Below are 54,640 nucleotides of genomic sequence, written 5' to 3'. Positions count from 1 at the left end.
TTAATTCCAACAGTTGGGAGACAGAAACAGGCAGGACTCTGAAAGTTCAGAGCTAGCCTAGTCTACATAGGGAGCTCCAGGACATCCAGAGCTACACAGCGGAAACCCTGTCACGAAAAACAAACAGACAAAACATAAGTAAATAAACATCAGATTTTCTTCATTGGTGTTGACTCTGTGTGTGTGTTTAAGTGTCCTCAGACCCCAGAAGAGAGTGAGAGGGTATTGGGCTCCTGGGAGCTGGCGTTACCCTTGGTTATGAGCCGGCTGAGTGGGTCCTGGGAACTAAACTCAGGTCCTCTGAAAGAGCGGCAAGTGCCCTTAACTGCTGAGCCAACTCTCCAGCCCCCATCACGGTTTTCATTTTTTTTTTTTTATTAATTTATTCTTGTTACATCTCAATTGTTATCCCATCCCTTGTATCCTTCCATTCTTCCCTCCCTCCCATTTTCCCCTTATTCCCCTCTCCTATGACTGTTCCTGAGGGGGATTACCTCCCCCTGTATATGCTCATAGGGTATCAAGTCTCTTCTTGGTAACCTGCTGTCCTTCCTCTGAGTGCCACCAGGTCTCCCCCTCCAGGGGACATGGTCAAATGTGAGGCACCAGAGTACCTGAGAAAGTCATACCCCACTCTCTACTCAACTGTGGAGAACGTGCTGACCATTGGCTAGATCTGGGTAGGGGTTTAAAGTTTACCGCTTGTATTGTCCTTGGCCGGTGCCTTAGTTTGAGCGGGACCCCTGGGACAGTTTTCATTTTTAACCCTGAAAATACATGGAAATAACTTACAAAGCCCAAAACATTTTGGAGTCAGCCAATGAGCAGCGTGTATATGTGTTCTGTAGCCCTGGAGATGAGACTCAAGGTCAAGGCCTCCAGCGGGGCCAGGTGAGCTTCTCCTATCACCTGTGTGTGTGTAGGCCCTTCAGCTCCAGTCCTGAGCGTGGAAAGAGCAGAGGCTGTCTGTGAGTTCGAGACCAGCCTGATCTACCAGGCCAAGCTCCCCTGAGTGGACTGAGGCTGTGTCCCCCAGGGGCTCAGCACTTATCCTACTCGGACCTGGCCACCATCCGGCAAATGGTTGCCTCTCTGTGGTCCTAACTATTATTCTATTCCATCTCGCTGGGTCACGCCTGTGCTAGCTGGCATTTCACATGTGAATTTTCTGCTCCTGCACTGGACTCAGCGTCCCCCAGGAAGCCAGCTACATACTCTTGTGTCCCAGCTGTCCCCAGCACCCAGACTGGCTCCAGGCCCTTGGCAGCTTCTCAGTAAACATTTGTTGAATGAACAGATGACCTTATTGAGTTCTCACAGAATCCAGTGAAGTGAACGCTCCGCTGCTGTTTTCTCCACTCTAGGGCATGCTGTGTGCTTCTCGGACTATGATTTTGAAAACCCTTTTCTGGGCTGGGGAGCTCCTTCAGTGTGTGAACTTGTTTGCTGCCCAAGCCTGACCTCCTGAACTTGGAACCTTAGGTCCCATAATAAAGTGAGATTTAGAGCTGTGGTGGCGCACGCCTTTAATCCCAGCACTCAGGGAGGCAGAGGCAGGCAGATCGCTGTGAGTTCAAGGCCAGCCTGGTCTACAAAGTGAGTCCAGGACAGCCAAGGCTACACAGAGAAACCTTGTCTTGAAAAACCAAAAAAAAAAAAAAAAAAAAAACCCAAACAAACAAACAAAAAAAGTAAGATTTAGTGGCTTGGGTATGCAATGCTAGCTCGTCTCTGGGAAGAGAAGAGGCAAAGGCTTGTGGGCCAGCTAGCCTGGGACATTGGAAGTAATATAATAACAAATTTGAGAGACTAGTGAAACAGCAGGTTCAATAGGCAGTTCAGCAGAAAGGCACATCAGCAGACAAAAAAGGTAAAAATGGCCTGCATGGCACAAGACAGCTGGGCGGTGGTGGTGCATGCCTGTAATCCCAGCACTTGGGAAGCAGAGGCAGGTGGATCTCTGTGAGTTCGAGGCCAGCCTGGTCTATAAAGTGAGTCTAGAGCTGGAAAGATGGCTCTATGGTTAAAAGCACTGGCTGCTCTTGCAGAGGACCTGTGTTCATTTTTTTTCATTCGTTCTTTGTTTTTTGTTGTTGTTGTTTGTTTTTTGCTTTTTGTTTTGTTTTGGTTTGGTTTTTGGTTTTTCGCCAACACTTCCCAGCTCTGAGTTCAGTTTCCAGCAGCCAAATGGTAGCTCACAACCTTCTGTAACTCCAGTTCCAGGAGAGCTGAGGCCCTCTTCTGGCCACTGTGGGCACTGAATGCATGTGGTGCACAGACATTCAAGGAAAACACTCACAAGCAAGGGAAAAAAACCATTGATTGTGATAAAATCCTTTCTTCCTCTCCCATAGGCTGGCACTTGCTCCCTTTGCAAATTTTTAATCTCATTGGTTTTGGACAGTCTTATCTAATGAAAAGTTTAGGGCTTGAGGCTGCTTCCTTTTTTTATGACTCAGTCACATAGTGGAAATTTTTTTTTTTTTTTTTTTTTTTTTTTTTTTTTTTTTTTTTTTTTTTTGTGGTTCCTTGAGACAGAGTGTGGTGGTTTGAACAAGGCTGACCCCCATAGACTAATGTGTTTGAATGCTTGGCCCATGGAGAAAGGCATTATTAGGAGGTGTGGCCTTCTTGAAGGAAGTGTGTCGCTAGAGGTGGCCTTTGAGGTTTCAGATGCTCAAGCTATTGCCCAACATGGCAGATGGTCCCCCACGCTGCCCCCAGATTAAGATGTAGAATTCTCAGCTCCTTCTCCAGCACCATGTCTGCCTGCACGCTGCCATGCCAACGGACTAAACCTCTGAACTGTGAGCCATCCTCAGTGAAATGGTTTCCTTTATAGAGTTGCCGTTGTCATGGTGTCTCTTTACAGCAGTGGAAACCATAACTAAGACACAGGGTCTTACTAGGTAGCTCTGGCTGTCCTCCTGGCGCACGCCTTTAATCCCAGCACTCGGAAGGCAGAGGCAGACAGACTTCTTTGAGTTCGAGGCCAGCCTGGTCTATAAAGGGAGTCCAGGAAAAGCCAAGGCTACACAGAGAAGAAACCTTGTCTCAAAAGACAAAAACAAAAACAAACAAACAAAAGAATTCAGTCTGTCATAATTTTGGAGGCCGGAAGTGTTGGGGGATGGTCTGATGTATTTTGATGCTAATTACTGCTTGCTGTCTATGTAACCCACCTTTTTGCTTAATAAAAAGCCATCCCACCTGGGCAGGACAGAGGAGCTAGGTGGGGCTTAGAGAGAGAGGAATCCTGGGAAGAAAAGAGAGACTGCCATGAAGAGAAAGGAGAGAGACCCAAAGGGGAGAGAGGAAGGCCGCCATGACTTAGATGGAGGAGAAGCCCACAGCCAGTGGCATGGATGGAGAATCCAGCCCAGATGAAGAACATTAGCAAGTAGTTGGGATTATGGATGGGAGGTAGCTTGATAGAAGTTATTGGAAGCAGATGGCATGGAATTGAGGCCCCACCATGGGAGGTAGTTTAGAGGATTAATATCTGCCCTGCCTCAGGTTAACTAAGGCTACTTTAAAATATAACAAGTGAGCCAGGCGGTGGTGGCGCACGCCTTTAATCCCAGCACTTGGGAGGCAGAGGCAGGCAGATCACTGTAAGTTCGAGGCCAACCTGGTCTACAAAGTGAGTCCAGGATGGCCAAGGCTACACTGAGAACCTTTGCCTCGAAAAACCAAAAAAAATAAAATATACCAAGTGTCTGTGTCTTGTTTTGTTTTGTTTTGTTTTTCAAGACAGGGTTTCTCTGTGTAGCCTTGGCCATCCTGGACTCACTTTGTAGACCAGGCTGGCCTCGAACTCAAACTCACAGTGATCGGGATTAAAGGCGTGCACCACCACGCCCGGCTCAAGTGTCTGTGTCTTGATTGATTGCTAGCCAGGCCTACAGATAATACAAATAATTTAAAAAAAAAACAATACGGAAGTACAAAATCCAGGGCTGCACACAGACCTGCCACCCCACCCCCCCAGGACAGATGAAGGACATCTGTCCATTCTCAAATGTTTCTCACGTACCTGACACAGGTATTCTGTATATAAGTGCCCTTCATGTGGCTTACAGGTCTAGAGGCTGAGGTCCAGGAGTGTCTCCTGAGGCCCCATGGTGGCAGCAGGAGTGGGCAGTATGCCAGCTTATGTCTATCTCCCTATAAAGTGACCAGCTGCCAGCCTCAGCCCCACCTCCAGCTACCCTCAGCAGAGGCACTGGGGACTTTCTATCCCAAGAAAAGGAGTCACTTTCGTATCATAATAACAGGAAGCCCCATCATTCACCACTCTTCCAGGGTCCTGGGCAATCTGTTTCTGGGGTCACAGGCAGTCTGTCCGAGGTCACAGGCAGACCTTGGTGTTCGTTATCCTGTCACATTGTCACTCTAACCTCTGGGACTGTGTTGCCCCATGACTTTTTCCTGTTTGGCTCTGAGTCTGTGCTGCTGAGATGAACATAGAGCAGTTTCTATCCGGAGCTGAGTGAAGCCTCAGGCTGCCGCTCCGTCTGGTCGCTCACGTCATTTGAAACGTGTGCTAGCTTTTGTTTTTTCATTACTGAGACAGAGACACCTGATCCTCCTGCCTCAGCTCCCTAAAAGATTTTGTCTTTAAACATTTGATGTTGAGCTCTGCTCAGTAACCTGGCCCAGGAGGTGTGAAGGGGACCCACGAAGGTGTTACCTTGAGCCCAGTGTCTGGATTGGGTGGTTTTTGGCACCTTATTCGAAGGATTGAAGAAGCACAGATTGTGAAATGTCAAGGGAAGTTTATCCAAAGGCAAAGGCTGGGAGAAATTGAATGCTGGGAGAGAACAGCAGGGCCGTGAGGGAGCATATGCCAGGATCTTGGTCATTACTTGGTCTAAAGATTTTAATATAATTATCATACAGCTAAAAAAATTAAAACAGGGGCTGGAGAGATGGCTCAGAGGTTAAGAGCACTGACTGTTCTTCCACAGGTCATGAGTTCAATTCCCATCAACCACATGGTGGCTCACAACCATCTATGATGTGATCTTATGCCCTCCTCTGGCCTGCAGATGTACATGCACTGTATACATAATAATAAATAAATCTTTAAAAAAAAATTAAGAGGCTGGAGAGATGGCTCAGAGGTAAGTGAACTGCCTGCTCTTCCAAAGGTCATGAGTTCAATTCCCAGGAACCACATGGTGGCTCACAACCTCTATAATGAGATCGGTGCCCTCTTCTGGCCTGCAGGTGTCATGCAGGCAGAGCACTGTATATGCAATAAATAAATAAACATTTTTTAAAAATTAAAATAGGCTGGAGAGATAGCTCAGAGGTTAAGAGCACTCGCTCTCGAAGAGGAATGGAGTCCTAGCACCCACATGGTGCCTCACAACTGTCCATAACTCCAGTCTCAGGGGATCTGATGCCCTCCTCAGGCACCAGGCATGCATGTGATGCACAGACATACATGCAAGCAAAACACTTTGCACATACAATAAAACAATCCTAAGGAAGCACTTTTTTGTTTTGTTTTGTTGAGACAGGGTTTCTCTGTGTAGCCTTGGCTGTCCTAAACTAGCTTTGTAGACCAGGCTGGCCTCAAACTCACAGTGATCCACCTGCCTCTGACTCCCAAGTGCTGGGATTAAAAGTGTGTGCCACCATGCTTCTAAGGAAGCATTTTAAATTATTGTAGTGTGTGTGTGGTGTGTGTGTGTGTGTGTGTGTGTGTGTGTGTGTGTGTGTGTGTGTGTGTAAGCACACATGAAAGTCAAAGGACTACTCATAGGAGTAGGTTTTCTCTTTTCACCATGTGCCTCTGGGGGATTGAACTCAGGTCATCAGGCTTGACAGCAAGCACCTTTATTTACTGAGCCATCTTGCCAACTCTTTTTTGTTTGTTTGTTTGTTTTGTTTTTGTTTTTCAAGACAGGGTTTCTCTGTGTAACAGCCCTGGTTGTCCTAGACTCACTTTGTAGACCAGACTGGCCTTGAATTCACAGAGATCTGCCTGCCTCTGCCTCTCCCAGAGCTGGGATTACAGGTGTGCACCACCACTGCATGGCTATCTTGCCAACTCTTGACTCTTCCTTTTCGGGAGGCTTGTAGAAGTTTAAAGAGAGAGAAAAAAATTGTTTTTAATTTTCTTTGTTTTATGTATATGTATATTTTGCCTGCATGTATGTATGTGAACCATGCATGTGCCTGTGCCCGCATAGGTCAGAAGAGGGCATCAGATCCTTGGACCTGGACTTACAAAGGGCTGTGACCCACCATGTGGATGCTCAAAATTGAACAAAGGTCTTCTGCAAAAGCAGCCAGTGCCCTTAACCACTGGGACACCTCTCTAGCCCCCCCCCCCAAAAGGAAGCATATAGTCATCGATTTCCAAAACAGAAGTGGCTAAAATCAGCTAAGGCCCAGCCACAGGTGGACAGGAAGCAGTTAGACCCAGCTGGTTCATGGCAGTCTACCGGCATCCAGACTAGAAATTTAGAATAGAAAATTACTAATAGTCGGGCTTGCCTAACGCAGACGTGACAAGGTCATGAGACAGGAAGCTTCAAAATGTACAGAGTGTGAAAGGGAAAGAGGAACCCAAACAGGGGCTTTGTTGGGAAACAGAACAACTTAAGTGATAATGACAGTAAGATTGCATCCCTGATCACTTTGCCACAGAAGAAGAAGAAGAGGAGAACTGCACGCAGAGCCATAAAAACTGTTATCTCAGGAGGACGGAGGATGGCTCAGTGGTTAAGAGCACTAGCTGTTCCTGTATTTAATTCAAGTTTGGTTCCCCAAACCCGGGTGGTGTCTTACAACCATCTGCAACTCCAGTTCCAGGGATCTAGTGCCCTCTTCTGGCCTCTGTGGGTACTGCATCCACAGGGTGCCCTGACATACAAGCAGGAGAGACACTCAGCCGCATAAAATAAGTACATCTAAACAACAACAAACCCCCAAGACAAAAATAAACAAATAAACAACAGAACCTGTTCTGTGCACTCAGTCAGCGTGCCTGCCGTTTGCTTGAATTGGGACCCAACACGGCAGGATGGTAAACTCAACAGCTTTAATTTCACTGCTTGGAACCTCTTAAACTTACTATTGGGGGAGGGGGCTTGTTACCTCAGTGCGAGTTTCCTTTTATGGGTTTCAGGAAAAGAAGTTGCTTATGAAGGGTGTTGAAGGGCAGTCATGTCTAGATTGATAAGCGTGGATTATATAAGCTTTCTCTTATTGAGCAGGCCCCTGCCTGTCATACCTAATTATTCATAGGCTTATATAAGATGGTAATTAGGGCTTTTCCCCCTAAGAGTGCACTCAGAGCATAAGAATGAGAATACATGTTGAGCCGGGCATGGTGGCACACGCCTTTAATCCCAGCACCCAGGAGGCAAAGGTAGGTGGATCGCTGTGAGTTCCAGGCCAGCCTGGTCTACAAAGCAAGTCCAGGACAGTCAAGGCTACACAGAGAAACCCTGTTTCAAAAAAATCAAAAAAATAAAAAATAAAAAAACACGTGTTGAAGAAGCCAGTGAGAAGGCACTGTGGGAAAAGAAAGGATCCTGCCTCCAAGTTTGATGACCTGAGTTCAACACTTAGAACCCACATGGCAGAAGGAGAACTGACTCAAGCTCGCTCTTTGAACTCCACATGTGTGCTATGGCATGCACACACACCTACACACAACGGTATCCACACACATATAATAAATGGGTTAAAATGTATTAATTTTTTTTTTTCAGTTTTTGGTCTCTCTTTTTTGTTTTATTGTTGTTGTTGTTTGTTTATTTGTTTTTCGAGACAGGGTTTCTCTGTGTAGCCTTGGCTATCCTGGAACTCTCTTTGTAGACCAGGCTGGCTTCAAACTCAAATCAGTCTGCCAGCCTCTGCCTTCCAAAGTGCTGGGATTACAGGTGTGGTCACTGAGCCTGGCTAAAATGTATTTTTAAAATAAATGACAGGGTCTCATGTAGCTCAGGCTGGCTTTGAACTCTTTTGCTGTTGTTGGTTTTGAGACAGGGTTTCTCTGTGTAGCCGTGGCTGTCCTGGACTTGCTTTGTAGAGCAGGCAGGCCTCGAACTCACAGAAAGTTGCCTGTCTCTGCCTCCCTAGTGCTGGGATTAAAGGTGTGCCTGACGTCTTTCGTCTTTCTCGTCTCTTCTCTTTTCTCTCTCTCTCTCTCTCTCTCTCTCTCTCTCTCTCTCTCTCTCTCTCTCTCTGATTTACTTGTTTGTTTATTATTTATACAGTATTCTGCCTGCATGTGTGCCAGCAGGCCAGAAGAGGGCACCAGCTCTCATTATAGAGGAACCATTATGAGGCACCCCGTAGTTCCTGGGAATTGAACTCAGAATCTTTGGAAGAACTGACTGAGCTATCTGTCCAGCCTTGGCCTTGAATTTTGATGCTCCTGTGTCCACTCCCCATGTGGTGGGTAAGCACCATCAAGCCTAGCATGGGATGTCATTTTTAACTCAGCCACTGATTAAACCTAAGGCCTTTCCTCACAAAGTTGCTACTTTTCTGTGACTTCTGTGACTTGGTTTCCTAAAAAACCAGAAAAGTCCAAATGTCTTGCCTGCTTCCTATGGTATCGTGGAGAGGAGCCAGAGATAGACACAAAGAGCTTTTTGTTGTTGTTGTGTTTTTGTTTTGGTTTGTTTTTTCAAGACAGGGTTTCTCTGTGTAACCTTGGCTGTCCTGGACTCACTTTGTAGACCAGAGATCCACCTGCCTCAGCCTCCTGAGTGCTGGGATTAAAGGCGTGCACCACCACTGCCTGGCTTATTTTATTTTTGGAGACAGGATTTCTCTTGTAGTCCTGGTTGTCCTGGACTTGCTTTGTAGACCAGGCTGACTTGAATTCACAGAGATACGCCTGTCTCTTCCTCAGGAGTGTTAGGATTAAAGGCGTGGGCCACCACACCCGGTTGACAATGGGGTTTAACTTGTAATGAATAATATATTAGTGACAGCCACCAGGGTTGCCTAGCTCACCCTGGAGGTTATGTTGCTCTTTAATACTTTTGGGGTGGGTGACGGGGGTGGGGGGGGGAGGAGACAACATTTTTCTGTGTAGCCCTGGCTGTTCTGGAACTGTAGAGCAGGCTGGCCTCAAACTCAGATCCACCCGCCTCTGCTGGGATTAAAGGCATGTGCCACCGTTGCCTGGCATTTTCATTTTGGTTGCTCCAGTCACTTCTACAAACCCTATTTCCTTTCCTCACTCATAAAACATTTATTTATCATCAATTTTAATCTAACATAAGATTTTCTTTTCTGCCAGACAGATAGCCTCAGGGTGGAGCGGGAGACAGACACTCTTTTAATCTTCTCTAGCCAATGAAACTAGAAACATTTTTCTTTTCCAGAGGCAAGGTGGTTTATCAGGGAAATATTAATTTTGAAGAAAAACCACAATGAAACAACAAGAACTCACGCACAACCTGCTTCTTTTTTTTTTTTTTTTTTTTTTTTTTTTTTTTTTTTTTCGAGACAGGGTTTCTCTGTGTAGCCTTGGGCATCCTGGACTCACTTTTGTAGATCAGGCTGGCCTCGAACTCACAGCGATCCGCCTGCCTCTGCCTCCCGAGTGCTGGGATTAAAGGCATGTGCCACCACGCCCGGCTACAACCTGCTTCTTTTTCTTTTTCTTTCTTTCTTTCTTTTTTTTTTTTTTTTTTTTGGTTTTTCGAGACAGGGTTTCTCTGTGTAGCCTTGGCCATCCTGGACTCACTTTGTAGACCAGGCTGGCCTCGAACTCACAGCGATCCGCCTGCCTCTGCCTCCTAAATGCTGGGATTAAAGGCATGCGCCACCACGCCCGGCTGTCCCTTTACTTTTTATTTGAGACAAGGCTTATTAAATTGCCCCAATAGACATTAACATCCTCCTGCCTCAGCTTCTGGAGTGCTGGGAGTATAGGAGTGTTATCAGTATACACATCTTTACTTCTTCCAAGTGAAGGGCTTCAACAGGCTTTCCCCCACCCCTACGCCCAGACAGGGCTTCTCTGTGTTAGCCTTGGCTGTCCTGGACTCACTTTGTAGAGCAGGCTGGCCTCAAACTCACAGAGTTCCACTTGCCTCTGCCTCTGGAACGCTGGGATTAAAGGTGTGCGCCACCATTTCCTGGCTTGCCTGGGATTTTAAAAGCAGGGTTCTGCTGAGGCAAAGTTTGGGCTATGAGTAACAGCTAGAGGGAGACTGTTCTGTGTCATCAGCCATCATTGTTATTACTTGAGGCAAGGTCTCTTGTATCCCAGGTTAGCCCCAAACTCCACATAGCTGACTGTGACCTTCAACTTCAGAGCCTCCTTTCACTAAAAGTGCTGTGTGACAGACATCAATGCTAACACAACTATAGGCGAGGTGATAGGATGCTGAGAATTTTTCTCTCCCCACACTTTTGAACCAAACGAGTAAATAAAACCGTGTATAATTCCTGTCCCTAGGGTTTTCAGTAACTCTTTAGGCCAGCAGTCACCCTCACAGCCTGGTAAAAGACCCCACTATGCCTCAAGCGAGAGAAGATGCAGACTTCTTGAATGAGCCATGTCAAGGAGATGCTGCAAAGGCAGGGACTGGAGAGGACTGGAGGTCACAGAGGTTGTGGGACCTGCCAAGGTGGCAGGCAGGAAATGCCATCTCATGGTATGGACTCTGTGGGCTAGGATAGTGGGATGATGACCTTAGAAAAGGCGCTCAACCCCTCCCCAACCTCACCTCCCTGTGCCCAAGACTGACTGTCTAGGGAAGGAAAGAGGACAGGACGTGTGAAGCAACCTCAACCTACGGCATGTCTGCAGGCACAGAATAGCCTGACCGCTTCCTCTGTCTCATTTCACACCCCCTCCAGCCAAGGACCAGGGAGGGGAGAGACACAGTGGCTGGTGGTAGGTGCTCTCACATCCTGTTAAATGCTCCTACGATGCGATTTTTCTTTTTGTAAAATGAATGATCCCATGTTCGTGTGTGGGTGCACATGCCTGTGAGGTCATGGGGAGACTGGAAGAGGGCATCACATACTCTTTGAGGCAAAGTCTCTTCCTGGAGACTTTGGAATTCAGATCTTCTCAGCTAGGCCGGAAGCCAGTATTCCCAAAGCTATTGTTACCTCTGCCCATCTCAGAGCTGGGGTTATAGGTGCCCATGAGACGCCTGGCTTGTCATGTGAGTGCCAGGGATTCAAACTCGCTAGTTGGGTGCCATAAGCATTCAACCACTGAACCATCTTTCCGGTCCTTTGCCTTTTTTTTTTTTTTTTTTTTTTTTTTTTTTTTTTCGAGACAGGGTTTCTCTGTGTAGCCTTGGCTGTCCTGGAATCGTTTTGTAGACCAGGCTGACCTTGAACTCACAGCGATCTGCCTACCTCGGCCTCCTGAGTCCTGGGATTAAAGGCGTGTGCCACCACGCCCAGCTCTATTGTTGTTTTTCAAGATAGGGTCTTTCTGTGTAGCCTTGGCTATCCTGGACTCACTTTGTAGACCAGGCTGGCCTCAAACTCACAGAGATCCACCTGCCTCTGCCTCTAGAGTGGTGGGATGAAAGGTGTGCGCCACCACACCCGGCTTCTTTTCTTTTCTTTTTCTTTTTCTTTTCCTTAAAAAAAAAAAAATACAGTAATGTTTTCTCATACTAGGTATTGAACCTAGATTTCTCACGAATGCTTGACAGTTATTTTACCACTGGGTTACCTCCTACAGTCCGCCTTCTTTTTACTGTTTATTTTGAAACAAGGTCTCACTAATTTGACCGGGCTGACTTTGAACTCACCCTATGGCCTAGACTGGCCTTCAACTCCAGATCTTGCTGCCTTAGCCTCCCAAGTAGCTGGGATGACAGCCCCTCTGCCGCAGGCTCTGTGGCACACCTCACCTGCAGTCTTGTGGTTCTAAGATGGCTGCCTGGCATGCTGAGGAGACGGATGTACAGCGTTTTCTGAGCTCTGCTGGTGCCTGGTGCATGCTGAGAGGCTAATCAGAGGGGGCCCTGTGACAACCTTTCTGGGGCCTCTAGACAGACAAATATCTTTTAACTAACTGGTTTGGGACATACATTGTTTCATCCCAGTTTAAGATGTTTTCCTTAGCCGGGCGGTGGTAGCACATGCCTTTAATCCCAGCACTCGGGAGGCAGAGGCAAGTGGATCGCTGTGAGTTCGAGGCTAGCCTGGACTACAAAGTGAGTCCAGGACAGCCAAGGCTACACAGAAAAACCCTGTCTCAAAAAAAAAAAAAAAAAAAAAAAAAAAAAAATGTTTTCCTTAATGGAAGTTTAAAAAAATAATAAAAGCATAATTACCACTTGATGAGTAATTACTGTGCTGTGCCTGACCTGCAATTAAATAAAGACAATTTGCATGTGGGTTACTGCTGCTGTTAATGCTATTCACGCTTTGATCATCAGAGGTCAAGATTCAGGGCAGATTTTTCCCCTTGTTGATGAGTGGGCCCCTACCACCTGTCACTACCTACCTCTACCATTATCACGACCTTGCCTGCTGGATGAGGGTCAAGACTGGGACTCCATCTTAACTAAAAAATCCACTTCCATTTAATTTTTTTCGTTTCGTTTTGTTTTGAGACAGGGTCTCTCTGTATAGCCTGGATGTCCTGGACTTGCTTTGTAGACCCGGCTAGCCTTGAACTCACAGAGAACTGCCTGCCTCTCCCTCCCGAGTGTTGGGATTAAAGATGTGTGCTACCATGCCCAGCACCAGTTTTGTTTAATTCTTGTTGTTATTGTTTATTTGTTTTTGAAACAAGGTTTGTCTGTGTAACAGTTCTGGCTGTTCTAGAATTCATACTGTAGAGCAGGTTGGCCTCGAACTCACAGAAACCCACCTTCCTCTGCGTCTTGAGTGCTGGGATTCCAGCCACCAAACTGGGCTTATTCTCTGCAGGGTTCTTATGAATATTAATGAGCATCTTCAGTTCCCTTTCTACTCCCCCAACGCCCCCATACCCCACCCCGCCCCCCAGGCCTCCTGTATGGGCTTTGTTCTCTGTTGACAGTGATGGCAGCAGGGTGGGAGTGGGGCATGGGGAAGGCACCTATGCTGCCGAGCCCCACACAACCTCCTTTCCCACTGTATGGCAGCTCTGGGCTGCCTCTGGGGAACCTATGATAGATTCTAGCTGACTTCTATGGGAAAACCATTTCTGTATATCAAACACAAGTCACCAGGGGGCACAGGGACATCACTCCTGGCAACAAATAGAAGCCAGTCCTAGGCTTTGAAGTGGCTATGGTGTATTTGGAAGTTTTTTGTTTTTATTTTATTTCATTTTATTTTGGTTTTTCGAGACAGGGTTTCTCTGTGTAGCTTTAGCTGTCCTGGACTCACTTTGTAGAGTAGGCTGGCCTTGAACTCACAGAGATCTACCTGCCTCTGCCTCGTGAGTGCTGGGATTAAAGGCGTGCGCCATAATGTCTGGCTTACAAAAAAATTTTAAAAGGAAAAAATGTCAGCCGGACGTGGTGGCACACGTCTGTAGTCCCAGCACTTGGGAAGCAGAGGCAGGCGGATCACTGTGAGTTCGAGGCCAGCCTAGTCTACAAAGCAAATCCAGGATAGTCAAGGCTATGCAAACAAACCGTGTCTCGGAAAAAAAAACATAAAAAAAAGTAAGAAAAAGAAAGAACGAAACAAAGAAAGAAAGAAAGAAAGAAAGAAATCACACCTGTAATCCCAGAGGCAGAACAGTGGGGAGCTTCAGGTCTGTGTGGGTTAGATACTGAGTTCTAGGCCATCCTGGTCTAAAATGTAAGACACTCCTATAAAGTTGAAACAGGAGATGCCAGCAAGGTTTTGAGCTGTGAGCAGGAGTGATGAACAGAGACTGTGGACTAGGTCTCTTGAATGTTAGTTAGCAGGAAGCACAAAAGACTCAGAAGTCAGAGCTGTGTTACAGCCCTTTAGATGACTGAACAGCCTATGCCAGGGCCCAGGGGAATGAATCACGGCAGAGGCAACCTGGTAAAGGCATCTGTGGAACAGAGCTGGGCTTGCGGGCCAGACCCCAGGACTTCCTGTTGCGTCAACAGGAAGGGCAGTCGAGAGTCATCTTCCTTGTGGGGCCGCAGGTGTGAGCCCCTCCCTGCTGAGGTCACTCTAGCCTCAAGCCCAGACTTATTGGCTACCACAGCTGGCTTGCTTACCTGGGAGAAGGCCTGGGTTTTGACTGGAACCAACCAGATACAGCTGTTAGCTGTTGGCTGTTGCCTGGCGATCCAGGAAGGGCTGTAGGTAGAGAAAGGTTTCCTACTGGATCTGTGTCTCCGAAGCCCCAACTCCCCCACCCCACCCCCACCCCGGTGGCTGATGGCTCTGTCCTGAAGAGCCAGAGAGTGTTTCCAGCTCAAGCTGGTCCAGCTCTGAGGCCAGCTGCTCCATATGGCCATCTGAAGGGTGCCCCAAGCAACCACAAAAGTTCCATTTACAGTTTTATTTATTTATTTATATTTTGGGGGGAGGGACACCCTGTGCCTGTGGAGCTCTGCGGACAACTTCCACTGTCCTCTCTCTTTCCACCGTGAGTTCTGGGGCTCAAACTTAGGTCATTAGGGCAATAAGAGCTCTGACCCTCAGCCATCTCGCTGGTCCCCAGTCTTTTACTATTATTATTATTTATTTATTTATTATTATGCATACAGTGCTCTGGCTGCATGTGCCCCGGCAGGTCAGAAGAGGGCATCTGATCACATTATAGATGGTTGTGAGCCACCATGCAGTTGCTGGGAATTGAACTAGGGACCTCTGGAAGAACAGTCAGTGCTCTTAACTGCTGAGCCATCTCTCTAGGCCCCCCACCCCCAGGTCCCCAGTCTTGTCACTTTAACGCCACGTAATAAATCTTTTTAAAAAAATTCTTAAGTACTGACAACCTGTAGCTCTTTGCAACCAAGAGGATGAGAAGAATGGATGTAACTTTGTTTTAATTAGCTTGATTCTGTAAATAGCTTTATTGATATATATAATTCACAAGCTATCTAATGCACTCTGTTTTGTTTTGTTTTTCAAGACAGGGTTTCTCTGTGTAGCCTTGGCTGTCCTGGACTCGCTTTGTAAACCAGGCTGGCCTCAAACTCCTAGTGATCCACCTGCCTCTGCCTCCTGAGTGCTGGGATTAAAGGCATGTGCCTCCATGCCCAGCTTCTAATGCACTCTTTAACTGAATAACGCATGTAAGAGTGTGTGCATGCGTGTGTGTGTGTGTGTGTGTGTGTGTGTGTGTGTGTGTGTGTGTGTGCACGTGTTTCTTTGTGTAGTCCTGGCTATCCTGGAACTCTCTCTGTGGACCAGACTGGCCTTGAACTCAGAGATCTGCCTGCCTCTGCCTTCTGGATAATGGGATTAAAGGCATGTGTCCCCAAGCCTTGCTGTATTTATCTTTTATTCTCTATTGAAATGAAGCTGTGCTTGAGTCAACATCTTTCGCATTTCTGGGTAATACAGGAATTTTCACCTTGTGGCTTTAACACCATGGTCCAATCAGAAATTGCACCATTATTCCTGAATTTTGATATTCTTTTTTTTTTCAAGACAGAGTTTCTCTGTGTAATAGCCCCAGCTGCCCTGGACTTTTTGTAGATTAAAGGTGTATCCTGAAACATGAAATCTAGTAAGAAATAAAGTGTGAGTCTGTTAAAAAAAAAAAAAAAAAAAGGTGTATCTTGATCTCTTAAGTGTATATTACGGTTGCATGCACTTGGCAGGCAGAGGCTGGTGGATCTCTGTGAATTTGATGCCAGCCTGGTCTATAAGCAAGTCCAGGACAGCCAAGGCTACACAGAGAAACCCTTCCTCACTCCCCACAAAAAGATGTGCACAACAAGTCACCATGTGGAGAAACAGAGACCAGGGTATCAAAGAGAAGAGGAAGGATGAGGGGAAGGCTGTGGGTGGAGAAGGCCAAGTGTTGAGCTTTCCTAACCTGAAGGAGGCTCAGAGGTCTCAGTGTTCACAGGTACACACTGGGGGGACCTGGAGTGTTAAACACACAGGGCTCTTCCTTCAAGGGCAGGCTTATATAACCTGTTATCCACCCAGAAGGCTGGGAACACAGGTGTTTAATAGCCTGGTGACCTTTGCATTATCCGTGTGGTCAGTCTACGGCCATCTTACCCTGAACCTTCCCCCAGACCCTTATTATAAGCATGTGTTTCTTAGTCAACCTATAGAACCTATCTTTTCTTTTCTTTTCTTTGTTTTGTTTCTGTGTGCAGCTTTGACTGTCCTGAAACTTACTCTGTAGACCGTCCTGGCCTCAAATTCAGAGATCTACCTACTGGGATCAAAGGCATGGGCCACCACCTCCCTGCTTGTAGAACCTGTCTTTATGGGAGGTGTCACATGTACTTTACAATGAGTTTTGACATGGTAACATTTGATCTCTTGTGCACTTTATTTCTCAAGATTTACTGTAAGCTTTATTGTGTGCACAAGACCGAGTTATTTTATCACTATGAGGGTTTTCACCAAATTATGCTGTGCTTAAAAATGACTATAATAAACTACTCAGGAGGCAGACTCCAGAATTTTGAACCAACACCACCAGCTACTTAGTCATGTTGAACTGAACTGCCTTCTAGCCTCCCATCCCATTACTCTGTTGACTGTGGAGGGTAGCAGAGGCCACAGCATTGAGTCGCTTTCAGGAGCCTCTACCCCATGGAATAGGCGAGTCCAGGATTGGGTGAGCCTCAGGTGAGAGCAGCTTTGCTGAGCTGATGTTCCTATTTCTCCACACCACAGACAATGGTCACCTTGCTTGGCTGTGATAGACTTGCCTCTCTATAAAAGGCAAAGCCCCCCCTTTCCCCATCACCCTGGAAGCTCCCAAACCAAGACTACTGACCACTGACTGACGACGGGTGGCTGTCAGGTGCCAAGGGAGCCACAAGGGTGCAGGTCTACTAAGCCGGGATTTGAACTAATGACCTGGGAACCCCAAGGGGATGAATTTGTGATAGGCAGACACATCCTACATGCTGTGGCTCGAGGCTTCCAGGTGTGAGGTGTGCAGGTGTCTCCCTGTGCTCTCTAGATACTGATTAGCTGAAGGCACCAACAGGGACCTGCTTGTCCACAGGTGACCTCACTACACTTTGCATGCAGGGAGCCAACCTCAGGTCCACGGGCCCCAAGGGAAGAAGAGCCTCTGTTTTCACTGACAGTTTCTGGTCCTTTCCTTTTGCCTCTTTGAGACAGGGTCCCCTTCTGCAACACAAGGTGGTCTGGAACTCCTGGCAAACCTCCTGCCTTAGGCTCCTGAGGGTGGTTTTATTTTTGCTTTGCAGTGTGATGGATGGAGACTAGAGTTTCATGCTTGCTAGTGAAGGATGGTGCATCTGAGCTGAACCCCAGGCACGGTCCTTCTGATCAAGGGGACCCCACTGCATGCCCTCCCTTAGAATGCTCTCCATTTCTAGTTTTCTTCTTTGCTAACCAAATTATCCCAACTGACACACACCTCTGGTCATGGGGTCTCAGTGTGGCGATCGGGGATATGAATGACACTCCTGGGTAAACAGTCATTAGAAGCACAATTGAGGTGACATTGGAATGCCCCAGGCTCTCTGAGTTCAGAGGAAGCCGATTCATTTCCAAATTACATGTGCTACACACACACACACACACACACACACACACACACACACACACACACGCACGCGCGTGCGCGCGCACGTTCACCTTTATAAGAGCACAGAAGATAGACACACAGACCATGTAATAACTGCGAAGCACACGCTGGCAGGCAAGTTGTTTTAATGTACGTCACTGCTCTGTATGGAATTCAAAACAAAAGCAACATGCAGGAAAGCTAACCAAGGAGGCAAGACAGGAAAATTTTGAGTGCTGTAAAATTACAGACACAAAGGCTACACGTTAAAAAGCATACACTGTTACAGATTTCTGTGACATCAGGAGCCAGAATGCTTTCTTCACCACAAAACTTTACCAGATTTGACTGGGGCCACCCGTGGTTGGCTACGACATCAAACCTAAGGACCTTGCTGCTGGGGTCAACACAGGTACATATTGAAATGTGCATCCAATGCTTTTACTTATCAATTTACGATTAATCCATAATTAGTTTGAGTCAGGGTCTCCTGTAGCCAAGACTGACCTCAAACTTGCTGTGTAGTCAAGGATGACCTTGAACTTCTGATCCTCCTCCTACCTTCCTAGTGCTGAGATTACAAGCTTGAGCCACCATGCTCAGTTTACGTGACGCTGGGAATAGAACCCAAGGGCTTTCTGCATGCTGGGCGAGCACTTCACTGACTGAGCCCTCGCCCCAGCCCCCATTCACTCCATGTGACTGAGACGACTGAGGGGACAGCTTAAGGCACTCAGGTCCCCTCAGAAGCCAATGATTCTGTTCACGTGAAACACGCACACACACCATGCACTTGGAAGTCAGAGGTCAGACATATAAAAAGTCCAAGGACAGCATGCTGTGACAATGGCTGTGGAGTGAGGCGTTCTTTACTGGATAGGTAGACAGGAAGAGACCAGGAAGCCAGCCATACATGTGTTAGAGAAATGACCGGCAAGAAACGGAGTATGCGTGCAGCAGCTTCAGGTAACTCTCACACTCTGCACTCCACTGAGCCAGGAGCTCCAGCAGGAATGCAGACCCTCAGATGACTCTACCCACCACTACGTGTGAACTCACAAAACCCGAGTTGTGTTAGACTGCCCACACAGAAGGATGAGATGGGAGGCAAAGCCACACAAAGCGAGACGCACACGGACAACAGGGCATCTGTTATCCAGACAAACCAAGGTGCTGAAGTTAAGGACAGAGCTGGGGAACTCCAGCAGGCATCCTACAAAATGGCAATTCGCAAATTGTATGAAAAGGTATCAAAACAGTTTTTTAAAAAAAAAACGAAAACTCTTAAAAAGTCAGTTTGACAGATGCCAGCCAGGGTCTCCTATGAGGCTGTCCCGCATTATGCAAGGTTATCCTGGGGGCCAGGTGCCACCACAGAGCAAAGCAGCGGCTGCCCCAGCAGGATGGAGACCCCCAGGCCACAGGCGCAGCCATCACCACATCACAGGGACCAGGGTAAGGAAGGACAATTAGTGACTCTCTAAGATGGTGGGAGGGGTGACAGGCACCTTTTACTTCTAGCACTAGAAGGTTCCTTTTGGCTTAGAGGCCAAAGTATTTAGACATAGGTCAGTACATCTGAACTTGCAGACGGGGCACCGGGCCTTGAGGGAGGGACTCATGTTCACCTGGAGGCCTAAAATACCAACTGAGTTAGGGGCTGGGCACTTATCAAAGTCTGTCCAGGTCACCTAATACTCAGGAACCAGGAAGGGGCCTTAGAGTGTGAAAAAGAATAAGCTGCCACACAATCATGTATATTGGGGCATGGGGGCAGCATAGGATCTCACTGTGTTGCCGAAACTGGCCTGGGACTTCCTGGCTTAGGAGAGCCTCCCATCTCAGCCTTTCGGGTGACTGGGTGGCAGGCATGTGCCTCAGCAGCTGGCTGCTTTATGGGATGCCAAGCACCAGAAGGACCAGGCAAACAAGCACCCAGAACTCCCTGCCCTCTTTCCACCTATTAAGGCATTTCTGCCTTACTCAAACAGGGCTCCAAATCAAAAACCTGTAACAGATATAAGCCCCGCCCTGACTGTTCCAACAGTGCCCCCTGCTGGGGTCAGCTGGAAGCGGCCTCTCCTTGTGGAAACCTGTTTCTCTTTCATTCTTGCATAGAATAGAATTGTCCAATTAATGCCCCAGGAAACAAAACCATGGCCTGGGACCACTGCAAGGCTCCAGGCTTTTCCACCGATTCCTAGCAAGCTCAAAACCCTTTCTCAGTAGAGGGCAGCTCCCCGCAGCTTTGAGAAAAAGCAACCCACAGTGAAAGCCCTCCCTTTAAAGGAAGGGAGCTTTAAAGTTTCTGTAGCAATGTTCAGCTGCTACAGTGGCAGAGCCCAAGCCTGTAAGTTAGTAACCACATTAACAATGCTGAAGAGACACTGTGGCTAACCCACAAGGCACCTGAATAGAGTGGAAGCCATGGATCACCTTATCTGGGGCGGAGAGCTGCAGCGGGCAATAGAAGAGCTGGCTTAGGCTCCGACCAATGGCTCTGCTCTTCCCAGGGTCAAGGCTGTCCTGCTCGGTAAACCATTCATGATGTCTTGCCAAGTGCTTTTCCCAGACTGCCCAAACCTGGATGAATGACACCCCCCCCCCCGTGCCCCACCCCCCTTTCTGTGTGTTCATGATCTGCAGAGAATAGGCCATGCTTTGGCCATGCCTTCTGAAAGGGTTTCAAGTAATGAGGTTTTTCTTGGAGTAAGGATGGGTACACTGTCCTGGAGTTCAGTATTGGAGAGGGGAAAAGGGGTGGAGTCTCAAAGCCAAAGTGTGGGAAACAGTGAGATGATGGAGGTGAACAGTTAGCGTAAGACTTCTCAGAGCCTTTTATACAGGGGAGGGCACAAAGCTCCCTGGTCGTCTGTCTGCATGGCCTGCTGAAGCTCCCAACTGTCTACGAGCCCATAGGGACTTCTGCATGCAGTAACTGATGAGCTATGCAGACTGCTTACACAGTAGCAGAGTTGGCCCGTGACTCTGAAGCCTTCGGTGCTCAAGCCAGCCTTCCCCCTCCCAAAGCAGCGCAGAAGCAGACTGCCTGGGACCACCATGACCCCAGGTGGGGAGGGAAGGAAGCGCAGAAGAGAAAGCGTTAGGGAGAATTCGAGCATGGCAGCAAACCCAGCACTGGGGAAGGCAGAGGTGGATCTCTGAGTTCGAGGCCAGCCTGGTCTATGGAGTGAGTCTCAGGGCAGCTAGGGCTACACAGAGAAACCCTTTATCTTGAAAAACCAAAACAAAAGAAGAAGAAGAAAGGAAGGAAGGGAGAAGTGAAATGTGTACAGATGAAAGCACCGAAAAGAGGCTGACTGGGTATGGTGGCTATGCCTGAGATCCCAGCACTCAGGGGGTTAAGGCAGGAGGATCACCATGAGTTTGATGATAACCAGGGCTACAGTGTGTGTGTGTGTGTGTGTGTGTGTGTGTGTGTGTGTGAGAGAGAGAGAGAGAGAGAGAGAGAGAGAGAGAGAGAGAGAGAGAGAGAGAGAGAGAGAGAGACCCTGTTTCAAAGAAAGAAGGAAAGAAATGGAGAAACAGAATCTTCCCAGCATGGTAGACCCACTTAGCAGCCACCAGCAGGGCCAGGATAGTGGCTAGAGCCGGGGAAGGGGAAGGAACTCGGCCACCTTCTTGGGGACCAGTGCACTTATTTGTGCAGTGCTCCTGATGCTGGGCCAGCCCGGAGAAACGACCAAAGGGGCTACAGGGCTACCTTTGAGAAAAGAAAGGTAGATTCGGGGAGCTCGCTATGACAGTGACAAGAGGCAGGTAGCTCGTGCTACAGAAGCACATAGACACCTCAGCGCTGCTTTCCCCATCCCCCCCCCCCTTTTTTAATGACCTACATGAAATTCACAAAGATTCCCAGCCATGGAAAATGGCACCATGCAGGCTACTATATAAGTTCCAGCAAGAAAATCGAGAGCCCCCGGGTCTCGCTTGCATGCCTGTCCAGGGAACTTGGGAGTCCCCATGTCTTTAAATGAACAACGGATGTGCTTGGTCTTGCCTGTAGCAACTGCTCACATCTCACGTCTCTGGACTGGTCTCCTCTCCAGCCCCTCAGCACAGCTTGGGTGTCTGTATGAAAGTCTGGTCAGGCTTGGGGTGGCCCAGCCAGACCTTAGAGACCTCAAGTCTCACTACAAACATTTCCATATAACTTGTGAGGCAGCTACTGTTGGCGGGGACAGTCACAGGGACTTTTAGGAGTGTCCGGCCTGGGAAGAACGCCTGTGCAGATATGAGGGCTCAAGTATATAAGTATTCAGACGAGATAATATATAAAATTGTGAAGAATATTTAATTAGTAATTACTTTGATAGCATAGAAATATCAGGAATCAAAAAAGTACAAAAAGCTGCTAGAGAGTAAGTGGCATGGGTGTGGCCGCCTCTGCGAGTGCCTTGGGGTCACTGACCTCGGTCCTGGCGCTTGTCCTTGTTCCTCTTTTTCTTTTCCTCCAGCCTTGGGTTGAGGGCACACACACAAGCTGACACGCCGGCAATGGCGTTGGGGAGGTCGGGCCCCCTGCTCCACCTGTTGGCCTCATGGTCATATACCTGCACGGCCCTGGAGAAGGCAGTGTTCTCCCAGCTATAGCCCCCCAAGATGTAGATGCGGCCCTGCCACACAGCCACGCCCGACTCGCTGTTGGCCTGCAGCAGCGGTGCCACTCGAGTCCACTGGTTGCACTGTGGGCTGTAGGCCTCCACGCCCAGCACGTCAAAGCGTTCCATGGATTCCATGTGGTCGTCACTGCCTCCAATGGAATAGATGTTGTCGCCCAGGCTGCACATGCTGTGCCAGCCTCGTGCTGTCGTCATGGGCCGCTTCTCCTCCCACACATCCGTACGGTGGTCATAGCACAGTAGGTTTTTGCGGTAAGGGCCAATCTGGTAGTCATGTCCCCCCGAGATGTACACGAAGTCTTTGTAGATGGTGCCCGCGTGGCCATAGGTGAACCTGCAGAGAGGACAGCGGGGGATAGAAGAGCTCAGGGCAGGGCAGCCTGCTTCTCAGGAAGTCATGAGGGTTGAGGGAAAAAAAGCATGGAGCAGGCAAACCAAGGGCACCTTCCGGACCTCAGCTGTCAATGGACAAGGGGCACAGAACGTGAGCCAACAAGTGGCCCCCACTTCAGGGAGGGCCCATGGGAGTACTTCACTTTCTGGCCAGTTTTCTGAAAACCTGACTCCACCGAACATTATCAAAGTGGAAAAAAGAGACCAAAAAAAAAAGAATAGCAGGACCTGTGATGTAAGCTTTCTTTCTTTCTTTCTTTCTTTTTTGGTTTGTCGAGAGAGGATTTCTCTGTGTAGTCTTGGCTGTCCTCGACTTGCTTTGTAGACCCGGCTGGCCTTGAACTCACAGAGATCTGCCTGCCTCTGCCTCCCTGAGTGCTGGGATTAAAGGCGTGCGCCACCACGCCCAGCCCAATTGTGACTTTAAAACACAGGCTTGCTCCAACCCTTCGAACTCTGGGGGGACAAAGTCCCCAAGATACCTAGTGTATCCCATGGCCAGACTGGGCTCAGGTGCAACTGAGGATGGTAAACAGACGGTGTGCGGGTTTGGCAGTCCATGACACAACCCACACTCAGTGATTCAATACCAGCTGCAGGCCTGGGAAGGGTGGGGTGTGCCACTCTCCCTGGGGTGCTCCCTGCCTGCTGGAGGTCACATGAGGAGGCCAGAGGGAAATGGTGTCTAAATTTCCCCAGGCTGTGAACAGTACTCACTCTGCAGGTGAGAGAATAGAACACGGGTGGGGAAAGGCCCCTGCCTCTCTGAACTCCCTCCTACACCCAGCAGGGTCTTCTAGTAAGGCACTTAACCATCCCAACTTAACCCTCACTCTCTGAACCCCAGGGCCCCAGTCAACTCAGAAACTGGGGGGTGCTTGTCATGGTGGCAACCGCCCTCAGCCTCTTATGCACACCCAGTTATGAAGAAGCCAGCACACTCATGAAAACAGCAAACACGACTACACAGTCTGCCTTAAGCCCTCATTACCTTGGCAAGCCAGCCACATAGGTCCAGGAGTTGGTCTTGGGGCTGTAGGTCTCTACAGAAGACAAAGCTCCGTTCTCGTTCCGGCCGCCGACAGCCACCAGCATGTCTTCAATGGAGGCCAGGTAGAAATCCACGCGGCGCTGGTTCATGGACGCCACCTGGGACGGTGAGACACCGTGAAGGCTCCCTTCCCAAGCCCTAGCGCCATACTCCTCAACTGTGTCCACAGAGTGAATGGCCCAGGAGGGCCAGACAGTGTGGCCAGATGACCGGGAGAGAGGAGCCTGGACTTGAGGAAAGGGGGGTGGGGCGCTACTGATGGAAATTCTTAAAACCCCTGATGTTTCCACTCAAATCCCTAAGAGTTGCGTGGGGACACACCTCCTTAAACTGGTTAGGCCACACAGTCAACTTTGTGACCTGGCATTACGCAAGAAATGAATGAGACAGGGTTTCTCTGTGTAGCCTTGGCTGTCCTGGACTCACTTTGTAGACTAGGCTGGCTTCGAACTCACAGAGATCTGCCTGCCTCTGCCTCCCTGAGTGCTGGGATTAGAGGCGTGCACCATTGCGCCTGGCTGCACTTGTTCTTATATAGGACCCAAGTTCAATTCCCAGCACCTGCATGGCAGCTCACAACTCTAGTTCCAAGGCATGTGATGCCCTCTTCTGACCTGTGCAGACACCAGGCATGCATATGGTGCTCAGACATATATGTAAGCATGACACTCATACACATAAAATTAAATAGATAAACCTATATGAAATAAAATATTTAAACAAAGCCCTTCTTCCTCCATCAGATGGCTGTTCAGAGTGCTGGGAACAGAACCAGGGATTCCAGCATGTGGGGCAACACCCTGCCACTGAGGCACAATCTGGCTGAGATTTCACTAGTCAGAAAGTAACACTCCTGAGTGTACAAGCTCTAGTCTTTTTTTTTTTTTTTTTTGGTTTTTCGAGACAGGGTTTCTCTGTGTAGCCTTGGCCATCCTGGACTCACTTTGTAGACCAGGATGGCCTCAAACTCACAGCGATCCGCCTGCGAGTGCTGGGATTAAAGGAGTGAGCCACCACGCCCGGCACAAGCTCTAGTCTTGATAAAACCTAGGAGACCACAGGTCCAGCCTCTGCCACCAGGCTTTTCAGGAAAGACTACAAAGCTGGCCTGCATGTATGTGGTGGGGAGAGGGCACGCATGCCATCACGGCATGTGTGTGTGGAAGTCAGGGGGCAGCCCTGTGGAGTTGATTCTCTCCTTCCATTTATATGGGCTCCAAGAACTAAACTCAAGTCACCAGGCTTCCATGGCTAGCCCCTTCATCTGCTAAGCCATCTTGCTGGCCCAGGTTAGAGTCATCTGGACTCCATTCTCTCTCTCTCTCGCTCTTTCTCTCTCTCTCCAGGGTTTCTCTGTGTAATAGCCCTGGCTGTCCTGGAACTCTCTTTGTAGACTACACTGGCCTCGAAGTCACAGAAATTCACCTGCCTCCCAAGTGCCACAACACCCCGCCCTCTGTTTCTGTTTTTGTGACAGGGTCTCAACTATAGTCCAGGCCGTATCACTATATAGCCCAAATTGGCTTCAGATTTGTGGCAATCCTCCTGTCTTAGCCTCCTAAATCCTGGGATTACAGGTGTGAGCCACTGTGCCTGGCTGGTGTTAAGTTCAGCAAACACCGAGGTGATTGGTTACACAGAGGTGTGAGCATAAAGGTGGGCTTCCGTGGCTGGCAGTCTGAAGAGGTGATCACAGAGGCATCACTTCACTTCAGCCATCTGGATGCCAATCAACTCTGGTACCACCCTCGTGGGCCTACAAGGCCACAAACATATGTGACAAAGAGCCAGCCTGAAACTTCTGAGAATTCACTAGCTCGGGGCAATGGCCCCTATAGGCTCATACACTTGCATGCTGAGTTCCCAGTTGGTGAACTGTTTGGGAAGGATTAGGAGGTGTGGCCTTGTTGGGGGAGTTGTGTCATTGGGGGGCGGTGAGCTTGGAGGTTTCAAAAGCCCATGCCAGGCCCAGTCTCTGTACCTGCTGCCTGAGGATCAAAATATGAAATTCTCAGTTACTGCACTAGCACCACACCTGTCTGTTTTGGCCATGATGAAAATGGAATAACTCTTTGAAACTGCAAGCAAGGCCCCTGATTAAATGGATTAAATGCCTTCTTGGCTCAGAGGATAAGAGCACTGGCTGCCCTTCCAAAGGTCCCGAGTTCATTTCCCAGAAACCATATGGTGACTTATAACTATCTATAATGAGATCTGGTACCCTCTTCTGGTCTGCAGGCATACATTCAGGCAGAATACTATATAAATAATAAAACTTTTAAGAAATTTTATTTACTTATTTTATATTACATGTACGGATGTTTTGCCTGCATGTATGTATGTATGCTTTGTGCTCATGGAAGTCAAAAGAAGCCACAAGATCTCCAGGAACTGGAGTCAGGGATGTTCATGAGCAACCATGTGGGTGCCAGGAACTGAACTCTGGTCCTCTGCATCAGCAATGAATGCTTTTAACTGAGAACCATTTTTCCAGCCCTAAATGCTTCCGCAAGAGTTGCCTTGGTCATGATGTCTTCTTCATAGCAGTAGAAGCCCTGACTGAGACACTCGGCTAGAGTGCGCTAATGGGGCTGACATGTGAGGCCCATGCTGGCCCTGGGTTGTGCTGAGTTCTGTTGCTTCCTCAAAATAACTACCCAGACCTCTCCACAAGAGACACCCAACAGAGGCTCTAAGGCCTGGGGCCCTTGCTGGGTTGAACCCTGTCACGGAGCCTGGAACAGCCATTAACACTTAACATCTGCTAGTTACAATTAATAAGACTGAAAATGTACGCTGTCCACATTTCAAGCTCTCAACGGCCACACAGGGCCAATGGCCACTGTGTTGGACACAGGACAGACACAGAATGCTCCCACCAGGGCAGAAGGTTCCATCAGAAGAATGCTGCTTGGCCTTCCCTGACCCCTACCCAGGTGTAGGTACGGGCAGGGCAGCAATGGTGTAACTCATTGCTTTATCACCACAGCTCTCTCAGAAGTAGGGCAGTAGGCAAGGCCCAGAACAAAACTGGAAAGCCACGGTGAAATTAGGGAACTGCCAAGAGGCCTCAAGAGTAACAAATTCATTTGCTTTAATCTCACCTTGATCCACTGTTTACGGCGGGGGTCATACCTATAAAGAAGGTTGGAGGCCGCATCCCCTCCGTTGTCTCTGGAGAAGCTGCCACCAGCAATGAAGATGAAGCCCCCCAGCACAGCGACGCAGTGATGGCTCCGGCGGGCCGGCAGGGATGTCTCCTTCACCCACTGCTCGTTCTTGGTGTCTAGGTAGCAGGTGTCGTCGCTCAGCTCCAGACACCGCTCCGAGACCTCACCACCCACGAAGAGCAGGCATTCCTCGGAACGCAGCACCGTCCGCTTGGTCTGCAGGACAGGCTGGGCCACCAGGCTCTGGTGGTACTGCATGGCCTCCTCCACAAAGCCCTCGAAGTTGGCCTCGCTGGGCAACAGTGAGCACATGGCCAGCTTCACGCGCTGGAGCAGGATGTCCTCGGGGAAGAGAGGGAAGCGGATGTTCTCAAGCACGTGGCCGGCGTGCGCCTCGCGCTCTGGCTGCTGTGTGAGCCACTGCAGAGCCGCCTGCAGCAGGTCATACTCCCACGTGTGCTGCACCTGGCCGCTGCTCAGGTAGAAGCACAGTTTCTGCACAGAGACGGTCTGCAGGAAGTCAGGTGTGAAGGACAGCGTGCTGAAGTGGCTCAGCACGAAGCTGTCGATGAAGGCATCCAGCCGCTTGAGGCTGTAGATGGAGGCCAGCTCCTGCAGGTATAGGTAGTTATCTTCGCTCACCTCCTGTTCCAGGTACTCGCAGCAGAAGTCCACCGCCGTCCAGATCTGCAGCAGGTGCGCCGTCTCCAGGATGTAGTCGATGTTGCTGCCGTCCAGCTCCAGCTCACTGCTGTAGAGGAAGTCCACCACGGCCTTGAGCCCCACGTAGGAGGTGCCGACCAGCTCCACCTCCTTCTGGAACGCCTCGCGCATGCCCAGTGTGAACATGGAGTTGAAGTAGTCGCTGCACACAGCCAAAAGGTTGCGGTGGGCTGGCACTTGCTGCTCTTCAACCACAAGGACCACGTCACAGAAGAGGCCGTGCAGCCGCTGCTCATTTAGCCGCTGCAGCACTGTGCTGGAGTGGTCAGCCCAGTGGTACACCTGCACACAAAAAAAGGGGGGGCATCAGGAGACGGGGGGCACAGGCATGCCACCCACGGCCTGCAGGGATCACACGGTCAGCCCCCAGAGGTACCAACAATTGTGATAAAATGGAATGAGACATGGAAGTAAAACATCGGAGCATCACGGGTACACTAAGAGCATGTGGCTCCTTCTTTCCCTCCCTCCCATCCTCCTGAAATAAGTTTAAAAAAAATTTTGGCTGGGCATGGTGGCACATGCCTATAGTGTTAGCACGCAAGCAGCAGAGGCTGGTGGGCCTCTGTGAGGTCAAGGTCAGTCTGGTCTACCTAGAAAGTTCTAGGCCAGCCTGGACTGTTATATAGAGACACTATCTCAAATAAAATAAAACAAAGGAATAAAATAGGTATTAGCAGATCGTGGCGGAGCACACCTGTAATCCTAGCACTCAAGGAGGGAGAGGCAGGCGGATCTCTGCGAGTTTGAGGCCAGCCTGGTCTACAAAGTGAGTCCAGAACAGCCAAGGCTACACAGAGAAACCCTGTCTTGAAAAAAACAAACAAACAAACAAACAAACAACAAAACAAAATGCAGGGTTCACTGCCCCCACCCCTGCTCCCACATCCACTGCTCAGGAGTCTTCAGCTATCACCACCTGTCTGATGCTTCTTCTCTGATCCTAGGTTGAGAACCCAGGGACAGGACTGCAGGAATGAATGGTATCCTCCTCGGGGCTCATTGTGTGCTGTCCACAAGACAGGAAGAGGGGGGAGAGGAAGAGGGGTACGAAGAGGGGAAAGGCAGAGGGGGAGGGCAAGAAAAAAAACTCAATACGAGGAAAAGCAGCTTTTTGCTTGCTTGCTTGTTTTTTCCAGATAGGATGTCTCTGTGTAGCTTTGACTGTCTGGAACTAGATCTGTACCCAGGCTGGCCTCAAACTCACAGAGATCTGCCTGCTTCTCTCTCAAGTGCTGGGAGTAAAGGCCTGGGCAGCCACGTCCAGCTGGGATTTTTTTTCCCTTAATTAAATCTTCTTCTTCTTCTTCTTCTTCTTCTTCTTCTTCTTCTTCTTCTTCTTCTTCTTCTTCTTCTTCTTCTTCTTTTTTGTTCTTGTTTTTGTTTTTTGAGACAGGGTTTCTCTGTGTAGCCTTGGCTGTCCTGGACTTACTTCGTAAAGCAGGCTGGCCTCGAACTCACAGCGATCCACCTGCCTCTGCCTCCTGAGTGCTGTGATTAAAGGCGTGCACTACCATGCCCAGCGGGAAGACCCACTTCTAATCCAGATTTTTCCTTCTATAAGTGCTGTTCCTCTAGAGAACCCTGACTAATACAGGATCATGAACACAAACTAGAGCTATGCAGCCTATTCCTAGAAGCTTCTACACTGGCTCTAAAGGGTCACGACTTCTGGGGCTATCAAAGATATGAATTGACTTGATCTCTGCAATTGTAACAAAATCCCTCTGAGAGAGCAGCCAGCCTCATACACTGTTCACTCTAGGTAAAAATGGGGCTCAGTGGGAGCCTTCTTACCAAACTCAGACAAACCCTGACTGGTTCCTGGAGAACCAGCCTTCCCTGCGTTTCCAGAACATATGCTCGCAGTCCCCTCCCTCCCTCTCAGCTCTGTAGACTGCTCACAATTCCTTCACCTCATGCAGTTTCTCCACCTTTGTTCCAGCAAGAAGCCTTCCAATATCTGCTCCACCAGATCGGACCACCCCAGACACACTGTAGGTCTACCCAGGAATATAGGGATAGTTCTGCTTTACACAAGGAATAAGCATTTAGTGTCAAGAGATAGCTCAGCAGGTAGAAGCACGTACTATGCAAGCCTAAGGACCAGAGTTCAATTCCTCGGCCCCACAGGTGGATGGAGTGCAGCGACTACCACGAATTTTCTTCTGGCTGCCACACACATGTGCTTACAGAAACTCAAAGACACAAACATAAATAAAGGTAAAACAATTTTTTTTTTTTTTTTTTTTTTTTTTTTTTTTTTTTTACAAAGAGTAAACTTCTTATCCAGGCTACACAGAATTCTAGCACTGGGGAGGTTGAGGCAGGGGGATTGCCATGAGTTCAAGGTGAACCTGGGCTATATTGTGAATTCCAGGTCAGTTCAGGCTACAGTAAAATATCTCAAGAGCTGGAGAGATGGTTCAGTGGTTAAGAACAATGGCTCCTTTTTCAGAGGTCCTGAATTCAATTCCCAGCAACCACATGGTAGTTCACAACCATCTATAATGGGATTTAGTGTCCTCTACTAACTTTCAGGTGTATATGCAGACAGAGCATTCGTGCAAATAAATAAATCTTTAACAAAAGCGAAAATAAAATCAATCGAAAATAAGTAAGAACTGGGCAGTGGTGGTGCACGCTTTTTAATCCCAGCACTCAGGAGGAGGAGGCAGGAGGATCTCTGAGTCTGAGGCCAGCTTGCTCTACAGAGAGTTCCAGGGCAGCCAGGGCTACATGAAGAAATCTTGTCTCAAAAAACCAAAACACCAACAAAGAAAAGTAAATTTTCTGCAACCCCTGAGAATCAATTTTTACCCCACTGGGGGCAATATTGCTGTCACTGAGCGTATACCATCCAAAAGAATGACAAGCTTTAATCTCCAAAGGGAAACATTTTCTAGAAAGCAGGGCACTGTTAGTCATGCAGCCAGGAAATGAACGCGTATCCTACTGTCTGCATAGGACTCCTCTAATGATTATCCACAGCAGAGGAGGGGCAGGAGTCAATTATGCACCACAGAGCTCCCCACCCCACCCCTCAGAGCAACCAGTAAATGTCCCATCCTTTTCTTTTCTTTTTTTTCATTTTCTTTTCTTTTTTTCCTTCCTCCCTCCCCTCCTTTTTGTCTGTTTGTTGTCTTTCTTTCTTTCTTTCTTCCCTGCCCAGCCCCCCCCCCCCCCGAGACAGGGTTTCTCTGTGTAGCCTTAGCTGTCTTGGACAAGCTTTGTAGACCAGGCTGGTCTTGAACTCACAGTGATCCGCCTGCCTCTGCCTCCCCAGTGCTGGGATTAAAGGCATATGCCACTACACCCAGCTTCTTCCACCTCCCCGCCCCTCCCTCCCCCCACCCCCCAGACAGGGTCTCTCTGTGAAGCCTTGGCTGTCCTAGACTCACTTTGTTGACCAGGCTGGCCTTGAACTCACAGCAATCCGCCTGCCTGTGCCTCCCAAGTTTTGAGATTAAAGGCATGTGCCACCATGCTGTCTGTTGTCTTTCAAAACAGGGTTTCTCTGTGTAGCCCTGGCCATAAACTTAGGAATATACTTGTCTGTGCCTCCTGAGTGCCAGAAAAGGCATGTGCCATCATGCCCAGGCTTCCCTCCTCTTGCTATGAGCCTGAGGGCGGTCTTTAATTTCTGACCCTTCTGCCTCTACCTCCTAGTGCTAGGATCACAGGTGTGTTCTACTGTGTGCCAAATGTGCAATGTTGGGGACTGGACCCAGGGTTTCATGCATCCCATGCCAGTCAAGCAGTCAATCTACAAACTGAGCTCCATTCCCAACCTTGTATTTCTTTTCTTTCTTAAAATGTTATTGTTATTCTCTTTCTTTCTTTATTATTTATTTCTGGGGGTTTATTTTTGGAGGGGGGTTCAAGACAGGGTTTCTCTGTATAACCTTGGCTTTCTTGGACTCTCTCTGTAGACCAGGCTAGCCTTGAACTCACAGAGAGATCCACCTGCCTCCGCCTCCTGAGTGCTGGGATTAAAGGTGTATGCTACCACTGCCCAGCTATTTCTGTTTTGTTTTTGTTTTTGTTTTTGAGACAGGGTTTCTACATGTAGCCTTGGCTATCCTGGACTCACTTTGTAGACTAGGCCAGCCTTGAACTCTCAGCTATCCCCCTGCCTCTGCCTCCCCCAGTGCTGAGATTACAGGCGTTCACTATCTCACAGGCTGATTTTTTTGTTTGGTTTACTGAGAGGGATGGTCTTGCTGTGTAACTCTGGCTGGCCAGCCAGCCTGGTACTCATTCTAGTGCCAGGGCTGGCCTTAAAAACTCATGCTTGTTTTCCTGCTTCAGCCTCAGATGCTGAGATTACAGATGTGCACCCTGCCCAGCTAGACGATGGTCATTCTCCCCAGACTCCTTCCTGGCTTGCTGGGGGTTGTTCTAAAGAAACCAGCCGAATGTGGGCTGGTAGCCAGAACCCAGGGAGCTCAGACTTGTTCATTCAAGGAATCTCAGGGAGTCAGACACAAACAAGGAAGAGATTCCCCGAGGCTTTAACGTCAGGAAGATGAGTCCTACCAGAGGCTGGTTTCTCTGTGGACTTGGTGAGCCCCGACATGAAGGCAGAAGACCCATGGTTCTTTTGTCCCACCCTTCATGGTGATTTGTAGAATGGAGGGAGCTATATCCACGCATTCTGCAAACCCACATGTGGCCACAGTTAAGAAGACCTCAGTCCAGAGGAGGCGATCAGAATCGATGCCACGGGTGGGGAGGGACCACTCACGTACCTTTGAAGATTCACTGATCTTGTATGGCCGAGACACTCGCATCTGCTTGCTTGCCTCCATTGTGAGTGACTTCAGACCTACAAAGAGAATAGTATTCCTGAGTGTGCAGCATTAACTCCAGGTTGTTGTTAGCGTCAGGCCCTGCTGGCAGACTTGCCGTTGTTGGCAAATGAAGAAACTGTCCTGTGGAGGAGAGTGAGCGAGAACAAAATACTATGTGTGGAAAGTTAGGGTGTCATAGCCACTTAGTGTAAGAACTGAGTTCGAAAAGAGAATTGAAAGAACAGAAACAGAAAGGCCCCGACCACAAGAGTAGATACTATTAATCTGAAGGGTGGAGTCTCAAGACCTGTTGTGCAGAACATACAGTGCATAGGACTGTGAGAGGAATGAGTTGCTTTCTAACATAAGGGGTTGCTGTTGTTTTGTTTTGTTTTGAGACAGGGTTTCTCTGTGTAGCTTTGGCTGTCCTGGAACTCACTCTGTAACCAGGCTGGCCTTGAACTCACAGAGATCTACCTGCCTCTGTCTCCCAAGTGCTGGGATTAAAGGTGTGCAAACACCAACACTTAAAATAAATTGTTTTATTTAGGAATTGTGGGGTGGGAGATAGGCCAATTGCTTTTTTTCAGGTGGGTATCAGAGTTCCTGGAATTTTGAACCCATTTTACAGCTTTGGCTGGAGGCAGGGGGCAATCTTCTTTACTTATTTTAATTCAGGTCCTTTTATCGTCTAAAGTCTAGCACATGACAGAGTTTAGTCTGTGTCCCACGCTCATGGTTCCCTCACCTTAAATTACATGTATTTATTTTGTGAAAGCCTGGGAGAGTTAGTTCTTTTCCATCATATGGGACACAGGGATTGGACTCAGGTTGTCAGGCTTGGTGGCAAAAACCTTTATCCTCTCAGCCATCTCAATGCCCAACACCTACCTTTTGATGTTTAATCTAAACTCTACTTTTTGGCTATGACAAAGTTTTCATGACAGTCACCATTTTGGAGTCTGGACTACAGTGTGGATCCAAGCCAAGGGACTTCTGCTTGTCATTGCATTTAACTCCTGCCATATATCAGCCAGGGTAATGTCAACTGTCCCACTTTGCAGATGAGGACATTTACAATTGTCAAAATGCTAGTTAATGTCTGACCACGAAACCTGGGCCCTTCGCCTTAGGATAGGAAATAAAGCCCACATTTGACCAATGTCACACTTTCGGATTCTCAAGTGGAGGGTGAGAGACAGTTATGACTGATGGGTACAAACTGTCCTCAGGGCATCATTTTCTCCCATATAACCCTTATTCTTGATTCAGAAAACAAGAGGCATGAAATAACGCACACAGCATCCCTCAGCCAGCGGTACGTGGCAGGGCTGCCGTGAAGACCCAAGAGGCCTCTCCTCATTCCTCTGCCCTCCAAAGCTGTACTGTCTGGTCATAGGAGGGATGAATCCACGGCAAGAAGCAGGGCTTGAGGCCTGGGATTTAATGCAAACATGAGCAATTGTACTCTGCTGACCTTTCTGATCAAATCTACAGACATAACACAGGATGCCTGCACTAACATGTCAAGCAACTTGTACATACCTAGGAGGCAGGTTTTGGGGGGATGGGGCTTGGAAGACTAGGGAGAGCCAGGCATGGTGGCACACACCTGTAACCCCAGCACTCTGGGAAGCAGAGGTAGTCGGAGCTCTGTGAGTTCAAGGCCAGCCTGATCTATGAAGTGAGTCCAGGACAGTCAAGGCTACACAGAGAAACCCATTCTGGAACTTTCCCCCCTCACTCCCCCCCCCCAAAAAAAGACTAGGAGGGCACTAGCAAGGGACACTCAGGAAGGATTAAACCTGTTGGGTTAAGTTAAAACTTAGTTTGACTCAGAAAAAAATCTGCTCAGACACTAGCTTCCCGCCCTGTGGTGGGAGGGGCGAGGGGGGGCGTGTCACGAGGGAACCACTGCAAACAGCCCAAAGCCAACACTAGCAACTTCCCTACCCTCAGCTCCCTGAAATAAGTTTGCCTCAAAGGCCCCTCCTTTTGAAAAGGCTGGAAAGTGCAGCCATGCGTCTTGTCAGTCTCACTTCGTTACCTCATTTTCCTTACAAAACCAGTATGGGCGGAACACACACGCTGGGACTGGGGCTACAAGAAGAAATTTCCCCCAGTTCTGCTGAGTCCACAAGAAGAATCATTTTGTTACCTACTGAACAAAGAGTCTTCGCTAAAGCAGAACAATATGATAAGATAACACTGTTCTGAGATAAATCAGGAGGGGGGGCTCCAGTGTTCCCACGGAGGAGGAAATCTGCAGACATTGCATTCTGTTCCATTCTCCCTGGACCCAAGAAGAGATAACTGGATCTTTCAGGGAGAATTAGTAACTTTGTGACTAGGCTGTACCCATGCTGGGACTCTCTGACTGTCCCCAGGGGCGGGGGGTGGGGGGTGGTGCTGGTGCTGGAGGCCCAGAGGAAAGGGAAGCAGTCCTGCCATCATCAGATGGCATCTACTTACTGCACACCCCTCGGTTCACCTTGGCAGTCTGAGACTGGGCACCATTGTTCCCACAGTAAGAAGAGCACACCGTGGTGGGGCGGGTGGCTGAGGGGCCCGCCCAAGGTCACAGAGAGGAAAACACAGATACCCTAACTGCCCATCTACTTAGGCCAGCCAGATCTCTGGTTTCTCCCAGTCTGGAAGCTTTCTTTTCTAGGCCAAGGGATCTAAAGAGAGTTCTCCAGCGCCGAGCTCGCTTTAGTCTCCCGGATAATGTCTGTAACACCTAGCTGCGTCCTGGGCTACGTGCAAGCAGGTGAAATGAAGGTGCAGAGCCCCACCCGGGGTCCCTGGGAGCCAGCACGCAGCCCAGGCTGCACTCACCGTCCCGGGTCCTGCCCCGCAGGTGCTGAGGCGCTGAGGGAGGCGTGGGCCGCACCTGTGCACCCGCGGGCCCGGATCACACCCGCTTGCAAGCCGCTACCAGAGCACCATACACTGCGGGGCTACTGGGCTAGCCCGAAGCGCAGCCATCCCTCGGCAAGGAAGTGCAAGCCTGCACAGTCAATGGCGGCTGGGGGGCGGGGTCTGAAGGCGGGACTAGAGGCGGGGTCTGCAGGATAAAGGGCGGAGCTTCACCGGAGGGGCTGGCCTATAAAGGCGGAATGCAGTTTTAGGGGCGGGGCCTGCGGAGGCAGAATGGAAGGAGGGAGGGGCGCCGCCTTAAGGGCGGGGTCTGTGGATGGTAAGCCGCTGAGCTGGTCAGGGTCTGCAAGAGGCACCAGGGGTCCCTGACTATTGATCCCACCTGGCCGGATCCCAGCTGTCCTAGGCAGGCCAGGCATGCGCTGTAGAAGCTTGCTGGTGCCCACATCCCAGGCGCCAGTATACCAAGTGTCTCCATGAGACAGACCTTAGGGTGGCTCAGGAGGCTCCGGGATAGTTGTACCCTCCTTATCTTCCCTTAGCTGGCCCACTCTGTAAAGAAGGCTTTGTTGACCACTCTTAAAATAGCCACACCTCCTGCACCGTGTTCTTTGTGCTTCTCCTTACCTTTATCCCAATCTATTATTTTTACCTCCCCCCCCCCGCCCCCCGCCCCTTTTCTTTTCTCTTTTTCCTTTCCCTTTTCAATGCTGGAGATTAAGCCCAGGGCCTCAATCACCCTTCCCCTCAACTTTGCCCTAGTTGGCTCATCATATTTTACATATTTTTCCCACCCCCTCCACCTTTCTTAATTTCTGATTCTTCTCTACTTGAAGCTGCCCAGCAAAAGTCCTTGCTGGGCTCCCATGGCAGGTACATAGCCTTTCAATACCCCTGTAATTCATCTAGTAGTTATCAAACTTTACTCTCGTGGTAGTCTGGAAGAGCCTAGATTTCTCAACTTGAACGAAGCTAGACACAAAAGGACACTCCCAGCTGCATTTGGTGGCACACAGCTGACACCCCAGCCTTTGGGAGGCTGAAGTGGGAAGATGGAGAGTTCAAGGCCAGCTTGGGCTACATGTCCCCCAAAAGCAAACCACTTGAAAGCAAAAGACCTAAGTGACATGTTCAAACAGGAAAACGGCAAAGTCAGGAAGCACAGTACAGGATACCAGGTGTGGGGGAGTTGGGCTAGCTAACAAAGGAAAATTAGTGATTTTGGGGGGGCTATTTGTGTATTTATAGGAGTATAAATAGATGTGTGTTTCACCTATCTATTAAGATTTAGCAAGCTGGGCGTGGTGGCGCACGCCTTTAATCCCAGCACTCAGGAGGCAGAGGCAGGCGGATCGCTGTGAGTTCAAGGCCAGCCTGGTCTACAAAGTGAGTCCAGGATGGCCAAGGCTACACAGAGAAACCCTGTCTCGAAAAACCAAAAAAAAAAAAAAAAAAAAAAATTTAGCTACAGGGGTTTTTGTTTGTTTGCTTTGTTTTTGGTAGATCAAGCTAACTTCAAACTCAGTTCTGCTGCCTCTTCAACTAACTAAAGCTATTTTAAATATTATTTATTTATTTATTTATATCTGTCTTGGTGTTTTACCTGCATGTATGTCTGTGGGAAGGTGTCCGATCTCGGAGTTACAGATGAACTGTAATGTGAACTGCCAGGGGGGTGCTGGGAATTGAACCCCAGTCCTCTGGAAGAGCAGCCAGTGCTCCTAACCACTGAGCCATCTCTCCAGCCCCGAAAGCCATTTTAATAACATGTAACTTCACATTAGTACCTGAGGTGTCGGGTTTGGAAAGGCAAACTAGAGGCTGCACAGCCCCGAGGTGGGGGGCTGTAGTCAGGCCTTGGACAACCCTGGAAATCCACGGGTGACCTTGGCCTGAAAGCTAGCCTGGGCTCATCCCATCTCCCTAGGGAGCATGGCATGAACTTTCATTTTCTCCCTTTCTGTAGCATTCCGTACCAATTATAAAAAAAACAGTGAATGCTAGCTGGCCATGGTGGATTACGTCTGCAGTCGTGCTGCTCAGGAAGCAGAGGTGGGAGGTTCATCATAAAGCTGAGGTAGGGCCTTGTTACGTGGCTGGGGTTGGCTGGAACTCTTGGTCCTCCTGCCTCAGCCTCATAAGTTTGTTTTGTTTTGTTTTTTTGAGACAAGGTTTCTCTGTGTAACAGCTCTGGCTGTCCTGGACTCACTTTGTAAACCAGGCTGGCCTCGAACTCATATCGATCCACCTGCCTCTGTCTCCCAAGTGTTGGGATTAAAGGTGTGTGCCACCACACCCAGTGGAGTACACGATTTCTAAACAATAGTAAGAATGCCAGCAAGCACACGGGGCTTACTGCACCCTAGGCGGTTCTCTAAACTCAGCATGCACAGGAAATCATTTACTCTCCTTGACCCTGGGGAGGAAGGCCTCCTTCCCTTCCTGTTTACAGATGCGGAAGGTGAGGCCTGAAGAAGGAAAATCCCCCACATCACCCACCTCTCAGAAGCAGAGCTCTGATGCCAGGCAGTCAGCCTCCACACCCCACAGCCTAACCTGGCCCCTGCTACCACAGTGCCTCATAGTGACATCTCCTCCCTACAGAGAGCTCAGAAGAAAGGAGAAAGGACCAACCACCCAAAGAGAACAGCTGTGGGTATTTAAGGACACGTGGCCTATCAGGTGTGGAGCTGCCCACCTTTAATCCCTGCGGCTGAGAGGCAGAGGCAGGCTGTCCAGGACAGCTAGGACCACACAAAGAAACCCCGTCCCCAAAACCAAAACCAAACAAATGAAGTTACCACTTCATTCTGCATTCTCAGGGACATAGGGAGGGAGACTCAGGAATGCTAGCAAACTGTCGCAGGCTACCCTGAGCCACACTTAGTAATTTGGTTGGCAGCACCCACAGGTCCCCATTGGGTGACAGTGATTAACAGGTAGGAATGAGTGACTTCTGTGGCCCAGAATTCCTATTACCTGCTCCACAATCCCATAGTGCTTTGTAAATACAGAACAAAGGCAAGGTCAAGTGCCTACAAGGTCCAAGGTAACAGCCTTTGAATGTTAAACCTCAGCTTTGGGCCTTTCTGTGGGGCCCTGTGTAAGCCTATAGAGGCCACAGACCCACACAGCTGGCCACAGAAAACAGTTTGGATTATCAGCAAAAAGGGCCTACTTCAATGATGTGTGTTATCTCTGTGCCTAACCCTTCTGATCAGAAACAGATGTCAGGGCTGGTATGTGTTACTACTGTGGTAGAGTACTAGGTTTTGTCTCCAGAATACCATAAAACTATTTTTTTCTTTTTCTTTTCTTTTTTATTTTTTTGGGGGGGGTTGTTAGTTTGTTTTTTCAAGACAGGGTTTCTTTGTGTAGACTTGACTCACTTTGTAGACCACACTGTCCTTGAACTCACAGTGATCCTCTTGCCTCTGCCTCCCAAGTGCTGGGATTAAAGGCATGAGCCCCCACGCCTGGCCAAAACTATTTTTTTTTCAAGACAGGGTTTCTCTGTGTATCTTTGGCTGTCAAGGCCTTGCTTTGTAGACCAGGCTGGCCTCAAATTCAGAGATCTGCCTGCCTCTGCTTCCCAAGTGCTGAGATTAAAGGTGTGTGCCACCAAGGCCCAGCTGCATAAACCATTAAAAAAAAAAAAAACATTTTTAAAAGAAAAAGAGAAAAAGAAAGGAAGAAAACAATATCTAGAAAAGGATGGAGAGCAACTGAGGACAGCTGACATAGGCTGGGCTTCAGGAGAAATCTGGGCCCAGAAGGTGGGGCCAGCTCTCTAAACACTAGGTTCTTCTTGCCAAAGGTTTGCCCCTGGCCTGTTCTTCCTCCCAGGGGCTGAATAACAGAGAGAGTTGATGATCTAAACAAAAGAACAGGCTTGCTGGCCAACCGTAATCATGTCTTTGCTGGAAATCCTTGGCCCCTACATCCTGAAAGTTTGTAACTGTTGAGCTAGGAAGTGCAGGATGCCTTTGGAGGGCGAGGCTTGCCTGTAGATAGGGCCACAGTGGGCACAATAGGCCAGTCCTGGGTAGGGGGGGCTGAGAGGGGTCCCCTCATATCTGAGTAGAAAAAAAAGACCTCTCCCTCTGGGCTGTTTATCACTCCTTTCTCCCTCCCTCCTCAACATATCCCCACCTCACCCCATGCCAGTTCTGCCAGGCACGCCCCCTGTCGTGGCTGTGCCCTTGATGTGTGTGTGGTCTGCACAAACTATTTGCTGTGTTGTAGCTCAGTTTCTCCACCCCCAACCTGTTCCTCCATCCTGGAGGTGTCATCAAAGTCCAGTGAATGAACCCATGCTTTCTTCAAACTGTCTGTGACATAACTATTAACTTTAGCTGATGGTATAAGACGCTTTTTTTTTTTTTTTTTTTTTTTTTTTTTTTTTTTTTTGGTATAAGACTCTTAATCGACACACAGGGGGCCCTGAGCCCTGATAAAACTGACATCGTCTAAAGTGGACACTCTCTCATCTGCTTCAGGCATTTCTCAACAACACCCTTTGATGGGAGGGGTAGGAAGACCCCGGCCAGCCTGGACAGAGGCCTGGAGTAGGAGTGAGAAGCCTCTATATGCATGATAAATACACACCCCCAACTCTAGCATGTTACGACTGGCAGAACCCACTGGTAGTGCCCACAGCCTGACTTACCCATGGGGCATGGCACCCTCTACCGTGTTTCTCTTTCTGTTAAGCAATAAAAGGCTAAGGCTTGACGACTCAGGACTTCAAGGTTGGAGCCCTAGAACTCTGTCCCAGATCAGCAGGTTGTCATCAGTGGCCCAGATCCCCGCAGGAACCATCACATCATTCACAACCTGGATAAAAGCCCTGTCAGCCTGCTATGGTAGAAGCACTTGCTGGAACCTTCCTTCACTGGCCGCCTCTCTCCTCCTCTGTAGAACCTAAAGGCAGAGTATTTCCTTAGTGCCACAGGGAAACCTTGACCCCGTGTGTACTTTACATCCTGGAATCTGGCTTTAGCCTCTGGGGATCAAACTCTTAAGCTCCTGGCTGTGCTATTCGGAGCAGCTGCCATGTCAGCTTTAATTAGTCAAGATTTATAGAAAATTAAAAATTCAGATTTCCACACACTAGCCACATTTTAAGTCCTCAGTAGCCATATGTGGCTAGTAGCTGTCATATGAGACAGTATAGATTACAGAATATTTCCAGACTTCCAGAAAGTTCTATAGGACATGCTGCCCTGAAGTAGTACTTAGCAGCTGCCTGGCTTGGAGCAAGCTACTTACTTACTTCTCAGGCTCGAGGTTTCCTCATCTGCAAAATGGGAATTCACCTGCTCCTCAGCAAACATTTAAGAGTCCCCGTACAGTTAGGTAGTACTTTAGGAGCCTGGGATACACCAACAAATGACACAAATATTAAAAGCCCTTTGAGAGGAAGGACAGTGATGTCTAGCTCTGAGAGTTAACTTGAATTCCACAGAAGTGGAAGAAATGAATGAGCTAGCACAGCTGACATGCTTAACACCTGTTCCCTGATATTATTTTGAGACAAGGTCTCTCTAGAGGCCCAAGCTACACTGGAACTCAGTCCTTTTGCCTCAGCCTCTCTAGTGCTAAGATCACAGGCATTTGTTACTTTATTTAGCTGAGCTGCTACTATTGCTAGTAATTTCCTATAGTTTGCTGTTCAGGACAGTAAGCATGTAACACATAGATCTCCACTTTATTTCTTTTTTTTCTTTTTTTGGTTTTTCAAGACAGGGTTTCTCTGTTTAGTCTTGGCTGTCCTTGACTTGCTGTGTAGACCAGGCTGGCCTCAAACTCACAGCAATCTGCCTGCCTCTGCCTCCCAAGGTGTGCACCACCATGCCCACCCTTATTCTGACGCCACTGCAGGCAGACATTACTAACTGATTGATGCACATCCCCCCCCCCCAGCTCTGAGGTAGCAATTGGATTCTTGGAATTGAGCATCAGGCTGCACTGACATGTATTCCCACGGCTTTCAGTGGGCTCTATGAACTTCACCTCTGCTCTCCTGACCCCAAATTTCCTGACCTGCATAATCCTAGAGGCTGAGATCCCTTAGGTCCTGACTGTGGAGTTGAGGCTTTGCCTCTTGTCCCCCTTTAGAAGAAGCAAGCATGTGGTTAGCACCTTGTCAGCTGCGCAGCTATTCCCCTGCAGGTGCCAGTCACTGGTTCCTTGCTTTCCTGTTGGGTCTGAACTCTGGCTGGGTTCTCTTCAGGTGTCGTGGAGTCTGTGGCAGTCTTCTCTCTTATTCCAGAAAGAATGGGCCGTGTCTCAGCTGGCCAATCAGTACTGGCCAAAAGGGACTCAGTGCACAAGCCTTGTATCTGAAGTTGGGAGAGAGGTATCCAGCATAGTTGCAATAAGGCGAGATAAGGGAGGGGCAGAGGCTGGTCCTGCCCCTGGGAACCAAGGGAGGCAGGAACACAGGGTTCTGGAGAGTCTGCCTCATGCGTGAGAATGTGTCCATTCCCAGTCTCTGTGTCCACTATCTGCAGCCTGACCCTTTGAAATGCCTGTCCCAACTCCTCTTCTCCCCCATGGCCTGAATCTGCCTTTGTTGGTTGCATTCTTTCAGTTGCTTATTCAGTCCAGCAGGCCTTCATGATCCTGGGTATAAAGACAGGCAGGCCTTACTTAACCCTTGCTCTGCCACTTAGCAGCTCTGTGACTTTGGGCCAGTTACATCGAAAAATGGGGGTTTTTTTTGTTTTGTTTTTGGATTTTGTTTTTTTGAGTCAGGGATTTTAGCTTGGGCTAACCTCTACCTATTTGGCTGAAGACAACCATGAACTTCTGATCCTCCTGTTTCTTCCTCAGTTCTGGGTGTACAGGTGTGCTCCACTACATTTGGTTTCTTGGCTATGGGCATGAAACCCGGGGCTTCATGTATGTTGGGTAAGCACTCTACCAACTGAGCTACAGCCCTGGATCCACACAGGAAATTTTTGTGTCCTTTTTGAAATGAGGGTTAACATCTCCAAAGTTTGACAAGTATTGAAAGTGAGTAATTGCATAAAGATGAGTTAGCCGGATGGTGTGGTACTGTATCTGTAGGCTGTGTTTATGTGAATGTATGCCATATAATGTGCAGTGCCCAGTGAAGCCAGAAGAAGATTCTAGATCCCCTGGGGCTGGAGTTACAGGTAGTTGTGAGATACTCTGTAAATGCTAGGAACCAAACTTGGAAAAGCAGTGAGCACTCTTTCTTTCTTTCTTTGTTTCTTTCTTTCTGTTTCTTTCCTTTTCTCTCTCTCTCTTTTTTCCCCCCAAGACAGGTTTCTCTGTGTAGCCTTGGCTGTCCTGGACTCACTTTGTAGACCAGGCTGGCCTCGAAGTCACAGTGACCTGCCTGCCTCTGCTTCCCTGAGTACTGGGAGTGGTGTTCACCACCACTCCTGGCCTCAGCAAGCACTCATTTTTGTTGTTTGTTTGTTTTTTGAGACAGGATTTCTTTTTCTTTCTTCTGTGTTCTTCAAGACAGGGTTTATCTGTGTAGTCTTGGTTGTCCTGGATTCGCTTTTTAGACCAGACTGGCTTCAAACTCACAGTGATCCACCTGCCCCTGCTTTATGAGTGCTGGGATTACAGGTGTGCGCCACTGCGGTCAGTTGAGCCAGGGTTTCTCCGTGTATCCCTGGCTGTCTTGGAACTCTGCAGACCAGGCTGGTCTCACACTCAAAGATCCACCTGCTTCTGCTTCCGAAAAGTTGGGATTAGGGGCTAGAGAGATGACTCAAAGGTTAAGAGCACTGGCTGCTCTTCCAGAGGTCCTGAGTTTAATTCTCAGCAACCACATGGTGGCTCACAACTATCTATAATAAGATCTAGTGCCTTTTTCTGGTGTGCAGACATATGTTCAGGCAGAATACTGTACACATAATAAATAAATAAATCTTTAAAAAAAAAAGTTGGGATTAAAGGCACACATCAACACTGCCTAGCTGCAGCAAGCACTTACTAAAGCAGTCTGCCTCCATCTTGAGCTTGAAAGGCATGTTATAGTAAAGACAAACTAGGTTCATCCCTGTTTATGATTAATCTGTTTCTCAAGGATTGGGCTATACCCACCTGTAACCTTAATTGCAAACAATTCTGTACTGCTCCAGAAAATGGCAACTATGTCTTTGTTTCAAAAGATTATTATGACCACCGGTTGTTATGACTTCCTTGTTATGACCACCATGTCTTTGTTTCAAGAGATTGTTATGACCATCCTATCATGTGTAAGTTCTGCTTCTGTAATCCCACCTATTTGCCTGCCAAATCTCCCATTTGGAAACCTTCTATTCCTGAACTATAGAAACCCTTATATCTCACCCATATCCAGTGCTAATCTCTTGAACCCCACCTTTAGGGAGAGACAGCCCCTGTACACAAATTTTTTTAAAAAGGTTACTTTAATTAATTTGGCCATGATTTGGTCTTTCTCCTTGCTTCTGTGTGATTACCACACTCTTAACCACAGAGCTCCTAAAACACGTATTTGTGAGGCTGTGTCCTAGCTGACTTCACCCAACCCCTGATCTACAGATGCATCCCCTCCTGTGAGATACTAGCAGCTGCCATCGGTGTACCAAGCTTTCCTCTCCTTCCTTCTGATATCAGCTCTATGCAGATCCAGAGTCAGTGTTGGCTGCCAAGCCTGTGGTGGCAGCTGTGCTTATGACTGTCACTCATTACCTAATTAAATAATACATAAATGTTGAGGCAGAATGGTAAAATGCAGTACACATCTCAGAAGAGATGAATGACTAAGAGAAAGCACTGAGGACTGGGCAGGTGGGTGGAGAGGAGCTGTGACTTTCTGGATGAGTCTGCCTGTGGAATCCTCCGTCAGCTGCATTGATGAAAGCAGACACTGAAGCTAAGGCTGGCGATGGGGCGCCTGTCATCTTACCTACTGGGAGTTGAGGGGGCTGAGGCAGGAGGATTGCAAATTCAATGCCACTTAGTGAGACCTAATGAAACTTAATTAAAAAAAAAAAAAGAAAAGAAAGATCCGGGGATGCAGCTAAAGGTAGAGTGCTTGCCTAGCAGGTGAGAGGCCAATTCAACCATCTCAAAAGCTCTCCAAATGAGTGGTCTTTGCCAGCTGAGATAGTTGGACTACGAGGACTCTGAAAGTATAAATACCAGAGCCAAGAGACAGAGAGAAAGCTTCAAGGAGACAGTCGGAGGAGGAAGAAGGTTGCTGGTTTGCTGGTTGCTGGTTAGCTGGATTGCTGGATGTCCTGACACGGAGATTGCTGTTACCCCAAAGAACCTGAGGCCCTATCCAGCCAGAAGTATCTAAAGACAACCCTGCCCCATCTCCCCTCTAACCTTCTTTCTCTCCTACCTAGTGTTGGGGGGTTGGAATGAATTAGGAGGGATAAGGGGTGGAGAATGAAGAAAGAGTATAAGAAACCCCAATAAGGGGCTGGAGAGATGGCTCAGAGGTTAAGATCACTGACTGCTCTTCTAGAGGTCCCGAGTTCAACTCCCAGCAACCACATGGTGGCTCACAACCATCTATAATGTGTACATGCAGGCAGAGCACTATATACATAATAATAAAGAAATAAATCTTAAAAAAAATAAAATAAAAAAGAAACTCCAATAAAATAAAATAGAGTTAGGCTCATAACCAAAAAGATAAAATAAAATAGAGCTAAAAAGTAGCGCCAACAGTGCACCCCTTTATGCCAGCACTTGGAAAGCAGAGCAGGTGGATCTCTCTGAGTTCAAGGCCAGCCTGGTCTACACACAGCAAGTTCTGGATGAGTCTGCCTGTGGAATCCTCCGTCAGCTGCATTGATGAAAGCAGACACTGAAGCTAAGGCTGGCTTACCCCAGGGTTACCCAGGGAACCTTGTCTTTTTTTGTTTATTTGTTTGTTTTTGTTTTTTTGATTTTTTGAGACAGGGTTTCTCTGTGTAGTCTTGGCTGTCCTAGACTCACTTTGTAGACCAGGCTGGCCTTGAACTCACAGGGACCCACCTGCTTCTGCCTCCCAAGTGCTGGGATTAAAGGCGTATGCCACCACCACCCAGCAGAAACCTTATCTTGAAAGAAAAACAAACAAAATTATTATCATTATTGGAAAAATTGGAATATTTCACTTTAACTAAATGATGCTTTACCATCTGCTGCATATGCTATCACAAGCTGTGGGAAGCCTGGGGAACCTCACAGAGTGGCAGTGGCTTCTTATTTGCATATTTGTATTTACATGTCATTTCTATTAATTTTTTTTTCTCTGTGGGCTTTTCTCAAATAATTCCCTCTCTTCAATATCTAATAAGCTTTTCAGTGGAAACTTTATACAGGCCCGAAATCACGCACATATAATATACATATTACTAGTGAGTGTGTGTATTGTGTGTGTGTGAATTCAGGTGAGTGTGTACCATGGTGCAAACTTTATGTGCTAAGCCATCTGGTTCACTCTGAAATGATGTTATATATTTGAATGCTTAGTCATCAAGGAGTGGCACTCTTTGAGAAGGATGAGAGGGTGTGGCCTTGTTGGAGTAGGTGTGGCCTTGTTGGAGGAAGTATGTCACTGTGAGTGTGCTTTGAGGTTTCAAAACTAAGCCAGGTTCAGTCTGTCTGTCTGTCTGTCTGTCTCTCTCTCGTTCTCTCTCTCTCTCTCTCTCTCTCTCTCTCTCTCTCTCTCTCTCTCTCTCTCTCTCTCTCTCTCTCCCTCCATTGGATATAGTTCCCAGATACTGCTCCAGCATCTGCCTGAATATTAATATGCTTCCAGCCATGATGATCATAGACTGGCCCTCTGAAAGCCAGCCCCCAATTACATGTTTTCTCTTATCACAGTTGCCTTGGTCATGGTGTCTTTTCACAGCAATAGAGCAGTGATAAAGACAAAGGCATCTTGCTCTGTCGTGCTCTCCCTTTTCTCTTGTCACAGGCTCTCTCACTGACCCTGAAACCAGGTTGGTACTGAAGCTCCATCTCCATAGCTCTTTTTCTGTTTTGTTTTGTTTTGTTTTTGTTTTTCGAGACAGGGTTTCTCTGTGTAGCCTTGGCTGTCCTGGACTCACTTTGTAGACCAGGCTGGCCCTCGAACTCACAGTGACCGACCTGCCTGTGCCTCCTGAGTGCTGGGATTAAAGGCATGCACCACCATGCCCAGCCCCCACAGCTCTTAATAAATAAATTAAAAACAAAAACAAAAACCGTGTCCCTCCAAGGGTTCAATTCCTAGCACTCACATGACAGCTCACACCTGTCTGTAACTCAAGTTCCAGGGCCTCTGACACCCTCACATAAACATACTTGCAGGTAAAACATCAACAAACATTAAATAAATTATTAAAAAAAGAAATCCTTGAGTTAATATGGTAGAATATAATATGGGTAAACAATAACGAAATAGGACACAATACTGAATTAAACATATAAATATTTTATTCAATTAAAAAAAAAGTCCCTTTAAAGTTAAGCACAATTTTTTTTGAGACAGGGTTTCTCTGTGTAGCCTTGGCTGTCCTAGACTTGCTTTGTAGACAAGGCTGGCCTTGAACTCACAGCGATCTGCCTACCTCTGCCTCCCAAGTGCTGGGATTAAAGGCATGCACCACCACGCCCAGCTTAAGCACAATTTTGAAAAAGATTTATTTATTATTATGTATACAGAGCTTGGCCTGCATGTACACCTGCAGGTCAGAAGAGGGCATCAGATCACATTATAGATGGTTGTGAGCCACCATGTGGTTGCTGGGAATTGAACTCAGGACCCCTGGAAGAGCAATCAGTGGTCTTAACCTCTGAGCCATCTCTCCAGCCCCATTAAGAACAATTTGTAAATATTATTTTCACTCATATTTTGTTCTTGGTGCAGCCAAATATTCATATTGTTTTCAAAGTTCCTAGTATTTTCTAAAAAAACAAACAACACCGCCCCCCCCCAAAAAAAAAACCATATCTGCTGCTCAAGACTGATGACTGTGCAGCTGGCTAAGCCTCCCCCAATATGATAGAATCCTTGCAGTTGGCCTAATGTGCACTCCTTAGGTATCATGGTAATATACTGGTAACAGGAGGGATTCAGCCACATAGAATTCTATCAGATCTGTGCAAAGGCTGTGAAGGATACCCCAACGACAGGATTCAAAGCAAATGCCAAGAAGCCTTCCTGCAGCTGCATAAAAAGTGTGAGAAAGAGGCTCGGCGATGGTGGTGCACGCCTTTAATCCCAGCACTTGGGAGGCAGAGGCAGGCGGATCGCTGTGAGTTCAAGGCCAGCCTGGTCTACAAAGTGAGTCCAGGACAGTGAAGGCTACACAGAAACACCCTGTCATGAAAAACAAAACAAAACAAAACAAAACAAAACAAAACAAAAAAGTGTGAGAAAGGAATAGTCTCTGCTTGAAGTTTAAAGAACTATGTCTTCAAAAAACAAAACAAAACAAAAAAAAGAACTGCATCTTCAAAGATGGATGGGCACCTGTTTTAGTGTTTTGAAACAAACCTTACTTCACAAGCAAAGAACAAAACATAAACAAACCACCCGTCTTGTTCATAATTTGATGATGCCAATAAATTGGCATATGGTTCCTTCTTTAAAAAAATTACATTTGTTTGTTTATGTGTGCATGAGAGGAGGGGCCTACTCCAGGGAGAACACAATTCATTCTTTTATTTATTTAGAGAGACAGGGTTTCTCTGTGTAGCCTTGGCTGTCCTGGACTCCCTTTGTAGACCAGGCTGGCCTCGAACTCACAGTGATATACCTGCCTCTTTCAAATGCTGAGGTTAAAAGCGTGCAGTACCACGCCTGGCTTCATTCTTTTATTTTGAAGTTATCTGGAATGGGCCTGCCAGATGGCTTGGTCAGTAAAGGTGCTTGCAGCCAAGCCTGAGTACCTGGGTTCAATCCCTGGTACCCACATGGTGGAAGAGGCGAACTGACACCCACAAGTTGTCCTCTTACTTTCATATGTGCACACTGTAGCATGCACACCCTCCTTTCACCCTGCATACACAAACAGTCTAAATGCACCAACTTGGGGCTGGTGCCTGCTCAGCCCTTACCAATAGAGACCTCCCTTTGTGCTACCCTTGGCCTCCCTTCCTGGGGTCTTGAGCAGCAGGAACCAGGTCACATTGCCAGCAGTCAGGAGCCCGGCGACTGCACCTTCAGTCCCCACTTAGGCAGCTTAATCTTTCCGACATTCCTGAGAGGCTCTTTGTAAAGCCTTGACAATTGGTGAGATCAGCTCATTCCAGAAATAGCCCTGTCTATAAATATCCCTTCCCAGGGAGGCACCTGTTTTAGGGTGCAGCCACTCGCTGAGGAAGAGAGAGTCAGGTATGCTAGCCTACCTGGTAGTTCAGCTGAGGAGAGACTTTTTTTTCCCCTTCAATTTTCTTTTTTTTTTCTCTTTTGGTTTTTTGAGACAAAGTTTCTCTGTGTAGCCTTGACTGTCCTGGACTCACTTTGTAGACCAGGCTGGCCTCGAACTCAGAGATCCACCTGCCTCTGCCTCCCAAGTGCTGGGATTAAGGGCCTATGCCACCATGCCCGGTTTTCCCTTCAATTTTCAGCCCCAAAGAAAATGTGGAAACCAAGGCCCTGACCTCAAAGAGTCTGTCAGGTTTTTGTGAGGGTGGAAATACAGCAGTCTAATATGAGTTTTGCAAGTTTGTTTTTAAAGATTTTTTAAAAAATGTGTGTGTGTGTACATGAGTTTATGAATACCAAGCATGTGGAGGTGTCTGTGGAGGCCGGAGCGGGCTGGAAACCTTGAAACTGGAGTTATAGATGGTTGTGTGCCATAAATTTGTGGTGAGAACTGCACGTTGAGCCTCTGAAAGAGCGACAGGTGCTCTAAAGCATTGGGCCATCTGTGTAGCCCTTGGTTTTGGTTTTGGTTTTGGTTTTGAGACAGGGTGGCATCAAGATCAGGCTGGTCTTAAACTGTCTGTATAGCCAGGGATGACCCTGGACTCCTGCTCCTCTGTTCTCGGCCTTTCTCGTGCTAGAATTACCTTTTTATCTGGCAAAATAAGAGATTCTCAAAAACTCAGCGCAGAGTCCTCTCAATGCTCCCTGGGTTGCCCAGCTGCCTGACTAAATCTCATGACCTCCAATCTGTTTCCTGATGGAGAGGTCAAAACCTCTGAGGTCAGATGACCTAGGTTTGAAGAGTAAATCCCACTACTCAGGAGCCTGAAGACAGAAGGATTACAATTTCAAGCGCCAGCATGGGCTACATAATGAGAGGCTGGGACAAAAAAACAAACAAACAAACCAACTCTAGAGAGTAGGTTCAACTCTCATCTGGGCTGATCCAAGGACAGAGCCAATATAAGAATTGACTAAGAAACAGCTGTGAACAGCCAGGCACGATGGACCACACCTGTATTCTTAGCATCTGGGAGCAGAGGCAGCAGGCCTGGGCTATGAGACCCTGTGTCCAAAAACCAAGAAATAAGAGGGTGGATATGATCAAAACATGTTGTACACTTGTCTGACATTCTTTAAGAAGAATACATAAGAGCTGGGTGGTAGTGGCGCACGCCTTTAATCTCAGCACTCGGGAGGCAAGGGCAGGAGGGTCTCTGTGAGTTCGAGGCCAGCCTGGTCTACAAGGTGAGTCTAGCACACCCAAGGCTACACAGAGAGACCCTGTCTTGAAACACACACACACACACACACACACACACACACACACACACACACACAGAATACGTAAGAAAGGAAGGCAAAGCTGATGGAAAACAGCCCCACAAAGCTTAACATCATGCAGGATTACAGGCCATTATAGTTGTTAGTGCTATTAACATATAGTGCAAATTAATTAGCATATAGGATTATGATGTCATTACTATTAATGCCATATAAAAAATAGAATTGCAATTGCACTTCATATATTATTGTATATAATGCTTATCTGGTGTGGGCACGGGGCTGAAAGGAGGCTGGAGGGAACTTACAGGAAAGAGTGTCTCCAGGCTGTGCCTGCTGTCTGTCTCTTGGGGCAGTTCACAGGTCCTAACAAGGCCTTTGAAACTGGAGGCATGTGTGTCTCAGTAATACAGGATGTGGATGTCTGTCTGGGATTCCCTTGGCTCTTAGAGATGGATGTCTCAGTGGCCTAGGTAGACAATTCCCTGCCTGCGCACGTGACATTCTTCTAGGGGTAGGACAGACAAAGTATGAGGCGAAAGAGAGCGTGATCGGTGGGTGCCGTGAAACAGGGTGTTGTGTGATCGAGTGAGTGTCGGAGAGTGCCTCAGAAGGATCCTTTTAACATTGAAGAGCTGGTGAGAGCCGTGAAGAGGGGGAACATTTGAGGTCCCAGTGAGAATCAGCTGTGCTGACTTGGGGCTAAAGTGCGCCAGGCAGAAAGGCAGCACTTATCTGAAGAGCAGACTCAGCACTGAGGAGGCCAAAAGGAGACCCAGCGCGTTTGAGCCAAAGCCTTCACGAAGCCACGCCTGAGCCACCTTCATCCGGACTCTAGCCATCGGGGCTTGGCTTTCCTTCTGTTGTTCATCCAACTGGAACTGAGTTTTCTAGGCACCCACAATGAGGGGAGCACTTTTCTCCTTTGTACCATAAGCCTCATGAGGACTGGGAGAAGTGTGTTTACTTCAAGTTTGCATAAAGTCAGCATTTATTTTATTAATGTATTATTACTATTAATGTATTAATGATGATGATGATGATGATGATGATGATGATGGAGCTTGAGACAGGGTTCCTCTGTGTATCAGCTCTGAATGTCATGGAATTCACTCTGTAGACCAGGGTGGCCTTGAACTCACAGAAATCTGCTTGCTTTTGCCTCCTAAGTGCTAGGATTAAATGGTGTGCGCCACCACCACTCTGCTTAATTATTATTATTATTGATTCTGTTTTTCAAGACAGATGTCTCTGTGTAGCCTTGACTATCCTCCTATTCATTCTGTAGACCAGGCTGGCCTCAAACTCAGAGATCTACCTGCCCCTGCCTCCCTAGTGCTGGGATTAAAGGCATGCACCATATAATTGTTTTATATGATTTTTAAAACTGATTTTTATGTGTATGAGCATTTTGTCTGCATGTATGTCTGTAGACATCTGGCCTACAAAGGCCAGAAGATGTCAAATTCCCATGAAACCGGAGTTACAGATTATTGTTAGCCACTATGTGGGTGCTGGGAACTGAACCTTGGTCCTGTGGAAAAACAGCAAGTGCTTCTAACTGCTAAGCCATCTCTCCAGCCCCTAAAATGGTGTTTTAAAATGTATTTATCGCAGGCTTGGTGGTGCACGCCTTTAATCCCAGCACTTGGGAGGCAGAGGCAGGCGGATCATTGTGAGTTTGAGGTCAGCCTGGTCTACAAAGTGAGTTTAGGACAGCCAAGGCTACACAGAGAAACCTTGTCTCGAAAAACAAACAAGCAAACAAAATGTATTATCTACTTTTAGGTTTGTGTATGTGTATATGTGTGTGTGTGTGTGTGAGAGAGAGAGTACGTGAGTATGTGTGTGCATGTGTGCATGTGTGCATGTATGTGGGTTTGCATCTTGCTGTAGAGGTCAGAGGACAATTTGCAGGAGACTATTTTCTCCTTCATGAGGACCGCAGGTTGAAATTCAGGGTTAGTACCAAGCACCTTTCCCCACTGAGCCATATCAATGGCGCATTATTTCATTTTTGCCACAAGATTTTACTCTTGATCTTACCTTGGCTGTCCCAGAACTTATTCTACTGTAGATTCAGGGGACCTGCAACTTCCATCAATTCTCCTGCCTCTTCTGGGGTCCTGTGGTTACAGGTGCAGGTCACCATACCTAGCCAGGATACTTTCTGTACTGTGACATAACCCAACGGATGTCAATGATATCTGACAACACATCTGGTGTGCAGTTGTTTTATTGATGTTTTCTTGTGTGTGTGTGTGTGTGTGTGTGTGTGTGTGTGTGTGTGTGTGTGCGTGTTTCCAAGACAGGGTTTCTCTGTGTAGCGTTGGCTGTCCTAGACTCACTTTGTAGACCAGGCTGGCTTCGAACTCAGAAAGATCCGCCTGCCTCTGCCTCCTGAGTGCTGGGATTAAAAGCGAGCACCACCATGTTCAGCTTTATTGATGTTTTCTTAGCTGAGATTGACAGGGTTAGTACTCAAGGTTCCCTGGCAAACCCACTCTTTTACATGTTATGCCCAGTAGAGGGTGCTCTCAGCAAGGAGCAGAAAGAACAGTTGCCTGGCCAGGGGAATTAATTGTTGCCCTCACTGACAGCATGCTGGGTGCCTGGAACGTAGAGCCAGAGATGTAAGGTCAACATAACTTTTTGGTAGTAATTCCTTCCTTCCTTCTTTCCTTCCTTCCTTCCTTCCTTCCTTCCTTCCTTCCTTCCTTTCCCTCATCCCTCCTTCCCTCCCTCCCTCCTTAGTTTCCTTTTGTTTTACTATGTAGGCTTAGCTAGTCTGGAACTCTGTTTCCTTTTCCTTTTTGTTTTTTTTGAGACAGGGTTTTTCTGTGTAGCCCTGGCTGTCCTGGAACTCATTCTATAGACCAGGCTGGCCTCGAACTCAGAGATCCGCCTTTCTCTGCTGGGATTAAAGGCGTGAGCCGCCACTGCCCATCGTGTTCTGGATTTTAAGTTTCCATTAGAAAGACCTTCCCTATTCCAGGAAGAAAGGAAGCATCTCATGCTTTTTTTCTGGCTCCTTTGGGTTTTCCTGTGTTCATGCTTTGACATTGGTCCCTGCTGTAGACAAAGAAGCCACCCACCCATCCTTTTCAATGGCCAATTTCCCTTACCTTTACTAAGGACCACTATGGGCTACATCAGCCAGGAATCTGTTTTGTCTTCTCTCTCTGCACATATCTATATCTATATATGCATATAGATGCACGTGACATGCATGCCATGGTATGCCTATGGAGCTGAAGAGCAATTTGAGGAAGTTGGCACTCTCCTTTCCTTCTGTGGGTGTACACATACACACTCTGGTTGTTAGGCTTTGCACTTTCTGTTTTTACTTTTCATTCAAAGCATCTGCTCCAGCCCCTGTGCTGCCCACTCACCATTATTAACCCACCATTCATTGACAGATTCATTGATTCCTTTTTTTAATCTTGGGGCTCAGCAGTTAAAAGCACTGGCTGTTCTTCCTGAGGAACTGGGTTCAATTCCCAGCACCCACATCAAGGCTCATAACTGTGTATAACTCCTGTTCCAGGGGGTTCCGACACTCTTACACAGACATGCAGGCAGTCAAAACACAAAAAATACATAACATTTAAAAAAATGTAAAAAAAATTAAAAAGTATCTTTTTGTTTTTTAAAAATTTTTATTTTTTTATAATATATTTTATTAATTTATTCATATCACATCTAAATTGTTAACCCATCCCTTGTATCCTCCCATTCCTCCCTCCCTTCCATTTTCCCCTTACTTCCCTCCGCTATGATTGTGACTGAGGGGGACCTCCTCCCCCTGTACATGCTCATAGGGTATCAAGTCTCTTCTTGGTAGCGTTTCTTTGGTGTTTCAAGACAGGGTTTCTCTCTGTAGCCTTGACTATCCTGGACTCACTTTGTAGACTAGGATGGCTTCAAACTCTCAGCGATCTGCCTGCCTCTGCCTCCTGAGTGCTGGGATTAAAGGTGTGAGGCACCACTGCCCTGCAAAAAGTATCTTATTGGTGTGTGTGTGTGTCCGCACGCACGCATGCAGATGTCTACAGATATCAGCAGAGGGCAGCAGGTCCCCCTGGAGCTGTCATTACAGACATGGGTGCTGGGAAAGAATCTAAAGTCCATTGGAAGAGGCTGGACATTTCTGTCAACCTGAGACAGGGCCTCATTTTGTGGCCTAGACAGGCTTAGAACTCAGTATGTGGCCCAGACTTGTTGTCAATGTCCACTCCTCGTTTCTCAGCCTCCTAAGTTTTGAGATGCCTGGTGTGAGCTATGTAGAGGAATTTTGATTTAGAACATGGCTGCTCTGGCAAGAGATCACATCCAAATGCTTTTTAGGACTGTGTGATCAGGTTGTAATACAGATATACCTTTAATCCCAGGAGACAGAGGCAAGCAGATCTATGAGTTCAAGGCTAGCCTGGTATAGAGCAAGTTTCAGGCAAAGAAAAGCTTAGGAACATGTCTTTAATCCCAGCCCTTAGGAGACAGAGGTAGGCAGGTCTCTTGAGTTCTGTTCAGGTAGTTGAGTCAGTGAGTTGAGAGGCAGGGCAGTAGAGTGTCTGTGGCAGTTCAGTTTGTGGGATTCTTGGACAAGAGTTTGAGCCAGAAAAGCTGGGTTGAACAAACCAGTCAGAGTTCAGAAAAAGCTATGAAAGAAAGGGTGAGTTTATTCATCAGTAAGTCTCAGAGACTGAAACATTCTAGGCCT

General features: G+C 47.8%; 1 protein-coding gene across 1 annotated transcript; it reads right to left on the bottom strand.

The window, feature by feature from the left end:
• Positions 1-21,903: 21,903 nt before the first annotated feature.
• On the bottom strand, positions 21,904-35,435 carry Klhl36 (kelch like family member 36). Its single transcript, XM_051168884.1, has 5 exons — positions 35,229-35,435; positions 32,349-32,425; positions 26,809-27,879; positions 23,645-23,802; positions 21,904-22,594 (listed from the first exon to the last, which is right to left on the bottom strand). The coding sequence occupies exons 2-5, from the start codon at positions 32,406-32,408 to the stop codon at positions 22,042-22,044; spliced, it is 1,842 nt and encodes a 613-aa protein (XP_051024841.1). The 5' UTR covers positions 32,409-32,425; positions 35,229-35,435; the 3' UTR covers positions 21,904-22,041.
• Positions 35,436-54,640: the final 19,205 nt, after the last annotated feature.

This window comes from Acomys russatus, chromosome 26 (genome assembly GCF_903995435.1).
Source record: "Acomys russatus chromosome 26, mAcoRus1.1, whole genome shotgun sequence".
NCBI lineage: Eukaryota > Metazoa > Chordata > Mammalia > Rodentia > Muridae > Acomys > Acomys russatus.
This window is presented reverse-complemented; position numbering and strand designations above follow the sequence as displayed.

Bases quoted from the DNA above. Each gene is read 5' to 3' on its own strand.
- Klhl36 (XM_051168884.1), bottom strand. From the start codon at position 32,408: ATGGAGGCAAGCAAGCAGATGCGAGTGTCTCGGCCATACAAGATCAGT. The intron at 27,880-32,348 runs GTACGTGAGTGG...TTTTGTGTGCAG, and splicing joins AGATCAGTGAATCTTCAAAG to GTGTACCACTGGGCTGACCA. The intron at 23,803-26,808 runs GTGAGATTAAAG...TCACCGTCCCAG, and splicing joins GCCGTAAACAGTGGATCAAG to GTGGCGTCCATGAACCAGCG.